This window comes from Toxorhynchites rutilus, chromosome 3 (assembly GCF_029784135.1).
Source record: "Toxorhynchites rutilus septentrionalis strain SRP chromosome 3, ASM2978413v1, whole genome shotgun sequence".
Classification (NCBI taxonomy): domain Eukaryota; kingdom Metazoa; phylum Arthropoda; class Insecta; order Diptera; family Culicidae; genus Toxorhynchites; species Toxorhynchites rutilus.
Window position 1 is genome coordinate 263,149,537 of NC_073746.1, and position 72,089 is coordinate 263,221,625.

The window sequence follows — 72,089 nt, forward strand, 5'->3', positions numbered from 1 at the left end:
TCTCAACACACTATCGACCAATCGAAATAAAGCTTACTTTGTATTTTTCCTTCTTCTGCATTGCACTTCGAAGGCGATGGACGGTCGACTAATTTGCAAAAGCAAGCAGCGCAATGGTAGTAGTGTATGAAAACAACAACAGCACAAAAAGCCCGACGGCTAAACTGGGGGAGTGCAAATCGGACCAATCGAAAGGTGGAATTTCGCGCAGCAGAAGATCAAACTAAACACATATTTCATTGCACAGTCTCGTATTCGTATTGAATGACTGGGAGAATACAGATTGTTTGTGCCAATTGACCAATCATAACGCGGGATTTTCGTTTAGACAATGCTTGACATTTTCAATTGTTTGATAATTACTTTCATAAAATGTATAATTTTCGTTACTTTAATGAATTTCTGGGGAGTGTCCAAATCGATTGGTGTAAACATCTCGTAAACCCATCCGGAAATGACTGAGCAATAAGCGCTCGAAATTGCACAATTTTTGCGATTCGATCAGTTTTTCTTTTTTTTTTTTATATGAACCAATAATATGTATCCGGAAGACGTAATATATCACTGGATCACAAATATTTTAGTTTTGACAAATCAACTTTTGAGTTTAAAACCACTTTCATACAAACAAGGGAAAGAACAAAACTTTTTGAAGACAACAGCCGATAGAGCAATCTCATGCTCGGCATGAGATGAGGTCCATTTCAGATTAGCGATTCTATAAATTGTTGTTTAGGATGCAAGGAATTAATGAGACCGTTCAGTTTGTGTATTTCTCGTGATGGCAAGATGACTGAAACAATTATGTTCAGCTGATATTTGATAACCATGCATCGAGCCTTTTCGGGATCACCAAAAATTCTACTGATGATTTAATTCTCAAATCTCTCACAAAACAAAAACGCATTTCGAAATATAAGTGTCAAATCAATTCTTGTTGGTACATCCCCACGAAAACAAATCCTTGACGCTGAGTGTTGATATATTTTCCAGTGTTACCATTCGACACGCAAAAGCATTTTATTCAATTGAAAAATCTGTTCCAATTTGACTCACTCTCATCGCTTGAATCATGCAACACGTTGGAGTGAACGCCCAAACATTAACGGACAAGTTGAAAAGTGCGCTGTAATTGCATTTCGTCAGCTGTCAGCACTTGCCGGGTGAAAATTCGTACTTCACACGAAGCGATCAGTGTCCAAATGAGACAGGATTGGCGCGCAGCAAGAATTTTTAATTTCAGGAATAACACGATGATTACGCCGAGCCTCGCCGTTGTACAACAGCTTGCATTTGGATTTTGAATGTTTCTGACAGTTTGCTTTCAAGTGGTCTTCTCGGGCGAACCGACGACCGCACCAAGCATGAAGCAAAATAAACGAGCGATTTGTCCGGTTCGAAAGTCTTTCACCCTCTGCCCGCGCGCCATCGGTGAACTTTGTCGTGCCTGCTGGTCATTATACTCGGATAAAAATAATTAATCAAACGTTTTCCTCTTGTTTCGTCGTAGATCAATTTATCAGTCGGGTTACCGAGCACGACTACGTTGTCGCTGTTGTCAACCGGTACCAGTACTGGTCTACCTCCGGTTGTATCGTCTTCCTTTCGCTGCACCCGAAATGAATGTATCCTGAGAATTCCTCTCGCAAGGGTCGCCACTGTCAGCGCAATAACGTACGACAAAATGCAACCATCCATTTCTGCAAACAATTTGTCAGCGTTTCCAGAATCACGAAACTTGGCTTGTACTCCGAGCTCTCCACGTTCCCTATCTTGTTAGCACGCCCGCTGTCGGTCATCCTGTTGCGAGGGGAAAGCCACAAACCATCGAAACTCGACTCCCGTAATTCCTTTATCATCATTGCCAAAGTGAATTGACTTTTTTGCAGCGTGCCTTTTCTCCTGATCCAGCTCGTTCATTGGTTAATCGGGGGGAAAGCAGTGTATCATTCCCGTCGTCGTGGTCAGTCATTTAAGCTAAACATGATCGTTAAAAATGAATTCGTGGTAAGCGAAAAGCGGGGGAAGTTTGGCACAGACGTTGGCAGGGAACCTCCACAAGCCAATAAGGTACGGAATGCAGCAGAGAAAAAAAAAGTTAAATTTCGCTCGAATCAGGAAAGTCCGAGTGTGTAACAGTTTCGTTTTTCGTCATCGATTAGAAGCCATAAGGGACGATGGAGTGAAGTGAGGCCCATTGGCCTAAAACTTTTTTCATGCGGAGGATAGGGACCGCATAAAAAAGTTCTCCCAAGAAAATAACTCAAATCCTAATGATTGTTCTTGTTTACGTTCGATTTCCTTAGTACATTGGGGCATGTTGCCTTTTGACATCGGACTAAGTCTTTGGTTTCTATATACATTAAACTGTTACGTTACGTAAAATTAAAGGATTTCAAACTACAGGGCGGACTCGATTATATACAGACTCGATTATATATAGACTCGATTACATACAGACTCGATTGTATGTGATTCGCTTATATACAATTTTGGACTCGATTATATACAATTTGGAATTTTTTTTTTTATATTTCAAATATGACTTATTTCAAGAAGAAATGTAACCTTTCAACGTTAAGGTGAAATTTAAGTGGCTATTCCATGTACAGTGGGGTAAAAATCGTTATTTTTGTAGATTTGGTTTGGTAGATTTTACCAGGACTTGTTTATATCGATATTGCCGCCAAACTAAGAAAGATAGAAGTTGGAACAAATTACAGAGCTTCAATTTAATACATAGAAACAATCTAGTTTAATAAATTTTTTTAGGATTAAATTAACAATGACACATTAAAAATTGTTAACTTTTAAGTTTTGCACTTTGAAAATGTTATTAAAATCCACTAATTTAGTTGTTGTACTACTATATCCTGTACTAAACTTTCTCATCTCTCAAATAAAAGCATTAGAATCGCCTTCCGTAGCGTACTTTTTTATGCAGTTTGAGGCAACAGAGTCCGAAACAAAAAAAAGTTCTATAACTCTGACATTGTTGAAATTCCAACATACGCGTAGAAGGATTTTTTTTCATCAAATATGATCATCTACCTTCTGAAAGAATCTGGATGAATTTATTTTTTCATATGAGAAATGTGTTTTCTGACTTTAAGGGGATGAATAAAAAATCAAATTCCTCTTTTATATTCAAAAAACAAAAAAAATCATGCAAAAAAAACGAACAAAAAAAGTACTTTTACTCGATTATATACAGGATTCGATTATATACAGTGAAAAGAAATCAAAAACTGTATTTAATCGAGTCCGTCTTGTATATAGACAATAGACAGAAAATTTATTCAGCATTTTTTTTTAATGCATAAATAGAGAAGTTAGAAAAACAAAGGAACAATTTAACGAATAAAATAGGTATGTTTTTAAAGATTTCATTAACTACTTGCGCTGTGGGGGAAGAGCAGCGAACAACATGTTTGCATACAATTTCGGCGTTAGCCTCCATGGTAGATATAGCCAAACCGTTCGCAAACGGTTCGAAAGAACTAGTTTGCCAAAAAAAAGTAACCATCGGTCGTTCGCCATATGAACTGATTGCGAGCGAACTGTTTTGGAACGAATGAAGGGCAGCTGGACTAAATAAATGTGGAAAGCAGATTGCGGTGGACGGAACTATTTTATTCATCCGCTTGGAGAAAACTAAAAAAGGTAATTAGATTATCATTCACAAGCACAATACGTTGCTTATTTCGTTCAACTGTGTTGAATTTTAAATTGAAAATTATGGTTTGTTTTATCATTGCAATTGAATTGATTTTCGGCAAAGCGATAAGTTTTCAAATTCAAGCATTTTCGTCAAACTCATGTGAAATTTTTATATTCTTTTTGTTTATCAGACAAAAAACCGAGGGAAGCTGAGACAATTCATGGATTGGTTAACCAAATAATCTTCTAGAGGAAAAGTAAATTGAAAAAATTTTTTTTTTTTCATTGCTTCCAATTCATTTTTTAGCCAACAGTTTACTATTGAAAATAGAAATCATTAATAATTATAGATTCCGGATTCTTTTTATCACTACATTTTTAACAACCCGTTTGAAGTTCAGTTCAGTTCATATAACAAACGGTTTTTCTATTCTGTACTCGGACTCGATTATATACAGTCTCGGATTTCTTTTCAGTATATAATCGAATTCTGTGAAATGAGGCCTATTCAAAAACAATGGTTTTTATTCGGTTTTTATGCATATATTATTTGTTATTTGAGTATAGAAGAATTTGATTTTTGTTTCATCCTCTTAAAGTCAGAAAACACCATTCTCACATGGAAAAAAACAAATTTATCCAGATTCTCTCGATCATATTTGATGAAAAAATCCTTCTACGCATATGCTTGCATTTCAACAATGACAGAGTTATAGAACTTTGTTTTTGTTTCGGACTATGTTGCCTGAAACTGGCTCTACATCAAAAAGAACGCTACGGAAGACGACTCTGTTACTCCCATTTGAAACATAAGAGAATTTAGTACAGGAAATAATTGCGGAACATCAAAATTAGTGGATTTAAATAACATTTTTGGAATGGAAAATTAAAAGTTAGTCATTTTTAATGTGCTATTCAGCCATTTCATGCCAAACCAATATAGTGGTTCAAAGATTTCCGTGCGTTTTCCTTATCGCAAAATATTTGACCCGTCTTTTTCTAATTTTTTTTTATTAGGGTGCCCATTTGCATTTTTGGGTTGTCCAAAAAATCGATCCTTCCCCTTTTTCCCGAAAATCACTTTTTTCAAAAAATCATAACTTTTGAACTACTAATATTCCGATGATCAACATATCAAACTGAAGCCAATTAACTTCTTTAAAAAAATACAGTATTTGCGAAAAAAAATTGATTTTGTAGTTATTAATTGTTTTTGTTTTTCATAGTTTATATGGTCTCGGGACCAAGGGCGCTGTATTTTTTTATATTTTTTCTTGACAGCTGAGGTATTTTTACATAACATATCCAAAATACAGAGAGACATTATTTTTTTGTTCTTTTGTTATCATTTTTAAAAGTTAGCCGATGGTACGATAAATCATTTTTGCCCCTCTTTGACTTTTGACTAGTTCATCATAATTTCGTATATTGATCATCAAAATCTGTCCGATATATCAAAAGTTATGATTTTTTGAAAAAAAAGTACATTTTTTGGGAAAAAGGTGACAAAGTTGTTTTTTTGGACCACCCTGAAATGGAAATGGTCACCCTAATGAAAAAGATATATAAATACGGGGCTAATGTGTTGCGATATAGAACAAAATTAACACTTTTCATGAAAATCTGACATCCACTGCATCGGTTTGACATGGAATGGCTGATTATTAAGTATGTCCTAAACATTCATATTAAACTTGATTGGTTTTACCAATTAATTTAAAGCTCTCTACAATTTGTTCTTTGACACTTCTTCTTGAATGGCTTCAACGTTCCTTGTGGAATTTTTGCCGTCTTAACGCATGCATTAACTAACGTCATTAATCAATACTTAGTTGAGATTTCTTAAGCCGAATAACACGTATTCCGAGGGGCAAGCTCTAGAATACGCGTGACCACAGTGCAAGTCGGAGGAAATTTCTTTGACGAAAAATCCCCCGGCCAGAACGAGAATCGAACCCGAACTCCCGGCATGATAATGTGAGACGCTAACCATTCGGCCACGGGCACATAGGTCTTCGACACCCAACTTCTATTTATCTTAATTTCGCTGTAATATCGATTCAAACAACTCCTGGTGTAAAGTCAAGCAAAATCTTCAAAAATCACGATTTTTACCCCACTGTACATATAGTCCCTTAAATTTCTCCTCAACCTTGAAAGGTTATATTTTTCTTGAAAAAAGTCATATTTTAAATGTAAAATTTGTTTTTCTCAAACTGTATAAAAAGTCCAAAATTGTATATAATCGAGTCCGACTTGTACCACCATTTGGAGTATTGAATAAGCGAAATTTATGGATTTCTGAACAGTTACAAAAACTCAATTCAAAAGTAATTGTCCATAAAGTCAAATATCCGTCCGCGCCTCTAGGAACAGACACTTCTGCTTTTCGTTTATGCGTGGTTGTGCGGGTATTAATTCTTTACAATCGCTTGTCTGCTCTTAGCCACCACAGCAAGAAAGTATACTAATCTTGTACTTTATGCAACAATATATCAGTTCACAATTTTTTTAAATAATGTAAAATTTCTAGTGAATCTATTCACGAATTCAAATGGTACTCCTATGAATAATTCATAACGGTACTCAGTTTAAACAAAAGTTTTCATCCATGCTTGAGGAAAGGCTTAAGAAAAAGTAGAAGGGTCTGAGCCTAAGGGCACGGACGTAAGTTTGACGTAGGACTGTGATTGTTCGAAACAATTTTTTTAATGTAATTATTTTATTGTTCAGAAATCTGTTATTTTCTTCTTCTTTTTCTTCTTTTTGGCTTTAAGAGGGTTTAAACTTGTCAGTCCATTCGCCTCTAGCTGTTATTTTAACTTTTTTGAAACTCCAAAGGGCTGTTATATACTGATATATACTGATATCCCTCAAACGGGTTGTGACAACTGAAGTGGTAAGATATGTCATCCGCAACTTCATTGTCTAGAATGTTCGTGGATGATGGGCCAGCAGCGTTTCTCCTAGCTTTCGTTTTCTGTGCCGCCTAACACGTTCTGCAACAGTTAATGCAGGTTTTTTTTTGCACCACATTCGAAGTTGCGCTTATAGCAATAATATATCCAATTGTAAATAGCAATCAAATGTTGCGACATTTCGGCTAGCTTGATCTGAACAAAAAACTTGATTAGCTTCTGACAGGAAGTTCAACTAACTTACTGAAAATGATTCATGAATATCAGTGTATAACAGGATAATAGGGTGGAATGGCAGACGATATAAATTTGGATCGGTAAACAAAAAAAATGTCGTCATTGATTACATTGAATATGAAGAAACAAAGAAATGTTGAATTGATTTCGTGATATTTTGAGGTAAAATACATATGAAATCATGAAGTTGCTTGGTTTTTAATGGTTAGCTATGGTATTGTGATTTCTATCCATTGTCTTATACTTATTATTAGTCTTATTCTAAAACATCGGGAGTAGTAGTTTCTTCGGTGATATAGTGTTCGTTTGCAGACCACATTCTACGTCACATATATACCGCATTGGTATCGCTGAAATAATGATTTTTTATTTCTATGGAATTGCAACCATCTCACTAACACGCTCCGCGATCTATATTACCCTTATTCCTACACATTGACTGGATCTAATTTGTTTGATAGAACGAACTATTGCAAACAATTTTGTGTTGTATACAACATTCACGGGAGTCAAGCTGAATGAAAGAATGCATGATACATGAATTATCTTCTCGTTCGCTCTCGAAATATACCTCTTTTTTTCTTTAAATTGTTCACTTGTTTTACAATTTTCACTGTTGATGTCTCAGGCGAAAAAAAATGCTGGATAAATTTGCCGTCTAATGGTATATATTATAGCATATACCGTAAAAACAATTCTGCATAGTATGCATTTGAAAACTTCTAATTTTTCGTTATATGTTTCGTAGAGTTACTCCCCTATATAGAAACCAAAGACGTGGTCTTACGTTTCTTCATGTATGGCGGCAAAGAGCATTGTTTTGTATGTTCAAACAGAAAGATAAAAGAAAACTAATTATTTTCGTGATACATGCGAAGACCTGAACTGCACTTTGGGGACTTTTCGAATGATATCATACAAATTATAGAATATATTTTTTATATAAACACAACACACTAAAACACATTGTTTAGTAAACACTTATCTGAAGTTTACATGAAAATAAACAAATCGTGTTCATTTTTCATAATTTCACGTGTTATACATAGTCTGCATATAATCTCACAAAGTTATACATCACTGCTTTTTCAAGTAAAAATTATTCCGACCGCAATTGGTTAAATTCGCTATATTTTTAGCAGCATTTCGGAACTTGTTACTATTATAAATCCTGTCATGCCCAGTATATTGCATTTGATGGAAGGATATAAATTATTTGAAGAGTGGAAAATTTAGATGCAAAATTATAAACCACTATTTACCCTTCGAAATAAACCTCATCGTAATGGACCAGGATCATGAAAACGTAAAACGTGGACGTGAAAAAATACTAGGATTTAAAGATTGAAGAAGATCATACATTCAACTTATTGCTCCTTTCAATAAGCTCCAACTTACACGTCAAACCTAATCAAAACAAAGCATGGGACTGATAATTAGCTCACACAGTACTGGATGGTGGTCCTGAAAAGGATCTCAGGATATCCAAGATACCCAGCGCAAAAAATCCCCCCACTAATTCGAATCGACAATCAATTGAAACATTTGTGAACATTCAATATTGGCACTATTGCTAGCATCAAACAAGGCGGTTTTCTGGACATTGTGAAATAATCTCTGCCTCAACCCGTGATGAAACATTTCCATAGTTTTTCGCTAGAAGTTTCGTTCAGACCGGTAGCAAAATAGGAACACAATTGGTCGACGAGGACACAGTGTTTTGATTGTCAGTGCGAACATGCTCCAATCACTACAGAATTATAACTGAGTGAATTTCCGTTCTGTTCTGTTCTTATTTCGTCCCTGAGAGTGGATTCCCGAGCGGGTACTAGTTTATATACAGAATTGTGTTATCTCAATAGCCTGTTTTCAAAGCAAATTTTATGCTATTGAAACAATAAGCATATAAATCTTAGACATTTTATCTTTTGCATAAAATGATTACGATAACACTTCGTGGAGCCGGAAAAGAATTATTAACGTACAAAGTAGGAATCGATTACTACTCGGAAATACCCAGCGCAAATAATACCTCCCGTCCCCCCAACCATCAACGATTGGAATCAGTGATTGATTGCGACATTCGTGAACAAATGATAGTAGATCTGCTGCTTTGATCAAACAATGTGGTTTCTTTGATATAGTGAAATATTCTCCGCTATTGAATCCATAGCCAATGGCACCTTTTGTACGCTATCTGTATCGAATAATCATCGATGCTTCGTTTCTCGTTAAAGCCTGTGTTTAGTCCGGCGAGTACATAGTGTTCAGGCGAGTCAGCGAGACCATTCTCCTGTCACTTCCCAATTACAACTAAATGGATTTCAGAGCGGGCGCCTGTTTGTATACAGATTTGTGAAGCAAGTTTCCGGGTCAATCATTAACAAGCATATAACTCTTGGACACTTTGTCTTTCGAGTGAAGTGATCATCATACCACTCCGTTCAGCTGGCAAAGAGGTATTAACGTTCAAACCTTGCACTCCAAGTGTAACGCTATCGTTGTCAAACTTTGAACTTACACCCCGATACAGAAATGGAAGACGTATTCCTACGTCAAAATCGCACTAAAAACAAAACAAAGCGTAAAAAAAACAAAACAGAAGCGAACAAAAACCGGTTTATCTGTTCTCGTTCTAAATCTCCAAACTCCCCTATAAACGCTTCTCAAAACAAAATAATCAGCAGCACAGCATGAAGACTGCACAGAAAATAAAGCAAAACAGCTAACCGCGACGAGCCAGAATTATGTTGGGTGAATATCCTCCATGATTTAGCGATTAATCATGACGAGACATATAGACTGTCCCCGGCCCTGGTGACACATTATCGGCCTCGACACATCCACAAGAACCATCCGAATTTTTTTCCAACTTCGGCGAAACCCGAATTGGACAGTAGCGGCCCGGAGAACGAAGGACACTACTTTCCGATTCAACGTGTTTAGTTTATTGACCACTAGTTCAACCGGCTTCTGACTTCTTTTTCGATCGTTCTTGGAAGGCATCCGTCGGCAAGGAGAGGAAAAGGCGGGGAGTGCTCTACAGAAACACATATTCGATATTGCATCCAGTTCAAATGAATAACAACAGGACGTGTTACTTGAGAAATTGGTCTTCCCTCTGGCCGACGAAGAAATGCGAGGACTGGAGGAAGATGTCTTGTTAACGTTTTTTTTTATCTCCTCATTCGCCTTTCTGTTGACCACTTGGCTCTTGCCATACAGTTCCGCAGAAGCGAGGATGCAATGAGTGATTTGTTTTTGCCCTACCTGCTGCACGACGAAGATCCTTCCCGACTTGAGTTTCTCACTACTTCATTACCGAGATCCATTATCTTGAAGGCTGTTTTCTCGGGGGGTTTCCTCCGTTCTACTCGGTGCGGTTTGGGCCATATGTGTGTTTGCAGAAATGTGATCTTCTCCAGGACAAAAAGACGAAAACATAAACAACGTGCCTTGTAATGGTTTCTTGTTCTATTGTTCTGGGTTACTTACACTCAGCTGTTTTCGACTGCTTCACAAGATGCAGAAAATAATTAATTTTCCAACTTTTGCTTTACATCGGCAGCAAGAACCAGAGACTGCAGGCAAATTTCCCAGCTCCTTTGCTGTTGATTTATAGCCGGGAGAAAGTGTTGGATACAGACTTGCCGGGCGCTGTAGACAGGTTTGAATTACTTTGGCTGGGTTTGTTTTGTTTGATAACTTCATAGATAATATGTGCAGCATGTGAGTTTCAGTTTTTTGTTGAATACGCAGATTGCATAATTAATGTAATAGCATTCGGTGGTTAGTGCGATATGTATCGGATTTCAAAGCAATAAACTTGAAGTTCTGGTTGATCATACATAAAAAAATAAATATTCATTTGTTTTGCTTTATTTTAATTCTCTGAAACAAAACGAAGAAGTAGTGTGTTTGTCTACCAGTAATCGTTTATTAAAGGCCGATAGATTTTTTTTGCCCTATTCTATAACCCTCTGTTTTTTCTTCATCATAAACTACGGTACCTTGTTGAAAGTTAATGCACGACAAACAAAGTCGTTTCTATCAACATAATTGAAGCTCTTTAACCGCTCTTCAATCAAGGACAATTTTACGGTCCAGTAGCTCGAAAATTATGATTTTTGAAAGTGGAAAAAATGGAGAAAAATTGTTTTTTCGCACCATCGAATAACTTTGAAAAATCATAGCTCAAAAACGAAAAAAAATAGCATCTCTGATATCGACATATGTTATCCCTCATGTGTTAAGAATCCTCAGCTTTCCATAAAAAATATGAAAAAATATAGCGCCCTCCAAAGCCATGAAAACAATAGAAAACGATTACAATCAAAATTACGAAAATAAAATCCAAATTTTTTTGCAAGTTCAACATTTTTATATTTACATTTTTTATATAAAATTTATTTTTATATTTATATTTTTTATATAAAAGGCTAGCTTCAATTTTATATGTCAATCAACTAAATTGGTTCAGTGGTTCAAAAGTCATGAATTTTTCAATGAAAAATGGAAAAAATAGGGGTCTAATGTTATGCTATGGAGAACAAAATTGCCACTTTTGACGAAAATCTGGGAACCGCCATATCGGTTTGGCATGGAATGGCTGTATATGCTTTATTACCTTTATTATCATACACTCGACAAAAAAAAAATAGAGGAACAGAATGCGAAGTCGGAAATTTCAAGTGATTTTTGACATGCTGTATCTTCGTGAAAAATCAACGCATATCGATGGGATGCACATCATTTTGAAGCTACAACTTTCAGGTATTATAATATTTTACGTAAATATTTTTATCTTGGTGTGTGTAGGTGATGTGGGCAAACATATCGGGAAGAAATGAAAAATCGATTTTTCTTTATTTTTTCAAGAATATTCTGGACTAACCCAATTTTTTACCAACCAACTCAATAGCAAATCCAATTATCCTTATCAATCAGCTTTTATTTGGTTCCACGAACGTTCCTGTAGGATCTTCCCAAACAGAGATATTTGAGCTTGAATGAAAAATTACCCCTTCGTCTTTGATGATGAATAATTAAATATACAACCATCGCACCGCAAATCTAAAGGCAGTTTTAAAGACTCCAATAAACCCTGCACAAGGATAATTTATTACTTTGACGAAAAAAAAATTATTTAAATTTTTTGGCCCGATTTCAAAAAAGTGCCAGAAACAGGATTTTAATAGTGTTTTACAAAATCCACTGTAGTTCTGCAAATATCGCAGTTAGTTCTAATGTTTGCAGGTAAATTTTTAGTCTAGTGTATTCCCTAAACATCCGTGAATGTTTCATATTGATACGTTCGGCCGTTTTTTCTAGCCGATTTTTCAAAGTTTGGAGTAAATTAGAGGAGCATTTAATCGCAATCGTATCAGAAGTACAAAATCCTACGCGACTCTCTGAACGAACGATTTGAACATTCGTTTTCATGCGTTTGTTTGTATGTACAAATATTGTAAGGAGTGATGATACTCACACATATTCATACGCATTTCCACACATACACGTACTCCACACCCACAAACTCATAAAGACGAAAGTTACGAATCGTTCATTCTGAGAGTCGCGTATGATTTTATACTTCTGGTACGATTTGCGATTAAATGCTCCTCTAATTTACTCCAAACTTTGCTGAACGTATCAATATGAAACGTTCACGTATGTTTGGGGAATACACAAGGCTAAAAATTTGCCTGCATACATTAGAACTGCGATATTTGCAGAACTACAGTGGATTTTGTAAAACACTATAAAAATCTTGTTTTTGGCACTTTTTTGAAATCGATGCAAAAAATTTAAATATTTTTTTTGCGTCAAAGTAACAAACCATCCTTGTGCAGCATTTACTGGAGTTTTTAAAACTACCTTTCGATTTGCGGTGCGATGGTTGTTTATTGAATTATTCATCATCAAAGACAAAGGGGTAATTTTTCATTCAAACTGAAATATCTGCGTGGGAAGGTCCTACAGAAACGTTCTTGGAACCAAATATAAGCTGATGGATAACGTTGATTGGATTTGCTGTTGAGTTGGTTGGCGTAAAATTGGGTTAGTCCAGAATATTCCTGAAAAAACAAAGAAAAATCGATTTTAAATTTCTTCCCGTTATTGTTGCCCACTACTCCAACATTTGCCAAGATAAAAATATTTACGAAAAATATTCTAATATCTGAAAGTTGTAGCTTCAAAATGATGCGCCTCCCATCGATATGCGTTGATTTTTCACGAAGATACAGCATGTCAAAAATCACTTAAAATATCCAATTTCGCGCTCTGTTGCTCTAATTTTTTTGTCGAGTGTATGTTATACTGTCAGTCACCGGTGCCTGACAGCCTGAGCGAAAACTCGGTGTCAGTCAACGTGTTAATGGCCTCGGCGCGCACTTCATAAATCCATTGATTGTTTAGCAGTGGAGCAGAATCTCATTTCGTAATTATTGCACCTGGAGGGTGGTGTTCCAGGCAGCGTTTATTGGTTTGAAAAATGAAACGTATGAAATCATGAAAACGAATGAAATCAGTGAGGTTTGGAGGCAGACACACCAAAATAATGCCGCGATCTTTACAGAATTGAATCGTGTCCTAAACCGCATAGGAGGAGAGATGTCCATCGACAAAAACAACGATCTGAACCTCAACATTTTTCTTGACCAACGAAAAATAGAATACGTTGGCCATATACTTCAGAAGCTCCAGAGTTCATCGAGCCGCTATAAGTCAGTCCAACAACTGTTGGATACAGGATTTGCAGCTCGCATCAAGATGGTAGGATGTCGTTTCAAGAAACGCAGCACGTAATGGTATTCAAATTGAAATACTCCTGCTATACCCAGATTGGCGTACCGGATCACGCTGATTTTAAATATTTCCTCACAGATTGAATGGCCTAGACATGGTTGAAAAGCTGAGGATTTTTCACATAACATATGTCGAAACCAGAGAGGCGTTTTTTTCATTTTCGAGTCAACAGCTTTCCTGAAAAAATATTTAAAAAAACATTTGGTTTTTGTTTTCGCTTTTGGTTCCGAGAATATGAAAACAATAAAAAACGAATACAATCAGTAATATCGGGAAAACAGAATTCAAACTTTCTGCAGGTAGAGTATTTTTTTTTTCAAAAAAAGACCAGGTGATTGGCTTTAAATTGATATGTCGATCATCTGAATCGGTCTAGTAGTTTTCTTAAAAAGGCCTGGTTTAGATAGTTTACCATCAACACGAATGAATAGTTAGAACTACAACGAAGTACTTAAGAATCATTTACTGCTGTTTTTGCATCAAATCAATTTGATAATTGGGTAATTTGGCATCAATTCATAAAATCTGGAATGTTATGGCATGGTTTAATGAATAGGGGCTTCAAATTCAGATTCTGGTCAGCTAGTTTACCAAATCAAAACCCTGTCAAGAACTTATGAGGAGTGATCGGAAGAATAGTAGATGTAGTTTACCAACAGTATGAGTTATTTGAAGAACTTAAACTAGCAGTATCCTCTGCGTAGAACAAGACACACACCACAACATGGTGCAGCTTGGTCGTAACCACCCTGAATGGGTTATTTGAACTGATTGATAACTAAATATGACCCACGAATGAAAAACTTATCGTAATTCATGTTAAATTGACGTTAATTTTGTAAAGGAGTGAGAGTTTTTCCATCTGGTTCTATAGTTATGAATTTTTGAATTTTTGTTTTTTTTAATGTTTCGCGTCTGAACACAACAATAAAGTTGAAATGGCCAGTCTTATAAATGAAGATAGTTATTGTATTCTAAACTATATACTTCAATTCAACCAACTTCTTACATATCTCCGGAAACTCATAAAAAATGAGTGGTTCTATGGTTGTGAAACGCAGTGTATAATCGAATCGATTTTTCTTTGTTTTTTTAGTATAAAAAGAGAAATTTATTTTCAACCCATCCCCTTGAAGCCTTGAAGCACACCTTCCTACATAAAAAAAAAAAAAAATATATATATATATATATATATATATATATATATATATATATATATATATATATATATATATATATATATATATCCGAAATCTTTCAGGAGGTGATAGAGGATCACATTTGATGAAAAAATCCTTCCACGCTAATGGTTGAATTTCAACAATGACAGAGTCATTGAACTTTTCAAGATTTTGGACTCTGTTTATTATAAACACCTTGTTTATTATAGCACACCTTCCTACATAAAAAATATATATATATATATATATATATATATATATATATATATATATATATATATATATATATATATATATATATATATATATATATATATATATATATATATATATATATATATATATATATCCGAAATCTTTCAGGAGGTGATAGAGGATCACATTTGATGAAAAAATCCTTCCACGCTAATGGTTGAATTTCAACAATGACAGAGTCATTGAACTTTTCAAGATTTTGGACTCTGTTTATTATAAACTAGCACGCACTTAAAAAGTATGCTACATGTTACTTCCTTTTGAAATATGAATGATGAGTTTAATATTTTAGAAGAAGAAAAAACTAAAATGTTAGTGGTTCAAGATGCTGTCATTCTTCGCCGATTGCCCGAAGTAACCAGACGAAGGAAAGTCGCGTCCAAGTTCCGTTATCGGTTACCGCGTGATTGTTGTTTTTTTGCCGCTGAAGAGTTCATTTCACTATCTGGATAGTGAGTGAAGTGCCCTGCCTGCAAGTGGATAAAGGCTTTCATCCTCGGAAAGCCAAGCATTGGTTTTTGTTTTGTCGCTGCTTCGCCGACATTGGAGATTTCGCCGAGTCATCGTGCCAACAGTGACAGTGCGGGTAAGCTTTCACCGACGACTGTGTGTAGTGGTGTCGTAGGCACATTCCCACCACCAACGAGCTTTCAGCACGCTCCCGTTCATCTGCACTGGAGTGCGTTCATAGGTGAATAAGATTGAATATACTGAGAGAAAATATTTAATAATTATAAGTTTTTTTTTTTTGTTTTTGTGAATTATTTTATTGTGAAATATTGTTTAAAAAAATACTTAGAATATAAGTGAAAATTTAAAATGGCAGAGAGTGGGGGACCTTCGGATATGGAGGTCTCTGACTCTAGTTCTCTCCTAACGGATAAAAAAAAGTCACTCAAACGTGTTCCAAATACGGAAGATACTTCTTCTGGGGACGAGTCAGCTAACCCTACCAAGCCTCCCTCCAAAAAACTAGCAAATCTCCCATCTGCCCTTAACGATCCCACTCTACCTTCAACCTCGTCTTCTCCCTCTGTTCTTCCCGCTCCTTCTCAACCTTCGCCTTCCCACTCTCAATCCCCGTCCTCGCCTTCCCCCCCTGTTATTCCCACTCCCCGTGTAAAGGTCTATCCAGAAGATGCGCCCGGAACTGGTCCCTGGGTTGTTTTCTTCAGGCCTAAGCCAAATGGAAAGGCGTTGAGAGTCATGCAGATCGCGAAAGATCTGGCAAGGTATACCTCCGTTTCGGAAATTTCGAAGGTTAGACCAAACAAATTGCGAGTTGTCGTGAATGATCGAAAAGACGCAAACAAGATTGTTGTCGATCAGCATTTTTCAATTGAGTATCGGGTCTACATACCCTCTCACATAGTCGAAATTGAGGGTGTGATAACCGAAACGGGCTTGACGTGCGAATACATTACGAGTGAAGGTACCGGCCGTTTTAAAAAACTGCCCTCGACGACTGTTAAGATCTTGGGTTGCCGCCAGCTCGGAACAGTCTCCCATGAAGGAGAAGAAAAGAAATTTACGCCGTCCAACTCGTTTCGAGTCACCTTCGCTGGTTCAGCTCTCCCTGACTACGTGATGGTAGATAAATTGAGGTTAGCCGTGCGACTTTTTATTCCAAAGCCAATGACTTGTCTAAAGTGCCAGTCAGTTGGTCACACGGCTGCTTATTGTGCCAATAAAGAACGATGTGCCACTTGCGGAGAACAACATGAGGGGAAATCCTGCAGTGCGACTGAGCATAAGTGTCCATATTGCGGGGGATCCCCACACGTGCTCTCAGCTTGTGAAACATACAAGGCTCGCTGGGAGAAACAGAAGCGCTCTTTGAGGGAACGCTCTAAACGCACTTTCGCAGAAATTTTGAAGGGCGCTTCTCCACTGGCTCAAGAACAACAACCAATCAATACACACAATGTCTTCGCTACGTTGCCAGTTGACGAAATGGAAGCGGATACAGCTAACGGGGGCACGCCGTTTATTTCTCAAGGGAATCCCCGGCGCAAAAATGTGACCACTCCCAAAGTTCAAGGACAAGTCCCTCCGGTGATACCCCCTGTTAGCTTGCCCAAAAAATCGAGTGCAGCGGATAAGCAAAATCAGGTCCCTCCTGGCCACCGTGGTAATAGTTCACCTTCGAACGACCCAGCACTCGAGGGGACATCAAAAACCCCAACTGTCCCTGTTTTTCCGTCAAGTTCAACTTCCCAATCGGGATTTATAAAGTTGTCTGACCTTGTGGATCAAATCTTCACGTGTTTTAATGTTTCCGACTCCATCAGAACCATTGTCACCGCAATGCTTCCAGTACTAAAGACAATTTTGCAGCAATTGATGCAAACATGGCCCCTCCTTGCAATGATTATCTCTCTTGATGTCTAATTTAAATAGAGAGGTCGGAGATATCACTGTTTTACAGTGGAATTGTCGTAGTCTTATCCCTAAATTGGATACATTCAAATTTCTAATTCATAAACTCAATTGTGATGTTTTTGCTCTATCCGAAACCTGGCTCTCTTCTCAAAATGATCTTTCTTTCCACGATTTTAATATAATACGCTTGGACCGTGATGACAGATACGGAGGGGTACTATTGGGGATCAATAAGTGTCACTCATTTTTTAGAATTGACCTTCCACCTATTGGAGGGATCGAAGCTGTTGCTTGTCATGCAAACATCAGAGGCAAAGACCTCTGTATAGTCAGCTTGTATTGGCCTCCGAGAGCTGCGGTTAGCCGCAAGCAACTTGTTGACATGTGCTCACTCCTTCCTGAGCCACGATTAATCTTGGGAGACTTCAACTCTCACGGAACTGCCTGGGGGGAACAGTACGACGACAATCGTTCATCGTTGATATATGACCTTTGTAACAGCTTCAATATGACCGTTTTGAACATTGGGGAAACAACACGTGTACCTAAACCTCCTGCTAAACCAAGTGCTCTTGACCTCTCGCTTTGCTCGAATTCACTATCGTTAGATTGCAAGTGGAATGTAATCCAGGATCCCAACGGTAGTGACCACTTGCCAATCAAAATTTCTATCACCAATGGGTTGAATTCTTCTGAATCAATAAACATGGCATACGACCTCACAAGACACATTGACTGGAAAAAATATGCGGACGCGATTGCTCTAGCCATCAATTCCAGAGATGGTTTGCCTCCATTGGAGGAGTATAACTTCATTTCTCGTTTGATATATGACAGCGCGGTTTGCGCTCAAACGAAACCCATCCCAGGTTCCACTATTCATCGAAGGCCTCCCAATCCATGGTGGGATGGCCAGTGTTCCAAGCTTTATGGAGATAAATCGAATGCATTTAAAGCTTTTCGGAAACGTGGAACCCCTGAAAATTTTCAGAAGTATTTGGACCTTGAAAATCAATTTAAAAACTTGATCAAAGGGAAAAAACGTGCTTATTGGCGAAATTTCGTAGGAGGTTTGTCACGAGAAACGTCAATGAAAAAATTATGGAAAGTGGCTCGAAACATGAGAAATCGCTCTTCATCCAATGAAAGCGAGGAATATTCACATCGATGGATTTTTAATTTTGCACGAAAGGTTTGTCCCGATTCCGCTCCAGTGCAAAGAATTATTCGAGATATACCACAAGATAGGTGCGATCTTGATTCCGAGTTTTCGATGGTAGAATTCTCTCTTGCTCTCCTTTCATGTAACAATTCTGCTCCGGGATCGGATAGAATTAAGTTCAACTTGCTGAAAAATCTCCCTGATGTGGCGAAACATCGCTTGTTGAACTTATTCAATCGGTTTCTGGAGCATAATATTGTTCCAGATGATTGGAGACAAGTACGAGTTATAGCTATTCAAAAACCCGGAAAACCCGCGTCCGACTTCAATTCGTACCGCCCAATAGCAATGCTGTCTTGTATACGGAAATTGTTGGAGAAAATTATCTTGTTTCGCCTTGATCGATGGGTTGAAACGAATGGCCTACTCTCAGATACACAATATGGGTTCCGCAGGGGCAAGGGGACGAATGATTGTCTTGCGTTGCTTTCTTCAGAAATTCAACTGGCTTACGCCGAAAAAAAACAAATGGCTTCAGTATTCTTGGACATAAAGGGGGCCTTTGATTCTGTTTCAATAGAGGTTTTGTCAGACAAATTACAATCTCGGGGTCTGCCGCCTCTATTGAATAATATGTTATATAACTTGCTTTGTGAGAAACATTTGAACTTTTCTCACGGAGATTCGGCAGTAAGTCGGGTCTCTTACATGGGACTCCCCCAGGGCTCATGTTTAAGCCCCCTTTTGTACAACTTCTACGTAAGCGACATTGACAATTGCCTTACACAAAATTGCAGCCTAAGACAACTTGCAGATGATGGAGTGGTGTCTGTCGTAGGATCAAACGAATCCGACCTGCAAGAATCCTTACAAGATACTTTGAACAATTTTTCAACCTGGGCCATTGGGCTAGGGATCGAATTCTCCACGGAGAAAACAGAGATGGTGGTTTTTTCTAGGAAGCATAAACCAGCAAAACCAAAGCTTCAACTTTTGGGTAAACCGATCACTCATGCTATGTCATTCAAGTATCTTGGTGTCTGGTTCGACTCTAAATGTACTTGGGGGGCCCATATTAGGTATCTGAGTAAAAAATGTCAACAAAGAATAAACTTTCTCCGTACAATTACCGGCACCTGGTGGGGAGCCCATCCCGAAGATCTTATAATGTTGTATCGAACAACTATTCTCTCAGTGATGGAGTATGGCAGTTTCTGTTTTCAATCAGCTGCCAAAACACACCTCATTAAACTCGAGCGAATTCAGTATCTTTGTCTCCGTATCGCGTTGGGATGTATGCCCTCAACGCATACCATGAGTCTCGAGGTTTTGGCAGGCCTACTCCCACTAAAAGATCGCTTCAATTTATTATCTCTTCGGTTCCTCATCCGGTGTAAGGTTATGAACCCATTGGTGATCGGAAATTTTGAGCAGCTGATCGAGCTAAATTTTCATTCTGGATTCATGAGCTCATATCATGAATTCGTCTCCATGCAGGTTGATCCTTCTTCGTATATTCCCAACCGTGTTTGTTTTCCTGACTACATCAATTCCTCTGTGCATTTTGATCTGTTCATGAAGCAGGATATCCATGGAACATCAGATTATCTTCGATCGAGGATCGTTCCAACGATCTTCGATGCAAAGTATGGGGATATCAATTGTGATAATATGTACTTTACTGATGGGTCCTCTATGAATGAGTCCACAGGATTTGGAGTGTTCAACGAATTTTTTAGCACCTCACACAGTCTTCAGAATCCTTGCTCAGTGTATATTGCTGAATTGGCAGCGATACACTGGGCGCTGGACAGCGTCGCCTCACGACCTGTTGAACACTATTACATTGTAACGGATAGTCTTAGCTCTGTCGAAGCTATCCGTTCAGTGAGGCCGGAAAAGCACTCGCCGTACTTCCTTGAGAGAATACGAGAAATTTTGAGTGCTTTATCCAGACGCTGTTATGTCATTACCTTTGTCTGGGTCCCTTCACATTGCTCAATTCTGGGTAATGAGAGGGCTGACTCATTAGCAAAGGTAGGTGCAATTGAAGGCGATATTTATCAGCGTCAAATCGCCTTCAATGAATTTTATTCTTTAGTCCGCAAAAATACCATAGTTAACTGGCAACGCAAATGGAACGAAGATGAATTGGGCCGGTGGCTCCACTCGATTATCCCTAAGGTTAGCCTCAAACCATGGTTCAAAAGTCTGGACTTGAGCCGGGACTTTATTCGCACCTTCTCCCGACTCATGTCCAATCACTGTTCGTTAGATGCGCTACTCTTTCGTATTAATCTTGCCGACAACAATCTTTGTGTTTGTGGCCAAGGTTACCACGACATCGAGCACGTTGTTTGGTCGTGCGAGCTGTATCTTGTCGCCAGATCGAATTTAGTAGTCACCCTTCGGGCCCGAGGAAGGCAGCCCAATGTGCCGGTGAGAGACGTGTTGGCTCGGTTAGACCTTGATTACATGTCCCAAATATATGTATTCCTTAAAGCTATCGATCTTCGTGTGTGATTGTCCTTATACCCTTAGTTTTTCCTTTTCCTTTTCCTTTGTGAGAGATCGGATCCCTTCTTAAGAATAAGATGAAATGTAAATACATATTAGATATAAGATAGGTTTAAGAATTGAGTGTGATGAGTGTGATTGAGAGTGTGAGTGTGATCAATGTCAACATATCCTCATATCCCCTCCTTTTCCTGAAGAAAATATGTCACCCTTCTAAACTCGAGTTGACCGCGAGTAATCGGTTTCCTATATTATTAACATTAGAATTAAGGAAAAATGTATATATATACTAGTAACAATACAGTAAGGAGTTCGGCTCCTTTAAACCTATGTAACTGAGCCTGTAAAAATAAACGATTTAAATTAAAAAAAAAAAGATGCTGTTATATTTTTTCTCAAAGAATGTATTACAAACTTGATTATTTCCAACAACCAAATTAAACCTTTCTAACCGCTCTACAATTCGTTCTTTGACACCCAACTCCTATCTTCTTTCGAATCGGCTCCAATATCATTTTGAACGATTCCTGGTGAAATTTCGAAATATTCAAAAATCATAAAAATCATATCATAGGAAACTCTACTGTACCTAAAACAACTAATTTACTTTCACCTTAACGTTGAAATATCAAATTTTTCCTTGAAATAAGTCATATTTGAAACAATTTAGTTAAACTGTACATAAACTGTGTGTTTAATTTGTATAAACTATATTTTAAGAAAGCAATGCTCAAAAATGTATTTGAACCTTTTTTTATATTATCCACTATAATCCACCACGCTTGCTCAGTATCATTGTGCCTGCTTCATATCTTAGAGATCCTTCTTAAAATAATGTCGAACGAAATTCTAATTATATTGAAACGTTTCTAATTAATTTAGTAGATTCTTCATTCAAGCAATAACAACAATAAAGCAATAAACCTTTCAGGAGTAGCGATTTCTCGGGAACTGAATTAATGTCCATTTTAATTCATTCTCAACCGTTTGATATTGAAACCTTTGATTTGAAACTATTTTCCCTAATAGCCCACTCGTGTTCGTCCTTCTCTCGACCGACTTCAGAGAGAATTTGATCAGATTTTCTATTTTATTGGGGCTTGTATCGGTATCGTCGTTCCATCCGATTACGTACTGGCCATGGGAGGAGTGCCCTTTTCCGTATCTTGGATTACCTGCACTTCACCGTACCCCATGCCGGAAGCTTGATGGTGGAATAGATTGTACGGCAACCAGTCGTACCAAAGTCGGGATAGTTGGAAGACCATAAAAATAAGCCTCTACCAATGCGCACTGAAACTAAATAGCAGATTACTACCTGTAACCGCCAGGCATCAACGAAAAGGGGCACTGTGAAAAGTTTATCCTATAAATTCGCCCCCAAGTAATATATCGATTAAAATCAAATGTTATCTTCAATTTTCTTTTTCAGTTACCGTGTGTTTATCTGAGAATTCCATCGTAACCTGTTAACAGTGCACAAAGTTCCCACTGGAAAGCCAACCTATCAGAGAAGCCAGATAGCACTAACTTCGCAGCGAAGAGTTTACCCAAACAGCAGAAGCAGAAGCTAGTCTTATGAATATGTAGATGTCATGTCGTATCTCGAGAGTATGATTCATTGATCTATTTTCTGCACATTTTATCTGTTGGTTGCAATCTTATCTCACTCAGCTTTACATAATCGGAAGGAGGCTCGCTCGGGGCTTGTGATGGAGAGCAATGATGTAGCTGATGTGTTTTTCTAGATCTTTGAGTATGGACCGTGGAGATATCATTTGTGATTAATGTTCAAGTGCGTCTAAATTTACTGTTCGTGAAAAAACAAGATCGGTATTTCGTGCTAACCATCGATAGTTAGACATCTGCAGCCAAAGCCAAAAATATGCTGTTTATGCATGTTTACCCATATGTGCGGTTAAAAAGCGACCTCCCCGAATGATCGATAGTTGTTCTATTTACCCTGCCGAAGCGAATTTTCATCAGACTCAACACAACACCATTGGCTACTCGTTTAATGCTGCGGTGTTCATTTGGTAATTCATTTAGCAGCCACAAATCACGTTTTCTATTCTTTTTTTCTGCACCTGGCTTACCAATCATCATCCGATGAGAAAGGATTGTCTCGCTATGGAAAAGAACTTGAAAATAGTCGATACAAAATTTCCCCTGTTTTGAATAATTGAGTAGTGAAAATAAATGCAAACAGTATACGTCGTTGAATTACTAACGAGTTTCTAATTTCTATGAAGGTGAAACAAATAGATTCTTGCTATTTTGTTTTGGACACGAGTTTCACATTACCATATACTCAATCTTGCTGAGGGATTTTTATGTTTTTTTAAATTAATAATACAAAAAAATCATTCTCAAATAGCTTTTTATTTGTATACACTTCATTTCGAATCTTTTATTGCATTATCCGCTGTGATCTCGCCAACAAAGCCCGTGTACGATTGGGGATCTACTGTAACATTAAACTTATAACTTAAGGCATGTATTATTCGGCATCGAAATTTTCACTAGGAATTGATTCTAAACTCCATATTCTACTACATTGAAAAAGTGAAGTTCTTCGTACTGATAATGTCAGTTAAGAAGACAAGATAAATATATAACTTCGCAACTCAGTACTACATTTTAACCTAGAAGAGACAACTCGCACCGATATCCCATCATCGACAGTTGATGGTCATGTTCCATAGTAAGCTGATTGACTCCCCTAGTAATTGAGAACTCGGACTTGAAATCCCAGCCAATCAAGACAGCAACGAATCTGAAGATGGTTACAAGAGTTGAAACAAAATACTTAATTTAATAGGTTCGCCGAAGATCGGTGAGGAAGCATGCCGCAGAGTCACAGTCCGGAAGGCTGCTTGCATCTAGAAACCCTTCTCCAATGTAGGTGAATGTGAGATGGCAACTGGCGGAGCCCCACAACTTTTCCCCTGGGGCGGGAAAAGAAGTCTTGTCTCTTAATTAGCATAGGATTTACTCCTTTTATTTCTCTTTCCAACCCAACCCAGATAGGCAGTTCCTCCGGCCGGACTGCACCGATTGGAACAAACGTACAGAAACTAATAATGATATTTATTTCAGCTGACAGATTGAACGAGCATACAGCGCTTCTCGATCCGGAGCTTGTGCAGCCATGGGTTTGAACTCTCTCGAGGTCTGCGGGGAACTCGAATGCCGGCTCCATCCGTTGATTGGTCAGAACACCGAAGCCACCCTGGGCTCTACGGGAGCTTAAGTCAATCTCGTTCAATCGGGCGGACGTGAAGAAGGATTCATTTATGCTCATTTGCTACACACGCTGCAGACTTACTGTTTTACGGTCTTCGATCATTATTTCAAGCTGCGGCGGGGACCGGTCCTGGGAGAGTTGTCAATGAGAGGGAAACGAAGGAATGAGCCGAGCAATAATTGTGTAAGCACATCGAATCAAAATCGCGTCTCCGAGTGGAAGTGGAGCTTCCCAAAGAGGATGATGAAGCCTGCAGACCGAAGGCATTCAAAGCGCATTGCATTGTTATTGAGGGGCGATGGTGGTTGTGAGCAGAATATAGTAGTATTGGCTTTGCTGCCACCCTATGGCTCCGAAGAAAGGGAAAAGTTCGAGAATTATCATCATTGATTTGTCAAGAACGCCTTCTCTTACAAAAACAACGAAAGTGCTTCAATTTGCGTTATAATGATGAACTATAATTTTTATGGGAATAATTTTTTTTTTTATTGTTTTAAATTCAAAGTGAAATATTCTTCTTCAAGTTCTTCTTGTATCGGTTTTAGTAATAAGAGTGAATTACATATGTTGTTACTGGAATGTCGATGAATATAATTACATTAAAGCTTGGAACAGCCAAGCAACATAAGTCAAATTTTTGAAAAAAAAATCATCCGTGTAAGCCATTCTATACCAAATCGATATAATGGTTCCCAAATTTTCTTGGAAATTGTCAGTTTTGTTCCTTATCGCAAAATATTAGACCCGTACTTATTTGAATTTTTTCATTGGGGTGCCCATTTCCATGTTAGGGTGGTATGAAAAATCAATTTTTACCATTTTATTCCAAAAATGCCGTTTTTCAAAAATTCATAACTTTTGAACTACTAAACCGATTCAGATGATCAAATTAAAGCAAGTGTGGTGCATTGAGTTTGCTCGGTTCATTTTAGCTTCTAGATACATCATTCATAAAATAAAAAGCAAATAAAAAACCGGGCAAACGTATGCCGTCCGAAGCTCGCTAACGCTCGGTTGGACCAAACTAAAAAATCATCTCCTATGTTTCACTAATCAGGCAATCGATGAAACAAATGTTTGCTTGCGAGAGATCGTCGCTTCCGACGACGGGTCGTCAGCCGACTCGGATTCGCGTCACCTCGGCGGCTTGAGACCGCCTTACTTCCTTATCCTTGTTAAATGGGAACATCGGATTTATTATCAGGATTATGAACAATTTTTTTGACGTAGAAAGGGTGCCAAATCAGAAAACATGTCACATTTTTATGAAATAAAGTTAACGTTAATAACTATTTTTGCTGCGAACGGATTTTGGCGATTTACATACCAAACGAATCGGAAATTCCCTAAGATTTGTTTGATATGCTATACAGCATAATCCCATAGTCTGTATATGGTTTAAATCAGAGGTTCTCAAACTGTTTTAGGCAATAGACCCCTTTTCCAGAATTAAGTGATACCTCAGACCCCTATATGTCTTGTTCATACAAAATTCTTACTAATTTAAAGACTTTGCGGATGGTTAACCTGTTATAAGGCCTGAACAATTATATTGTCACCCACAGAAATTTTTTTTTCGCCGCATTTGGAAAACTATTTCAATATATCGCTCAACCCAAGACTTCTAAAAGTAACTGGCAATACTCCTATTTTTTGGGGCTACTAAAAATGTACGATATTATTTTGGGAGTCAATTTTATGTAAAAAAAACGCAATTTCAGAGCGCCGACAAAAAAAATCTGTTTAAATTCGTTGAAACTACAACGAGTTGATTAGTTTTTTTTCACTGTAAGCGTTCTATTTAGGATCTTCTGTATAAGTTCATGCTGTTTCTTCAATAGAAAAAATGGTGTATTTGATGAAAAATTCAAATTTTATAAATTTTTTTGTAGGTCTATAGAATTTTTTTTTCGCTGCACTAGAGATATTGTTTTAATTTTTGTATAACCAAAGGTATAATAAAATGAGCTTACTAGGCAGCGGAAAGTAGTGTTGTAGGGGTTAACGAGCAGTGGCAACTATATTGCCACCAATTTTTTCAACTCTTTCAGTGTTTTATTTTTTATCAAATATGATGTGTTCTTCCTCGTGTAAGGATTATGTTCCCTAAAGTTTGAGTCGATTCCTTGCATGGTTTCACGGCCTTATAAAGAGTTGAGTCAGGGTTGCCCGGTGTATTGAACACAAATCTGGATGTTGGAAAATCATAAGTCTGGATTTGTCAGGGTTTTTGTCGACATGTTTTATATTTATTGCGAATATTATTTAACGTTTTCACTCGAACGTTATTTGATGTTTGTGGAAACGGACATGGTTTGCTGACGAGCAATGTCAATAAAGTGTCTTTCTCAAGGCAGGTGAAGAAGATGTTTGGATTGAGTGTGTCCACAAGGGCCCTTCTCAGGACTAGAACTGCAAACATTTAAAGTCTCTATAATCCAACACAATCAATCAATCAACATTTTTACGTCTGATGTGTAAAACATGGTTTAACAGTTATTTCTTCTTCTCATATATCGACGCATTATACTTAAACTTAATGGTTGCAGACATCGATATTCAGTACATTTTTTGGAATAAATTTTCTCGATTGCGGAAATGCCGGAATTAAGACAACTACCACCACGGGTAGTTGTGGCTTGAACTTTACCCCAAAACACGACTACAAAAATCAATATTATGCAGCTCTCTGAATTCCTCATCAATTGGCTGAATCATTTCTCTGAGAACCAGATTGAGAAAATTTACAGTAAGCGGTAGAATGGTTTGATATTTTCTTCTAATGACATTGGACGAGTCCATCATGGTCAGATTTATCATAACCGAAGTTGAAGTTGATACATTAGCCTTAAATTCGTTGAGCCGATCAATAAATATTTTTCCATCGCTTACGTTCTCCCTAATGAGTAGTTCATGCATCTCGTCATACAATGTTCTAGGATTCGTTTCGGTAACCTGTATGAGGTCATAAATACAATCACTCACGAACAGTATACCATCATTCCTATAGCTGGTTCTGGCTACTAAGGGTGCTCATACACTGTTTGACCGAAACCAAATGTTTCACTCTTTTTGACAAATAAAAAAATTGATCAACGTGTACTGATCAAATATACACTCGACAAAAAAAAAATAGAGGAACAGAGTGCGAAGTTGGATATTTTAAGTGATTTTTGACATGCTGTAACTTCGAGAAAAATCAACGCATATCAATGAGATGTATATCTTTTCGAAGCTTTCATTTCAGGTCCTGGAAAATTTGACGTTCATGTTTTTATCTTGGTGTGTGTAGGTGTAGTGGGCAACAATATCGGGAAGAAATGAAAAATCGATTTTTCTCTGTTTTTTCAAAGATTTTCAGGACTAACACAATTTGTTGCTAACCAGCTCAACAGCAAATCTAATTAACCTTATCAACTATCCTTTATTTGGTTTCTATAACTGTTCTGCAGAACCTTCCCATACAGATATATTTTAGTTTGAATGAAAAATGACCCTTTCGTATTTGATGATGAATTATTTAATAAACAACCATCGCACCGCAAATCGAAAGACAATTTTGAAAACTTTAATAAATTCTGCGCAAGGATAATTTGTTACTTTGACGAAAAATAATTTATATACATTTTTACAAATGACTAATGAGCTCCTCGTGTTGACCATCTCCGAGAACATTCGTTATCACAACAGTCGCTTTTGTGCTTCTAAGTCGCAGCATGCTTCAAGAAATCCTTCAATCCTCCAAAACATTTTATGTCTTTACTACATACTCTGTAGAAACCAGCATGCTGATCAGTGCTCTGAGAAAACCAGCACAGTCTGGCCTCCCAATCCCTTCGGTGAAATCAGTGATCCACTTTGAATAACTGATTCAACAAAACTAGCATAAACTAGCTTTCCAAACCAACTCAATTGGAGAATTTTTGTTTAAATTTGGAAAAATCTGGACGAAATGCGGAAAGTCTGCACTATACAAAGGACGGTCTGGGTATCTGGATCCTTTCAAGATTCCAGACAAATCTGAAGGCTGGCTATTTTAGAACGTAAATGCCAAATGCACTTGCCAAATTTTTCATCTTACACAAACTTATGCGCGCTCATCCATTTGTTGAGTTTTTGAAAAGTACAACAATAATATTTTCTACTAGAAAACAAGTTGGATCACGTAACACAACTTATACTATATCTAGAAAGTTTCGAACAAGGACTAGTGTTCATGAATGGGGGTCAATTTTTAGACCTCGTCGACCCCCAAAATCAATTTTCGGTCATGTCGACCCCTGAGAAACCAATATCGACCACTTTGAGAACCGCTGGTTTAAATTAATGTAAATTGGAAGCATTTCCATTTACTCATACACTTGTTCTGTCTATTAGGGCGCTTTCCCGAACAGAGCTGTAAATAACGAGCAACTTATCGACGAGCAACGAAGGAAGGAAGGAAGGAAGGTTTTGTATTATAGACTTTTTCTTTTTCAGTTTATTCGTCTCTAGCCCTGAGAAAGTCCCCTGGAAAACTTTACTCTACCCAGCACTACACCTCCACCCTCTTGCCTTAAGAAAGGCACTTGATCCCGATGTTGTCCAGTCGGTGTCCACGCAACGAATGGCAACGAAGGGAAAATCGTAAGATGTAAAGTCTCCGTGAACAAAGGAAAAGAAGAAGAACGAAGGGGAACATTTGCCTAGAGTATAAACAGTGAATTTCGCTGAGGCAATCTTTTATTCTTCGTGAGGAAATCGACTGAACAACATCGTTGCTGGGCGAGCTGGACGGCGAGGGATCGAATGCCTTTCTCAAGGCAATGGGGGTGGGAGAGTAATATTATGGATAAAGTAAAGTTTTCCAAGGGCCTTCTTGAAGGTTACAGACGAATGAACTAAAGAAGTTTAAAGTATCAAGCAAGGAAGGAAGATAAACTTTCAGTGTCGTTCTATATTCAAAGCAATGAATATCGCTTGTTCTTCCTTGTTTTGCCTCATCACATGTCTTCGTTTCGGATTGAGCTGTGGACGTGACTAAATTGCTCACTCGCTGATGTTTCGGGCATTGGAATCATTGCATCTAATTTACGCCATTGCATTAAAGTTCTGAGCCAAACAATTGTGAGGGTAATCATCAAGCTAGGCTATCGTCAGCTCAGCAAGAAATTAAATGTTCTGGAATTATGTCAGTGATTTGGTTTCGCATGACGGTAGGAAAACTCTCTCCACAAAGGATGACAGCTAAGCTAATCTAGACTGGCAATATCAACAGAAAGGGCTTCTGTTGAGAAGAGCGCAAAACGGAGATAAGTGTGTGATCGTTTATGGATATTTGTATGCGTACGTGCGTGCTTCATAACCCGTACGTAAAAATAGTGCATCTTCGCTACGCTGAAACCTTATTTGTATCAGTTCCCGTGTGCATTGGCCCTATAACGATGCTACAATCACCTAATTTTTTAATGCTATGATTGATAGTTGTTTGGTGTTGCAAGCTATGCAGTAGTAATGATAAATATAAAAAAGGAGGGGGATAGCGGGAGGGGAATATTTACGCTAGGGTATTGGTAATGAATCTCTGCTGAGGCAAATATTCAGACTTGTTTTCTCTCATCAATGCATTGAACTGAAGCTATGGTGAAGCAGGTATTAAGGTTGTGCACCAAAAAATTATTTGGTGAATACCAAGTTATTCAATAAGTTATATTAAGTTATTAATTTATTTGGGCTCGCGTGCCAGTCGCAAAACTGCTTTCAACTAGTATTGCATTTGCGCTAATCTTGATCATAATGAAGCAGTGCTACTCTTTTCGAGGTTGTTGAGATTAACAAATAGAGTTTATTTCGTTTATTTTGTCACCAAGAAAGTAAATGTCGTTCTGAAATGTTGTATGTGTTTTGGTTTCCCTTGCCAGTAGCAAAACTTCCTCCGCTAAGGATGACAGCTGCGCTTATCTCGAGCATGTTCTACGAGCACAAGAATGAATCATCAGACAATTATCGTCAAATGATTATTTAATAAAAAAAAAAACATTTGAGGACGACCAAACTGGTAGAATAGTTATTTAAAAATTTTCGTAGCATTATAGAATAATGTCCGCAGTTATAAACAAGCAACTTGAATTAAACTCGTTTATAGCTATCTCAATATTATCAGCTTGTATCTCTTATCATTAGGCTACAGATAGGAGATAAATCGATCTCGATGGAGAAACAGAGAGGTATTGTGATGAATCTTTTTTTGAACTTAATTCCCGTATATATCAATACGGAAACAAGTAGCTAATAGGCCAAGGAGGACCGCTTGAAATGAATTTGTATCTAGTTATCTCAAAAGTTTGAATATATCGTATCGTCGTCAAAAAATGAAAAGTTTTCGAAATATATATATCGTGGTTAAAACAGTACGCGGTGAAAATAAGTTCAGTGTTCTTAGTTCCTGTCCGACTTTTTAAGTGTGCAGCCGTTCAAAATCCCGCCGCGGATACAGATATAAAAACACCTTCTTATCGAATATAGCTGTAAATAGCACATTTCGGTAAATGTTACTTCCTGGTAAACCCAGCATTCGGATAAATGTGATTGAGGGTGATTCGGGCGAATGTTTTTCGGGTAAATGTGACGCAATCCTGTGAACTATATATTTAAAATTTACAGAAGCTGAGTTAGCTATACAAGAAAGAGGGGCTTCCATATCCTAGTGATTTTCGTCGCAAAATTCGTTCGATTCTTGTTCTGGCCGTTGATTTTTTCGCCGAAGATACATTCTTCAAAGGCACAAAAATTCCTGCAAGAATTTCGCCGACAAAATGTAGTATAAGTTGCGGCATTTTTCTATGTACTGGATTGAGATCTCTAATATAAATAACGTGATTTAATTATATTTTCAATGGCAAGTTCGATAGTAAAGGTATACCAGTACACTTGGGTAAACATTTATTTGATGAAAAAATACCCCGATCAGAACAAGAATCAGACCCAATGCTCCCATCATGATTTATGAGTGTACCAATGTCAGTCGGAAGAATTTTCTTCAACGTAAAGGTTCCTATCGGAACAAGATTGTGTCAAAGCACCTGAGGATTAAATATACCAATTTTAAAGCTACAAATTTCTAGAGTTGGAATCTCCTGGCTGCATACTTTTTTGGAGTACAGAAAATATGTGAAACAGATATTCGGTTTAAATCTTGATGCATGCTGTACATTGTGTCAAATATAAACATTGTGTCAAAAATAAATATATATAAATTTGTAATTTTTAAACTTACTGCTGAACATTTTTCATTTTTTTAAGTTATGTTTGTCATTTTTTGCATAATTTCTTCATTTAGTTTGTTTACAGCGTTTTTAAGAACAAATAAACTTTTATTTGTTCGGCGATTTTTGATATGAATAATTGTATTGGTTAAAGATATTGAGTAATTTTTTTGTGTTTCAAACAATTTTTTGGGCCGAAACGTTGAAAATGGGGCAAAATACATTCGTTGACTAAACTATGTTGAAAACACGAGAGTATGAATGGTACAATGCATTCAAAGACGGTCGAGAAGAGACAATCAAGTGAGAGAGAAAATTCGTCACGAACGGAATTGTGGAAGGATAAAACATGGATTAAAGGCGATAATATAAATGTACTGCCCATGTTTGTATAGAAGACATAAGCGACATAATTAACAAAATCGTCTTTTTCGCCGTTTTGCATTCTACGCGTAGTACGTTTGCTCAACATGCAAACGAACATTTTTTGTTCAAGATTTGAGCAATTTTGAAAAAACCTTTCCGAAAAATTACTGTTTGTCCGCATAACAGACGTACAGCTTTCATACATCGTTCGAAAATCAACAATTATCAGTATTATGTGCTATAAGCTAAATCTACATTTGAATCAAATTAGAATCAAACTTTGTAGAGTCCAAACATACCTAACACGAAAGTGTCTTATTACTTAGTGCTTCTTGATAGATAATATGAGAAACCATTGAAACGCAGCTCATATAATTACTATTTTCTGTACACTGGACTGCGATGAACAAAGAGAAGCAATTGTGTTTTTTAATGTAATAATCACCTAAATTTCTGCATTTGAATCTTCAAGTAGATAATGAAACAATCAGATCAGTCGTAACATTAAAATAATATTGGTTCAGAGTATTATAACTCCACGGATTCGACATCGAATTATTCCACATACTCAGCATTTACTCATATCGTTGGTGTAAGTCACTCCACCATCTTTATACGATTGATCGTGATTTCGTGAATTTGTTCCAAACCTATTTTATTTTATCCGATAACAACTGAAACTACCGACGGAGACGTTTTGACTTTTATCGAAAATGTAAATACTAACGCTACAGACAGAGCAATCTGTTGATTACGTCTAGCTATGCGAACAAATGTTCATTGAATCGATTGATTGTTCGCATAAATAGACGCAAGCGTTTTCCAAATGCAAAAAACAGTTTTAATCCACAAAATCTCCTAGGCTCTCTTTTTGCCGATAATATTTTTCATATGGACAGATTATCCCATTGGAAATTTGCATGGTTAAGCTTGTAGGCATTTTCCCAACACTAATGGTGTTGGTGGTTACGTCTCCTATGCAAACATGGGCAGTGTAGTTGATAAATAAAGCAATTTCTTAAAATTCACAAATTTCTAGTATTTTTTTGACAGAATGAACATTCATTTCCAGTTGCTCATTTAACACAGTAAGGTACAGTCTTTCAAAATCACTTAAAAACCTGGTGTTTGCTTCTCTAATTATTTTGTTGAGTGTGCAAATCTACAACATATGTGTAGAAAGTCAGCCGTATTCTCTATGTTCCTTATCAAAGCAAATAACATGGTAGGGGTCAATAAAATATTTGCTAATTTTTTTTGTTTTGTTTGGCGTAGGACTACGTCTTACATTGAGGGTGCCAAATCAGAAAACACACATTTTCCCCTTTTTTATGAAATAAAGTTAATGGTCATAACTATTTTTGCTGCGAGCGGATTTTAACGATTTGCATACCAGTCGAATCGGAAATTTTCTTAGATTTGTTTTATATGCTATATATTACAATCCCATAGTCTGTATATGGTTTAAATTGATGAAAATTAGAAGCATTCTCATTACCCCATACATGTCTTCTGTCCATTTGTGCGATTTCCCGAACAGAGCTGTCAATAACGGGCAACTTATGCAGCCGCTAGAATAGAAACAACGAAAGAGGAGCGAAAAGAGAATATTTGTGAAGTAAACTCCACCCTTGCATAGTAAGTAAGCTGTCGCTAGCGTATAAGTATGGCATTTCCTCTGAGGAAAATTCTCAGAGTTTTTCTGTGCCCGAAACAACAAAAGTCGCTCATTATGCTCGTTTTGTGTTTTATTTTTCTCCTCGAGCTATGAACACGAGCGAATATTTCAAATGAAGTGCATCTGGCATTGCACTCAAGACATTGCGGACCGCTCACGAGTTTTCTCGTGTTTCGCGTTTCGTCTAGTACGAATGGATCACGAAATAATCCGGATTTTTACAATTGATGATTAAATCCTTGGTCTGCCAAGAATCTAACAAGGCCTACCGATGACTCGTCTTCGTCCCATCCACGCCGAAGGAAACGATCTCATTCATGGAATCCGAGCAAATTAAGTACAAGTTTGTACAAGTACAAGTTTGCTCCAAAACGTGTGGTCCTTATATGTGAACACAACGATCCGAGCTATGGCAAAGCAGCCGAAAATAGAATGCAACAAGCTCCTAGCTTTGTTGACGGTTTTGACCGAGAGTCGAGAAACGATTTTTCATAAACGGTCATTCTCGCGATGTTTAATATTTATCGCTGCAACTGTGTGCATCTGTTAGACGCGTGTTTGATGCTTGTTAAATGGCGATACACGGAAGATGCCTCTCGTTAAATACTCAGTGCAAAGCGCAAATTGATACGAAGAAACAAATTGCGACATATAGTATTTGTTCTCGCAAAGACAATAAAGAATCGTTGCTCCTCGAAATGATTCTACAAAACCACGCAAGCCATTAAACTTTTTCAGGGTCCTCAGAACTTTTCACTAAAGAATTATTTATGAAATTTCGACGTATTCGCAAATAATATCCGAAATGATAAACCAACAAATTTAAAAAACAATAGATTGCGTAGTCCTGAGGTCGTGCCTCGGATACAACCCTTTGATTTTATTTACGATTTTCATTGTAAAACTTTCTAAAACATCGCATATATAACTCAAAATTAAAGGAAGTTGTAGTTAGTTGGATGTTCATTTTTCTCATAATTCCACGATACCACAAGATTACCAACTCCACCCCCTCAATAACTGCTAATGGGGACGGCCCAAGAGCCAAGAACATATTCAAAGAATGCTAATAGACCCTATATGTACCATCATTGTGCCCTCGCCAGGGAACTTATCAAGAGTGTGAGGTAGCATTAACTCTAAACCAATATCCTTTTTCTCACACTTCCCACTATCCGGATCGACGGGAGTGCCGTAGGTTTCGGACAATCGAGTAAAGCTCGAATCGGTGTGGGGCATCTTCTCTGAGGTCGACATTTTCCCTCGGCCCAAACAGCTTTGCTCACTCGGCAAGGCGAGAGCTGCCAAGTCGCGACGGTTCGGTGCGAGTATGTGGAATGGAATTTAAATTAAAATCGCAAGTCGAAAAAGGATCAATAAATTTGACTCTGGCTCCCTCTGTCCGGCCGTGAATCTACTCCGCTGAGAAGTGCAACTTGCGATAATATGCGTTACATTCCGGTTCTTCGCATAGTTTACACACAATTGTTGTCGGGTTCTTCTTCGCATCAGTTTTGTATATGGGCAGCCCAGCGGATGAAATGCCCTCGTTAAGTACGGTCTGGTTAATGTTGCGACCGTTTTCTTCGGAGAAAAGCAGAGATACTTCTTGATTGAGGTTCAAGACAAAAAATTCTGCAAACAAGGAAATCCGGACAGTTTCGATAATTGATAATAAATTCAGAGTGGAGAAATTCCAAACTACAGCAGCTGTCGTGCAGTATTACTGAAAATTCCGCACTGAAACGTGATTTCCGGTTGATTGGCATTACATTCTGTTTGTGGAGAGGCTGTGCAACACTTGATGAACAAAGACTAATTTGCACAGAATATCCGACTGACTATAAGTGGTATTTGGATGCTGTGGTGATTTGTGGTTTATTGGCACAGTGAAATGAAACTTGTGTCCCGTCACTATTGCCCAGTATCATATGTAATCAACAACTCTTACACCGGCCTTCGATTGTATGGCCGTTAAAGCATCCTTCAGTAGGCATACAATGGTACCCGTAGAGGGAAACGCACGTGCAAGCTGCCTAGGTTCTCCAAAGCGGACCGCCAGTACAAGTGGCGCGTACTGAAACGCACATTCAACCCGCAAATAGCACCATTGAGCGAAAATTAGATAGATTTCGCTCCAGCGCTTGTACGTCGTCCATTCAATTCAATTCAATAATCAGGAATTTATAATATAAAATATTTATCTTCCAATAAAGTGGAGAAGCACACAACACTGCGCCACCATGTTATATGCAGCCATTGAAGGGGTCATTGCAGAGGAGAACGAGTGCTAGGTTCCTGTTGTATCTCAGATTAGGAACGCTCTTTCTGGTTCAACAGTGGTATCTAACAGGAACGAGCAATGGTGCAAGCAGAAAAACGGAGATTCTCGAGTTTCGCGATACATCGGACGATTTTTATGCTGGACTAACATGGCGTGTGCAGCAGGGTTGGCACTTGATAACAAAGTGTTGCGATGAAAATAACAGTAGGTATGCAGTAGGGTGCCAATGAAAATGGTCATTCTTAATTTCAAAAAGTTACCCTATACAAAAGGTTGACCACCCCGAAAAAACGCCCTATGCCAAATATCAGCTCAATCGGACTTAAGGGAGAGTGGTGCAAAACGGTCAAAGTTTGAGTTTTTTGAAAATCGAAAAATCTTCCAAGGGGAAGTGAAGGGTGTGTCACATCAAATTGCATCACGGAAAAAACGCTGTAGAAATTTAATTTTTAAGAATTATATCTTCAGCTTTGGTTTTAAAATCAGATAAGAGTGTATAGATCACGTTGGCCATGCTTCACTGTCAATTTTTCGTAAATTTGGAAAAATGTTGTCGAACGAAAAAGAGCGTCGTGAATTAATCTTGTACACTCATTTCGAGAATCCGGAGTTGTCACATCGGGACATTGGTAAGTACATGGTGCATGGTGTGGCAAGCGATCTGCTCTTGCGGAAAGCGGAGCGCCCCCTTCGTGATGACCGGCACGGTAAACGGGCAGGTTTACCTTAAGGAGTGCCTACAGAAGCGCTTACTACCACTATTGAAGCAGCACGAGGGCCCGACCATCTTCTGGCCGGATCTCGCTTCGTGCCACTATTCAAAGGACGTGTTGGAGTGGTACGAAGCCAACGGGGTCACCTTCGTGCCAAAGGAAATGAACCCGCCCAACGCGCCGGAGCTTCGCCCAATAGAGAAATATTGGGCGATTATGAAGCAGGCCCTCCGGAAGAACCCAAAAGTTGTCAAATCGGAGGCGGACTTCAAGAGAAAATGGATTTCTGTTCAAAAGAAACTACAACCTGACGTTGTACAGAACCTTATGGACGGGGTAAAGAGGAAGGTGCGAGCATACGGGCTTGGGCTCGAAGTATAAATAAAAAGAAAATGCCAAAAGTTGTTTAATAGTTTTTATTTTACTGTCTAAAATTTTCAAAAGGATCGGTCTACTGGGCGAATTTCTACAGCGTTTTTTCCGTGATGCAATTTGATGTGACACACCCGAAAAAAAAATTCATGCAAAATGTCTTAAAATTGCATGAAACGTCGAGATCTAGTGTCATCTCGAAAATTGTTTTTTGTCCCCGATTTCCTTTACTCTCCCCTTGGGTGATTTCTCGATTTTCAAAAAACTCAAACTTTGACCGCATTGCGCCACTCTCCCTTAAGTCCGATTGAGCTGATATTTTGCATAGGGTGTTTTTTCGAGGTGGTGAACATTTTTTGTGGGGTAACTTTTTGAAACTCGAGATGAACATTTTGATTGGCACCCTAATGGCCATACACTGCATTTATTTCGATGCAACCTTCCTATGGTATGTGCTGAGGTTCACTCCCACTTTAGGCGCATTATAAGAGCAAAAGTGTTCATAGTTTGTGTGTGGAGTTTGCTGATACACGAATTGAATGCAACGATCATTGAACGGGCTATAAGAGAGGAGAGAGGAAATATTGCGATTTAAGTGCGATTCACATCAACATCCACGTCACGTTCACGTCTAGTCACGTTAGTCACATTCACATACACCGGCAACGTAACGACCCGTCAGCATACGTTCAACGAAAACGACCAGCAGGATTTGTAGAAAAGAATAATTGACGGAGAGGGACGGTTCCTTGGGTTTTTTTGTCTGGGCTTTGTGTCTCGGCTTTTGTTTTGATTTTGGTTGTACAGTAGTTTACATCTAATTCGATATTTAGCTAATTGGACAGACCTGTGATGCAACACGTTTATCACGTTCGTCGCCCAAAACGACTTTTCTGAGTTTCTTGCGGAGCCCAATTTGCGGATAAATTATTAAATGAAGATCAAACTTAGTATATAGACAACTTTTACATGATCTAACAATATTTTATTAAGTTTGAAGGTGAATTGACAACAATAACACATGCCAAAATATTATATGGGTTTCGCAAAAGGCTGCAGTACAAACCATCTACACTATAAATAAATAAAAAGTATAGTATAAACATTATATTGATATGGTTATCATTTTATTATTTTTCTACAAATTCTATAGTTACATTTAGGGGCCTTTTCTATCGAATTCCTTTTAAAAATCCTATTCAATTTGAACGAGGAAAGTGTCACCCATATCTGACGTGACGGGGCGACGAAAATGTTAATTAAACACTTTTACCTCTAATTGGACATTTTTGTAAACATTGAGTTCGGGGCCCAAATTATGGCCTCACATTGATAGTTGTCAACAGTCGCGAATGTCCAATTACTGGTCAAAATCGCCTTCAATGCGACACTGAGACATGTCGCATTATAAGTAACTTACTGTACTTTTAACGCCAACATATCTCTTAGTTCCAAACTTCGGAGTGAAAATCATTCGCGATTGGCTGAGAGAAATAGTATATATATATTACTAGCTGACCTGGCAAACTTCATCCCGCCAAAAATTGTTTTTTGTTATCAATACCTTCAAACATTCACGTTTTCTTACTATGAGCAAGTTCATGGGTCCAATCGCAGAACTGTTCATTGATTGATCTTCTATTCGATCCCGTTGAATTTACATTTTATTATAAAATTCCTAGTATTTCTAACAAAACTCATCATAATAATATCTTTTTATTTTCAGACACAATTCTCGTTCAAGATTTTTTACCCACTTGCAAATAACAAGTTTTTCCGTTACATGGAATAAATGTTTTATACAGAAAATATGATAGAATAAAGACAGCCCTAATTCGGACAAGTCCTTCCTCGAGTTCTGCTCTTATCAACACATCCGGCGATTTTTTTTTTTTTGTATAGATAGAAGAAGATAAAGAAGTTCGTTTCATCACATTAAAATCCATTTCCAGTTTCGAACAAAGATCAATTTCGCTAGCACAAACATCAAATGGACTATGTAATTGTAGATCATATGGGGATTTAATTTTCCGAATCTTCATTTTTTCCTTCAGAGTGTTCGGAAAATTTTCAATTGTCATGTTTGGTTGGAATATTTTTGGTTGAAATATGTATAATATTTTTATAGGAACACCTTTCCTTCCAGGGGAGTGAGGGTGTCATACCATTATAGAAACATTTCTCATACCCAAAAACCCTCACATCCCAAATTGTACTTGATTAGTTCTCGAGTAATGCAGAAATTTGAGTTTCATTTGTACGGCAGACCAAACCCCCCCCCCCCCTCTTTTAAAGGAGGGTGGAGAGTCTAACTACCATAGAAACATTTATTGCACCCTAAAACATCAAAATACCTAATTTGGTTTCATTTGCTTGAATAATTCTTGAGTAATGCAGAAATTTGTGTTTCATTTGAATGGCAGCCCCCCCCCCTTAGAGAGAGGGGTGGAGAGTCTAACCAACATAGAAACATTTATTGCTTCCTAAAACCTCAATATGCCTTATTTGGTTGCGTTTGCTTGATTAATTCCCGAGTAATGTAGAAATTCGTCTCTAATTTGTATGGCAGACCACCCCCCCCCCCTGGTTTCAAGATATGTTATGTTGAAAAATCCTCAGCATTATAAAAAGCAAATATAAAAAAAACTATAGCGTCTTTGGTCCCGAGACTATGAAAACAATAAAAAACGAATACAAGCAATAATAACGAGAGCAGAATTAAAATTTTCTGCAGGTATAGTATACCAGTAATACCAGTTGATTGGCTTTAATTTGATATGTCGATCATCTGAATCGGTCTAGTATTTCAAAAGTTATGATTTTTTGTAGTGGAAAAAATAGGAAAAAAAATATTTTTCGGACCATCGGTTAACTTTGAAAAATCATAACACAAAAAATAAAAAAACGCCTCCCTGGTGTCGAGATATGTTATGGAGAAAATCCTCAGCTTTTCCAGAAAAAATATAAAAAAACAAGAAGTGGGTTATATCTATGGTATAACCACAAGGGTTCGTTGATTTAGAGATCATTTGTTTGAAGTTGAATCTGAATTCATTCTGAATGAATGAATATTTGGGGGACTTCGAAAACGAGAGTGTTACGTTGGATGCACAAGGTTTTATGCATCCAATATTGGATACGGAAATATTCTACTGATGGGGAAGAATAATCTTCAGAAGCTATTCTGTTAATTGTGACTGATCGAAAAATCACAAAACCAAATTGATTTGGTCACAGTGTTACATGGATAGAAAACATTAAAATAAACTCTTTCACATGAATGTAATTTTAAATTCCCAGAGGAACTGGCAGATTATTTTCAGTAACGATTAGATATTTCCACATTTTCCTCGATACTGGAAGCCCACCAGTGGTTTATGCTAACTCGATAACCATCTGTTAATAGCACTTGATTGAAACATATTTGGTCACAATGTTACATAGAAAGAAAACATTCAAATAAACTCTTTCACATGAATGTATTTTTAAATTCCCAGAGGAACTGGCCGATTATTTTCCGGATCTTTCTCGATGCTGAATGGCATCCAAACGGAAAGAATTCCGCGCGTGTATGTGTGTGTGTGTAGCGGCTGCTTCGAGATCTTCCCGGGGAACAGTTTGTGGCATCACTCTCCTCCTGATGGATTCCCTTCTGGCCTAAGGTGCACAAACAGGCTCTTGGTGACACCGTTCATTCGCGCTTTCATGATAAACGAAGAGCTTCACCACAACAGCGACAACATGCTCCAATCGCTGTTCAATTAGAACTGAGTGGATTTCCGAGCCGCGCTCGCTTATATAACGATTGGCGATTTCAATAGCCTGTTTTGAAAGCAATTTTAAGACTATTGAAACAAGTTTTTGGATCAGAAAGTAACAAGTATAGAACGCGTAGACATTTTATCGATCGAATGAAGTGTTTATCATACCATTTCGTTCAGTTGTTCAGTAGCTATTAACGCTCAAAATCTCGGTCTCCGGCGTAACGCTTTCGTTTTCGAAACTTTGATTTTACACCCCGGTATAGAAATGAAAGACGTAGTCCTACGTCAAAATATGGCCCCGAGACTATGAAAACAATAGAAAAAGTTGATTTTTCGAACAACCCCAAATTGGAAATGGTCTTCCTACTGAAAGAATGAAAAAATGTCTAATGTCAACTAGAGACTTGAGGCTTTTCAACAAACCCAAACTCGTCTTAATTATATGTGACTTTCATGAAGAAACATCGATTCGCATTTATTAGTTGCGTAAAAGCACACTAAATCGGATAAACCAACATAATTTACTTTACTCGAAGATGATACCATAATCAATTGCAGTGGATACCGTAGGGAATTGATCAATTATGGCGGATGTATTACTTTTCTAGTATACTGATTCTCAATGATTCTTACCCAGCATAAATTCCAAGAACTATGACAACCTTCTCAGATATAGTATTCCATTACCGAAATGGACCAGAGCGTTCGAGACAAGTTAGACGAAAAGCTTAAAAGGTTTTTCTGAGTCAATTGGTGGAAATAGGAAGTACAGGCAAACCTTTTTTGTGCGGGGGATAAGACCGCACAAAAAAAGCCGCATAAAAAAAATCGTGCAAAACTTCACCAGCAGCTTTATAAAATCGTGATCGGTGCACATTTTGATAAAAAAACTTTTTTTGTGCGGTAGATAGGAACCTCATAAAAAAAGATTCCCCAAGAAAATAACTCAAATCCACGCCATTCACCTTTCAATTTCCTTTTGTTTCCCTGAATTGCGATGGAACACTTTGCCTGTTCGGTTACGCGTGGCTGTTTTGTGCTGCGATACGCAATATGCAACAGGAAGCATATTTTGTTGTCCTTCGTATACCAGATCAATAAAAACCCCTGATATTATGCAAACAATTGGCTTAATGTACGAAACTTGTCAAAATATGGGCGATAAATTGCTCTTCAACCGACACGCCATGTTGCTAAATGGAAAAATCCATTGGCGATAATATTGCTTATTGCATGTTGACAGTTGCTAGTTGCTTATTGCTCCGGTGTGCGAGCCGTCTTAGTTGCATGTCGAAACGTGTTGCTGTTAGAAATCATGTCATGAAAAAACTTAGAAAAACTTAGAGCATTTGATGAGAGGAGGGGAATGATTTTAGAAGTGGATAATTGAGACTCAAATATGCTTTTTTCGCACTGAAATGCATATAAATCATCGAAAAAAACAAAATGGACGATAACTTCGTCAAATATGCTCCTTTTCATACACCGCACAAAAAACGCGCAAGAACAGAAAATCGCACAAAAAAAATCGCACAAAAAATCGCACAAAAAAAACCGCACAAAAACAGGTTTTACTGTATAAGAATCGTAGTAAATCGAAGCGCGGCTCGGTAAAACGGTGAGTCGAATGTCTTCCGAGAAAATAAATTGGGCACAAACCGGTTCCTGTTCACCAAGCGTCAAGAAACTCATAAAGACGAAAGTTACAAATCGTTCGCTCTGAGAGTCGCGTAATATTTTGTACTTTTAATACGATATGCGATTAAATGCTCCTCTAATTTACTCCAAACTTTGAAAAATCGGCTAGAAAAAACTGCTGAACGTATCGATATGAAACATCCACAGATGTTTATGAAATACGCTAGGCTTAAAAAATTTACCTGCTAATATTAGAACTTACTGCGATATTTGCAGAATTACAGTGGATTTTGTAAAGCACTATAAAAATCCTGTTTTTGGCACTTTTTGAAACCGATGCAAAACATTTAAATTTTTTTTCCGTCAAAGTAACAAATTATCCTTGTGCAGAATTTATTGGAGTACTGCCTTTCGATTTGCGGTGCTATGGTTTTTCATTGAATTACTAGCTGACCCGGCAAACTTCGTCCCGCCCAAAATTTGTTTTTTGTTATTAATACCTTCAAACATTCAGGTTTTCTTACTAAGCGCAAGTTCATGAGTCCAATCGCAAAACTGTTCATTGATTGATCTTCTAATCGACCCCGTTGAATTTACCTTTTACTATAAAATTCCTAGTATTTCTACCAAAACTCATCATTATAATATCAGATTATTTGCAGACACAATTCACGTTCAAGATTTTTAAACAACTTGCAAATAACATGTTTCTCCGTTACATGGAATAAATGTTTGGTACAGAAAATATGATAGAATAAATACAGTCCTCTCCCCTCTTCTCCCCTTATAGAGGGGTGATGAGTGTCTGTTCACCATAGAAACGTTTCATGCCTCCTAAATTCTTCACATGCCAAATTTGGCTCCATTTGCTTGATTAGTTTTCGATTTATGCAGAAATTTGTTTTTCATGTGTATGACAGCCCACCCTAAGAGAGGAGGGGGGAGTATCTAACCACCATATAAACATTTATTGCATCCTAAAACCTCCAAATGCCAAATTTGGTTTCGTTTGCTTGATTAGTTCTCGAGTTATGCAGAAATTTGTGTTTCATTGGTATGGGAGCACCATCTTTGTGTGTTATTCTAGCTACTACGTCCATGCATCAATCATCATGTGATGGTGATCCCAGCCTCTCACTCCACATACGATCGATATGCTGCATCGGTAATTGGTGCTATTTATAAACACAACAATGGAAGTCCCGCTGTGTCCAACTGTGAACATTCGAACAATAGAAAAATTCTTACACCGAAAAATGCGACATGTGTTGTGTATCGATAGAATAGGAATGCTCTAACGCCTAAACGGCTAATGTGTAATAGATAAAAAATGTGTATCGATGAGATAGGAATACCCTAACGCCCAAATGGCTATTGTGTAATACACAACATGAGAAAAATGTACACGATAAATTCGGCTCTGTTACAGCTAAATTGATAGATGAGCCTAATAATAAAAATAAAAACAGATGGGTCAAAAGAAAAGTTTTTAGCATATAAATTTTTGTAAAAAACTAAGATTTTTTTTTATTTTTTCAAAAAGTAATCCAATTCTTTTTCGAATATTTCAAGTATGCAAAGTTGCTGAAATGACCCATGTCTTTACACGCACAACGTTTCAGTATTATCTGAGATGGTTTGCCAACTCCTAAGACGAGTTGGCATGAAGTTCGTCAATTACTTTTCATCCTTTTCAAAATATGTGTTTACTATTTGATCTGTGGAGGTGAGAAGGCGATTGACTATACCATTAGTATTTAGTATTTGCTAGACTTTTTTTATGAGTGAAATTCGAAATTCATTATATTAGGCTGTCAAAAAAGTCCTGCGGTATTTTTTTTGAATTTTCATTTGTTCATTAAATTAGTTACAATCATCTGTTTTAAGTCAAATATGCGCCGTTTTGTTCGATGACTTGTTCCCAACGAGATGCCAACTTCATAATACCCCTGTTATAGAAGCTCGCTTCCTTATTGACAAAAAACTCGGATAGCCATTTTTCAAAGGCCTCTTTTGTGGCTAACTTCTGACTACCTAGCTCGTGGTGGTAGTCACTTGGTGCAAGGTCCGGACTATACGGCGGATGCAAAAGAACCTCCCATCCGAGCAATCATCTGTTTTAAGTCAAATATGCGCCGTTTTGTTCGATGACTTGTTCCCAACGAGATGCCAACTTCATAATACCCCTGTTATAGAAGCTCGCTTCCTTATTGACAAAAAACTCGGATAGCCATTTTTCACAGGCCTCTTTTGTGGCTAACTTCTGACTACCTAGCTCGTGGTGGTAGTCACTTGGTGCAAGGTCCGGACTATACGGCGGATGCAAAAGAACCTCCCATCCGAGCTCCCGGAGCTTCTGGCGCGTCACCAAAGAAGTGTGTGGCCTGGCGTTGTCCTGATGGAAGACAATGCGGCCTCTGTTTATCAAAGATGGCCTCTTCTTCATGAGTGCTACCTTCAAGCGGTCCAGTTGTTGGCAGTACAGGTCCGAATTGAGCGTTTGACCATAGGGAAGCAGCTCGTTATAGATTATTCCTTGACAATCGCACCAAACACACAGCAGAACCTTCGTGGCCGTTAATGAGGGCTTGGCCACCGTCTGAGCCGCTTCAGCGGGTTTCGACCACGACCGTTTGCGCTTCACGTTGTCGTAAGTGACCCACTTTTCATCGCCAGAGACCATCCGCTTCAGAAACGGGTCGATTTTGTTGCGATTCAGCAGCGATTCACATGCGTCGATACGGTCAAAGATGTTTTTTGTGTCAACGTGTGTGGCACCCATACATCGAGCTTCTTTGTGAATCCAAGCTTCTTCAAATGGTTAATAACGGTTTGATGACTTATCTCCAGCTCTTGGCCGATGCTACGGCTGCTACTATGCCGGTCTTTCTCGGCTAATTCAGCGATTTTGTCGCAATTTTCGACGACAGACCTTCCGGAGCGTGGCGCATCTTCGACGACCTCTACACCAGAACGAAAACGTTGAAACCATCGGTGTTCGGTGGAAATGGAAACTGTATCGGGTCCATAAACTGCACAAATTTTATTGGTAGCTTGAGATGCATTTTTGCCTTTGTCATAGTAGTACTGTAAAATATGTCGGATTTTCTCTTTATTTTGCTCCATATTTGCGACACTATAACTCACGAACGACTTAACCAAACAAAACACTGTCAAGGACTATATAATATCGCGCAAAAATACCTTTCCAACAAGCTATAGTATGACTCGATACAATGAATACAACTAGAACTACGCGCTTACAACGACACCTCGCGGAAATACCGCAGGACTTTTTTGACAGCCTAATACTTATAAGCAGGAAAAATCACTCTGCCTGCTACACTGCGTTTCACAACTAAAGAACCACTCTTTTTTTCTAATTTCCAAAGATATGTAAGAAGTCGGTTGAATTAAAGTATATAATGTAGAATACAATAACTATTTTCATTTAAAAGACTGGCTATTTCAACATTATTATTGTGTTCAGACATATTCAAAAAAACTAAAATTCCAGTGTTTCATAACTATAAAACCAGATGGAAAAACTCTTAGTCCTTTACAAAATTAACGTCAATTTAACATGAATTACAATAAGTTTCTAATTCATAGGTCATCTTCGGTTCTCAATCAGTTCCATTAACCCATTCTGGGTGGTTACAACCAAGCTGCGCCATGTTGTATTGTGTATAACGTTCTACGCAGAGGATACTGCTCGTTTAAGCTCTTCAAATGACTCATACTGCTTGTAAGGTTCATCTACTATTCGTCCGATCACTCCTCATATGTTCCTGACAGAATTTTGGTTTGGTAAACAATCTGACCAGTTAAGAATATGAAGCCCCTATTCATTGAACCATGCCATGACATTTCAGATTTTATGAATTGATGTCAAATTACCCAATAATCTAACTGTTTGTGATACAAAAACAGCAGTAAATGATTTCGTAGTACTTCGTTGTACTTCTGACTGATCATTCTTGTTGATGGTAAGCTATCTAAATCAGGCCATTTTGAGTAAATTCTCCCCAAACCATCAAACTGCCGCTTGCAAAGTTATTGCGAAATTGTCGCATAGGATCTTGTACTTCTGATGCGATTTGCGATTAAATGCTCCTTCAATTTACTCCAAACTTTTAAAAATCTGCTAGAAAAAACGGCTGAACGTATCAATATGAAACGTTCACGTATATTTAGGGAATACACTAGGCTAAAAATTTGCTTGCAAACATTAGAACTTTCTGCAATATTTGCAGAATTACAGGAGATGTCGTAAAGCACTATGCAAATGCTGTTTCTGACACTTTTTTAAAATCGATGCAAAAATTTAAATATTTTTTTCGTCATAGTAACAAATTATTCTTGTGCAAAATTTATTGGAGTTTTCAAAACTGCCTTTTGATTTGCGGTGCGATGGTTGTTTATTGAATTATTCATCATCAAAGACGAAGGGGTAATTTTTCATTAAAACTGAAATATCTTTGTGTAGGAAGGTCCTACAGGAACGTTCTTGGAACCAAATAAAATCTGGTTGGATTTGGATTTGCTGTTGAGTTGGTTGGAAAAAAAATATGTTAGTTCAGAATATTCTTGAAAAAACAAAGATAAATCGATTTTTCATTTGTTTCCCATATTGTTGTCCACTACACCTACACACAACAAGATAAAAATATGTACGTTAAATATTCTAATACCTTATATTTGTAGCTTCAAAATGAGGTACATCCCATCGATATGTGTTGATTTTTCACGGAGTTACAGCATGTCAAAAATCAGTTGAAATTTCTGACTTCGCACTCTGTTCCTCTATTTTTTTGTCCAGTGTATGATATAACCGCAAGGTTGACGTGGGACTACAGTTGAATTTTCATCATTTGTTTGTATTGATTGTATGAAACAATTTTCGAATTCAATTGAATTCAACATGTTTGTTTTCAACTGTTTTCAAATTGTAAACAATTTCAAGCTACAACAAGTTTTCGAGTTAATAAGTAGCACGCATGTAACTCTTAGACATTTTATCTTTCGGAAGACGTGATTATCATACCACTCCGTTCAAAATCTTTAACTCCAAACGTAACGCCCTCGTTTTCGAAACTTTGAACTTACACCCAGGTACAGAAATGAAAGACGTAGTTCCACGTCAAAAATAATGCAGAAATTTTCAGACAAAGTATTTAAACTGTATCGAATTTTGAAACTAAACTGATGTACACTCCATTCAAACACATGTGTTATCAACTACAACATACTGTCAACAGTACAACATTCGCTACATATTCTAAATCCGTAAAGTCATACTTGTGTACCGAATAAATACTGAAAACTCTCCTGAAGTATTTTTTATTATATTGTGTTTCAACTTTAGAGGTCTTAAAAAAACTTCGCTAGTTGTATCGTTTTCAAATTGCGGTCCCTATTTCATCGTTCAATCACTACAGCCCTGCACCAATAAGTGCAGTGTATGCGGTTGATGGCCGGGGGAGTGCATCATTCAGCGAGAAAACGAAGGCAGAACATTTCAGATAGCAAGTTTTTCAACATCGTCTAATGTTTATCAGCTTCGGTCAGAGCCGGGATGCCTCCCGGCAGCCATCGCTTTGGGACACTATACCTCGGGGCTCCGGACTTCAAATGCAAGCATCGTGGATAATAATGATGAAAGCGCATGGAGTGTGGGAGTTTTATCGATTTCCATTTTCAGACTTCAATGTGCTCCGATGCTAACGATGAATTTAAATTGCATAGTTTGTTTTATATTTCTTTCATTTCTCGCTGCACTGGTTGGGCCCATCTTGGCAGAGTAAGAAGCTGATCACTGCGAATGTTTGCCCATTTCGCTTATCCGATATTCTATTTATTTAGCCCGATGCAACGGAATCAGGCGGGCAGCAGAAAGAGCCACTTCGACTAGATTGCTTTCTGCCATCAGCAGTAATGGCATGTTACTCTAAATGTTTGAACAATTTTCACTTCAATTTGCCGGGATGCAAGCCGAATCATCTCCCTGTCTGTCGGGACAAATGAAGGCCGAAGAAGGTTGACACGAGCTTCAGCTCTACAATAACGATGATTTACGCAGACAAAGAGTTGGCCATTCTGTGGAGTGATTAAGCATTAAGACAGGCTGCCTCCGAGCCGAAATCGAGAAAATTATCGGGCTTTTATCTTCCTTCATTGAGACTCGTAAACGTCCCATTAATCACTCACTGCAAAGTGCTTCCCTTCGTTCGGCGAAAACCGGGTAATCGAAACCTTACGCAAACAAGGGCGAGAGAATACGATAATATTCACTTTAAAATTCAATAAATATTTCTTCGCTTAATCTTTTCAAAGCGATGCGACGTTCACAACTTTGTTTGCTATTTTCTCTGTATGTACTGACAACGACACGGAAGAGCTTATACTTGAGACGCTGGATGGGTATGGTTACGAAGTGTATCTCGTGGAACTTTGCCGTGAACCATTGTTTCATGTTGTATCCGGCGTCGAACAAATTCAAAGTAGCGCATAGCGTTTGGGGTCATACTGTGTTAATCGTTTTATAATCGGCTCAACCAATATTTTTTTACAAGTTTCGGCCCATGTATGAGAAAACCAATTACAAGCATTTCACATTATTTATTGCTTTGATCATGGCCCATTCTTGTATCCATCAACTGTTAAGCCATGAACTCGAAGTACATTACACCGAACAAGATCGTAGCGTTGATGGAAGGACGCAATTCAGCTCGCTCTCCTCCGAACTGATTTAGCACATGTGACGCTGATTAACCGTTTCTTCCGCCCACTATCTTTCGAAGAACGGGTTGTCTCCACGTCACGTTACGAGTCGCTTTGAGCGCATCGAAACTTCGTAACAGCGCCCATCATCGGAAAATTATGACATTATGTTCTGGCGGAACCTGAAGCAGACAGTTTAATGAGAAAAGTGTGCTGCGTCGAATTGGATGCATCTTGAGATCCGTTGTCACTCTTTGCACGGCGTGTCTCTTAATTGCTTGGGAAGCTGGAGCTACACCAAGCACCATGTGTGATGGGAATCTGTGTCACATATGGTTCCCTTATTCGCCGGCGGATCCAAATGATGAGTCAGCACAGAATCCCATCGAATTTGAATTTGTACCGTGTGTTCGAATTGACAAACGAAAGTACGACAGCCACTTCCACGCAAGCATTTTCCGCACGAAATATAACCGAAAGATGTGATGCGTTAACACGTTGAGCCCAGCGTTGGTCCCTAGGGGCCGAACTTGAACTTTCCGGTAGAAAAGTGCTGAATGACTAGAACTGACAGTTATAAAACAATAAAATAAAAATATATACGGTTTGTTTTCGGAAGTTTTACAAAATATGACTATTTATACAATAAGTATATTTGAGAACTGGGACCGACACGGATATCGTGCAAATGCACGATATCTTCTTGATGCTCGCTGAATGGAAAGCGCAGCAAAAAAAAATCGTGGCCTAACGTGTTAGTGGATGCACGTTTCCTCCATTCATAATCTTGAAATAAAAAAAAGGCTTTTCATTCAATTAGATGAAGTTTCCATTTCGTTTTGCTACAGAACTGTTAGTAAACAATTCAGTTTTGGCTTTTCAATGCCATGATTTCTAGAATTTTTATAATTTCAGAAAAACAAAAAAATCGAGGGGTTGTATCCGAGACACGACCGCTTAGGACGTCAGACTACGCAATCTGTTTTTTTTAATTCGTTGGTTTATCATTTCGGATATTATTTGCGAATACGTCGAATTTTCATACATAAATCTTTAGTAAAAAGTTCCGGAGACCCTGAAAAGGTTTGATGGTTTGCATGGTTTTGTGGAATCGTTTCGAGAAGCAACGATTCTTTCTTGCTTTTGCGAGAACAATACACGAACTGTCGCAAATTGTTCTCTATTTCAATGCATGCATTGTACTATGTATTCATTGCGCTCCGGGCAGTTTTTTCACATTTCACACACATTCGGCCACATGCCATTAAATATTTGTTCCACCAGCACCCACTGTTATTCTATAATCCTCAACCGCTTCTCCATATCTTTGGCAACCCATAAAAACAACTAAGATGGTATCGTACCTATAGCCATCTACCGTGCATCGACATTCAACGAGCACCATAGAGAACGCACACGGTAACACACAGATGCATCGATAAAAATAAAACATGACTGTTTCTCGAATTCTCGATCAAAACCGTTAACAAAGCTAGAAGATTGTTGCATCGGAACGGGGCCGATGCGCACGAGAGAAAATACAAAAGGCAATTAAAAGTAGCGAAGGTGCGCTACTTATTCGTACAGGGTAAGAATAAATTAAAAGTTTCGCACAACGAAAACGAACAGCGAACTTAATACACTGTGTTTCACAACTATAGAACCACTCATTTTTTCTGAGTTTCCAGAGATATGTAAGGAGTTGGTTGATTTGAAGTATATAGAGTAGGATATAACAACTATCTTCATTTAAAGGACTGGTGATTTGAAATTGATTGTTGTGTTCAGACGTGAAACATTCAAAAAACAAAAATTCCAGTGTTTCATAAGTATAGAACCAGATGGAAAAACATTCACTCCTTCACAAAATTAACGTCAATTTCACATGAATTACAATAAGTTTCTAATTCATAGGTCATCTTTAGTTCCCAGTCTCTTCCCAGCCTTTAGGCTCTTCAAATCACCCATTCTGCTTGTAAGCTGTGTGTGACGTCCATTACCGAGGAATCACCCAACGCGCGCGTATGAACCGAATCACTGCTTCGTTGCTGCACAATGCGTAAAGTGCGTGTGTATGTGCATCAAGTATATGCATACAAGATGGGATATTCGCGATGACGGCGGAATGGTGTCGACATCTGGATACGACATTAGTTTGTATTAGATCAACTATTCTCTATCAGATTAGTGGGCCCTGAGGCAGTTTAAAATTGCTAAAGTTTATATGAGAATTTTGTTCTGACTCTAATATAAACTATTTTCTATGAATTTTCAGATATTCTAAAAGAAATTTGCCATTATAATATAAAATTATCTTTAGACACAACTTTCGTATCATATTTTTTCACTACTTGCAAGCAAAAGTAATTTTCATTAACATAGAGTACTAATTTGATTTAGGAAAAATAATTTTCATTAATAATGTTTATTTTAAAAGTGTGTTCATTTCTTCTGCAAGCCCATATTGTCATGCCTACTCCCCCGTTTCGAAACTTAATGCCATCAACGCGGATTACAGTGAGGCATATCGACAAGGTTATGAATATAGCTTATGGTGCCACACAAGCTGCATCTACTATTCGTACCTCATTCGTACCTCCTCATAAGTTCTTGATAGGATTTTGATCTGGTAAACAACCTTTGAATTGACTGAGAACTAAAGATAACCTATGAATTGTAAACTTATTCTAATTCATGTGAAATTGACGTTAATTTTGTAAAGGAGTGAGAGTGAGAGAGTTTTTGCATTTGGTTCTATAGTTATGAAACGCTGGAATTTTTGTTTTTTGAATGTTTCACGTCTGAACACAACAATAAAATTCAAATGGCCAGTCTTTTAAATGAAGATAGTTGTTATATCCTACACTATATACTTCAATTCAACCGACTTTTTACATATCTCTGGAAACGCAGAAAAAATAAATGTGGTTCTATAGTTGTGAAACGCAGTGTCTACACACCCTTATAATCGTTTTGCACTCTTCTTAAAATAAACTCTTTAGTTAGCATTATTGGCCTCAAAGAGGCGATTGCTTGGTGAGATGCAGTGCAGAAGAATCATTAAACATTATGATTACGCCTGCTTTGCCATGGGTCGTCTCAATGTGTTGATTGCAATGGCAGATGCACAGCGAGTGAAATATTCGCTCTCGTCCACAGATCGAGGAGAAACGAAGATCGCAGAATGAAAAAGACAATTAATTCTCGCTCGACGCTCACCGGCAACGATGTTGCGTCGATGACCACCAAACGGGAAGTGAAAATTTTCCTCAGAGCAGATACAATTTTTATACACTAGCGACAACATACTTAATGTGCAAAGATGAAGTTTACGTCGTAAACATTCTCTTTTCGTCCCTTCGTTGTATGTGTTCTCGCGACTGTATAAGTTACTCGTTATTGACAGCACGGTTAGGAAAACAAACAAATGGACAAAAAAAATATATGGAAAAATGGGAATGCTTAAAATTTTCATCAATTTATAGCATGTCCAACAAATCTTAAATAATTTCCGATTCGATTGGTATGCAAATCGTCAAAATCCGTTCGCAGCAAAAATAGTTATGACCATTGACTTTATTTCATAAAAACGTGATCTGTTCCCCGATTTGGCACCCTTAATGAAAGACGTAGTCCTACATCAGAAGAAGTTTTCAAACACACGGAGCACCCAAAAAGAATATCCGAAATTGAAATGATAAACCTAAATGAACGCAGTATTCAATAAGAGCAATAAATAATACATTCTTCTTTATCGGTTTACGTCCGAGAATGGCTTCGTCCAGTTTCAGCGATATTTCGTACGGTTGCACGGTCGAAAAGTGAAGAAGATCGCGGAACATAATTCATTCACAGTACTTTATTTAGCGAGTTTGTTTTTTCTGCCAAGATCACACAGCTTTTCCGCACCAAGAACTTCACCAGCAACACCCAACAAAACTGAGGTGAGCATAAGAGCTGCCAAGCCGAAGGAGGTTATTTTAATTGGAGCCGCAAATACGAAGCGATTGGATGAAGAGAGGTCAATCGATTGGGTGGCGGCCGGGAGTTTCGTCCTTCTGCCGCGGGGAAAACAATTTATGATGAAGAACCACCCAGCCGTCAGTGAAATTTACGATTACGAGATATTTGTCGGCCTGAGTAAGGATGGAACGATGGGCTTGTTCTGACAGAGGACTGCTAGAGGTGTTCCTTTGATATAAGGAGCATTTCTGAAGACAAAATTATGCTGTTAGTGTGAACTATTTTCCTCATTTGTTTGATGAGTATCCTCTTACATTTGAGTTAATTATGTGGTATAGAACATTTCTGGGGAAATTGATGCACATGAAACGGAGCGTTTCTCGTATCATTTTATCGATTCATGGGACAATTTTCACGAAAACCGCAAAATTAACATTTAATTATTATCATTACACAAATGTGTGGTATTCACGGTCGAGTGGTTAGCGGTGCAATTTCTAATGATGCATATCCATTCCAATGTTTATAAAAAGGATTTGGACTGTTATTTGTGAATTCGTCGCTACATTCGCGGGTTAAAAAACGATAATAATGTTGCTACAAAACCGACACAGTTTATACGCTACGTTTCATAACGTTAGAACCTCTCGATTATTATTGAGTTTCCAAAGATATGTAAGAGCTCAGTTGGAATTATCTATGTAGTGTAGGGTATCATAATTATCTTCGTTCATGCGACTGGCCATTCGAATTTTATTGCTTTTTCATGCGCGAAACAATCACAAAACGAAACGCCAGTGTTTCATAACTATAAAACCAGATGAAAAACTATCACTTCTTTTAAAAAATTAACAGCATTTTCGCATGAGTTATAACAAAATTATAATTCGTAGATCATTCTTAATTCGAAACCAATTCAAACAACATATTCAGCGTACTTTCGTCCATGTTACGACATGTGGATATTTCTGTCTAGCTACAGGCAGAGTTAACTGCTTTAAACTCTCATACTGCCTGTTAGCTGCATTTGTTCTCCGAAAAATCACTCCCATGAGTAGTGTTACCACTTTTTTTATCCGTACCAGAGGAGTTAAAAATCATCCTTATCTGTACTTTTTCTTCCAAAAATCTGTACCATCGAAAATATTCGTTGTAAAGAAAAATCTGTTTTATTAGCATGGAAAAAATACTCATTTGTTTAGTACAAATAGTACATTTAAAATTGCAAGTCATTCGTGTATTTAATGATGCTTATACATAGTTTTTCTGAATCTAGATTGTATACCATCATTTATTAAAATTTTCAAGCTGACGCCATGATGTTTAATCAAATCTTTTGATCTCAAAATATTCTGATTATACTGAAAAAATCGCTCGACATTTTCCGAAAAGTGAGGCATAGTAAGATCGTTACAAACAAAGCATCAATGCGCCGAAAATGCGAACAAAGCGTTAATTATTTTAAGGCATCCAATTTTCGTCCACCAGTCCTACACATGTTCGTTTTCAGGAACTGTGATTACCTTACGGATTTATTATTTTATTTTTAGGGTACGAAATTAATCCTCCACATCTTGTATATTCCAATTTCTGGGATTTAAGATCAAATTCGAATCTTTTTCTCATTTGCTTGATCAGCCCCACGAAAAAACTGCGACAAATATCCTTAAAAATAATCTGCCTTTCGCTGTCCATTGTTCTGATAGCTTCTTCTGCTGCTATTCCAACCTAAGAACTAACCGCTTTTCAAATGATTTTCAAATTTAATAGCATTTGATATTGACAAAACGTAAGATTTCTCGCAGACATAAGTGATAGTGATCAAACGAACATCTTTCAGCTCTTCATGTAGCATCATGAATTCAGGACGATTATATTTGTTAATCTGGGACAAAACATAGTCCAAAAAAATTAACAAAGGTTTTGTCATTAAATCTTTAGAGTTAATATTCTGCTGCTGCAAGGTGATACTTGTCACATTCATACTAAATGGCGACAAACAAAATTAACTCTGAAAATCGTGAATCCTGTATTACCTCGAATTCGTTAGTCCTAATTGGGCTTTTGGATATATATATATATATATATAAAAATGGAGTGATGTCTGTCTGTCTGTCTGATTCTTATAGACTCGGAAACTACTGAACCGATCGACATGAAAATTGGTATGTAGGGGTTTTTGGGGCCGGGGAAGGTTATCGTGATATTTTGAGACCCCTCCCCCCTCTCTAAGGGGGGGCTGCCATACAAATGAAACACAAATTTCTGCATTACTCGGAAATTAACCAAGCAAACGAAACCAAAGTTGGCATATGAAAGTTTTAGGGTGCAATAAATGTTTCTATGATGGTTAGACAGTCCTTCCCCCACTCAAAGGGGGGGCTGCCATACAAATGAAACACAAATTTCTGCATTACTCGAGAATTAATCAAGCAAATGAAACCAAATTTGGCATGTGGAGGTTTTAGGATGCAATAAATGTTTCTATGATGGCTAGACAGTCTTTCCCCCACTCAAAGGGGGGCTGCCATACAAATGAAACACAAATTTCTGCATTACTCGAGAATTTATCAAGCAAATGAAACCAAATTTGGCATGTGGAGGTTTAAGGATGCAATAAATGTTTCTATGGTGTTAAGATACTCCTTCCCCCTCTCTTAGAGGGGGCTGCCGTACAAATGAAACACAAATTTTTGCATTACTCGAGAATTAATCAAGTAAATGGGCGGTATATATATATATATATATATATATATATATGTATATATATATATATATATATATATATATATATATATATATATATATATATATATATATATATATATATATATATATATATATATATATATATATATTAGGGTGCCGATGAAAATGGTCATCTCTAATTTCATAAAGTTACCTCATAAAAATGTTCAAATTTTGTTTTTATGCCAAATGTCTTAAAATTGCATGAAACTGAAAAAATGAAAAAAAAAAATTTGTCAAAAATCGACACTCTGGGATTTTTTTTTTCCGAATACGAAACGAAAAGTATGTTTTTGGGTGACAATGAAAATAGTTATCTAGATTTTTCATTCGGAACTTGCTACGAAATGTTGATTTACACGATAATATACCCTGTACAAAATATTAGCTCATTCGGAATTCATTTACTGGCATAACAAACATTAAAATTAGAGTTTTTTTTTAAAAAAAACGAAAAATTACCGAAAATCAAGGTCTAAAAAAAGTTTTTTTTGCTGCCAAATGTCTTAAAATTGCATTACTTGTCGAGATTTACAGTTATCTCGAAAAAAAATTTTTGTAAAAAAAAATTTTTTTTTGCGCTTGGTCGATTTTCGGTCTAAGAAATCGAATTTTGAAAAAAAATATTTTTTTTAGATAACTGTAAATCTCAACGTGTCATGCAAGTCCCAGAGTGTCGTTTTTAGATGAAAAAAGACGGGTGGGTAATGTCGGGGACATAACCGGAGTGACGTAGGACTATACAAAGGAAACAGCTTTTGTTAAATATGTATTTTAAATATATTGTTTTATTTTCTTCTCCTACGTGAATACCTACCTATCTACCTGAAAAATGGATTAGTTTACTGTTTACTCTTTATGAATATGTTGATGGTTTTGAGAAGAACCTTTGGTGTTAAACCTTCCTGTTTAGCTATTGCGTTTGCCACTCGCCACAGCTTTCACAGTTGGAAAATTTCTTCCCATCCAGCTTGTGACATATTGTTCAGTAAATTACACTTAATGCGACGTGCCGGAGAAATACTTTGCCACTCACTGAAACTAATTTTTGCCTTGATGAGCGCCGAACCGAAGCTGCTCTGTTCTTGATGCGGGTTTTCTGATTGTCGTGAGCAGCTTTGCAAGCCAACTCGAGCACTCCGACGGTGAGACTTTGCCTTTCCCTTAACTTGTCCTTCTTTGTTACGTTCACGATGCCGATGCCGTACAACCACACGGGTTTACGGTTTGAAAGAAAATAAGATATTTTTTTGGGGTCCGCGTGTTTTATACTCTAGCGGTACACACTTACAGGATAGAGACAAATCGGCAGACTCAACCAGAGGGGCGAGTCCAACGCGACGAACGAATGAGCGTTAAAAGGGAGCGATGGCAAAAAAAATACATTCATTACGATTTGTTCGCTCGTTGGATTCACATGCAGGCTAAAAAGGGTCCTTTTCAGGATCACAAAATTATCTTCAATCTAAAGAGTTTATTGTTTTGTTGTCACTCGATATCCCCATCTTGTTCGGCTAAACCTTTCTGTTTCTGATTGCATTTGCCACTCGCCACAGCTTTCACAGTTGGAAAATTTCTTCCAATCCACCTTGTGACATATTTTACAGTAAATTACATTCAATGGCACGTCGCATTACCACCACTCAGTGTCGCCTTGGAGGCGATTTTAACCTGATATTGAACATTTGCGATGACAGTGGTAGTGTCGACTTTCAATGTGGGGTCATAATTTGGATCTCTATGTTTACAAAAATGTCCAACTAAATAAGTCGCATTACATGTTCGTCCAATTAGCTAAATGTCGAAGTAATTGTAAATTACTGTACTTTCAATCTGGAAACAATTTAAGAATTGATGAAAATTGAATAATCTGGAAAGTCCCCAACTATCAATAAGCTCAGAACAACTGCCAACTCTTCAGATCCTGGCAAACAAATTATGAAAAAAATCAATTTGTGTTTTATTATTATTTTGGATAATGTTTTAGAAAGCATTGAACTGTATTTCCTAAACTCTTTTTTGGAAGATTTAATGGCCCTGAAAAGCGCCTTGTTTTATGGAATGGTTCCAATTTAGAAAACTTTGTACTCGTGGTTTTGAAAAAACCATTTCGAATGCCCTCGATGCCGCCTTGTTCTGGATTTGCCACCAAAGCAGATTGTATAAAGAACAAACTTTTTTCTTCTGATACCTGATGCCATTTTGCGATTGCGTTTGCCACTCGCCACTCGCTGCAACTGCCTGTTGTCTTGATGTCCACCGAACCGAATGTGTTCTGTTCCGAATGCGGGTTTTCTTATCGTCGCGAGCAGCTTTGCCAGCTAACTCGATCACTTCGGCGGCCGAAACTATATAACGCCGGCTAGGTGGACTGGTGCACTGGTACTAACGCGCTCGGCCTAGCTACCCTTGCGGGGAACTCCAGATGAACACGGTTCGAGCGGGATTTTGCCTTTCCCTTCACTTTTCCTCCTTTACCATGTCCAGACATGGCTGCTTGGGTTGGTTTGTTGATGTGTTGTGATGCGAACCGATGTGGTGTACGGTTTGAATGAGAATGATCGTTACGGAAGGAAGGAAGGTATTGTATTATAGAGACTTTAAACTTTTGCAGTTCATTCGTCTCTAGCCTTGAGAAAGGCCCTTTGAAAACTCTACTCTACTTTACTCCAGCGCTACCACCTCCGCCCTCTTGCCTTGAGAAAGGCACTCGATCCCTCGCCGTCCAGCCCGTCCAGCAACGATGTTGTCCAGTCGGTGTCCACACAAAGAATGATCGTTACGGCAGCGGAGCGGGGATTTTTAAGCTGACTGGCTGGCTCGAGAATTACGCATGTGTGAGACTGCGACCAATGTTTCGTTCATTTTTTTCTGTTTCCTTTCCAATCGTGCTTCATTCTATTTCGCTGCTGCTCTGGTTGCCCGTTTTGGTCGGTACGATTTGAGGAGCACAAAATGGACCAATCAAAAATGGGCACATAGTGCATTTTGACAATGCTTGATATTTCACAATTATTCAATTATTTATCTCAAGAAAAATGAAATGTTATTCGTAATGATAGATGCGTTGATATATTTCCTATCAATTGATGCAAAAACCTTTGCGATCTATTGAGAAATGCTCGAGTTATAAGCGTTCCAAATCTTGCATTTTTTCCTACTTGTTCAGTGCCTAGATTTCCATTTCATCCCCTATATCTTCCGGTTAGACGTAGTCCTACGTCAAAAAATTTTTTTCGAGATAACATTAGATCTCGACGTTTTATGCCATTTTGAGACATTTGGCATCAATTTTTTTTTTCGAAAACCCCGATTTCCTTTACTCTCCCCTTGGGTGATTTTTCGATTTTCAAAAAAATCAAACTTTGACCGCTTTGCGCCACTCTCCCTTAAGTCCGATTGAGCTGAAATTTGGCATAGGGTGTTTTTTCGAGATGGTGAACATTTTGTATAGGGTAACTTTTTGAAATTTTAGGGTCGATTTTTTCCCATACATTCATTGGCACCCTAATATATCTTCTTGAATGGCGTTATCGTTCCCTGTGGAACTTTTGCCGTCTCAACGCATTAACTAGCATTAACTAGCGCCATTTATTAATACTTAGTTGAGATTTCTTAAGCCAAATAACACGCCTTGAATGTATTCCGAGGGGCAACCTCTAGAATACGCGTGACCACAGTGCAAGTCGAAGGACATATTTCTTTGACGAAAAAATCCCCCGGCCAGAACGGGAATTGAACCCGAACACCCGGCATGATAATGTGAGACGCTAACCACTCGGCCACTGGTGCACCTACCCTAGTATATATGTCCCCCAATAAATACTTAAGATAGTCAGGGATTTTCTCACTTGCATAAATAGTTCACAAAGCCAGCGAATGTCATGTACATTTGACGATTACTAATCTGGGTTATCGATTTTTATCAAGCGAATTACAAAATTTAAAACCATCATCAGCACGGTCGCACCGTCCGACGCGAATCCTCTCAGACGATCCTCGTAATGAATTCCTTTCTTATGAAACTGATCAATTATTACATTGTAAATGCTTTTATGATCAGCAGCACTAAGCGATACTGTGGCGTAAAAGTTGCCATGCCTTAATGTTGATTTGCTCAAGTGTAAGAAATTTCACACACGGAAAAAATCTGTACCAATCTGTGCTTTTTGACGAAAATCTGTACCCTGTATCGTACAGAATCTGTACCAAAAATAACGAAAAAATCTGTACCTTTCATCTGTACGTGTGGCAACACTGCCCATAAGTACTCGACTGAGTTCTTAACTAGTAAATAAGCAGGGTAATCGAAAATCCATGATCCATGCTTAATAAACCACGTATAGGTCTTCCGACTTTTATAAACTGAAACTGGTTGCTCCCGACTGTTCATTTGTGTTGTGAAAAAGCCATCTGAATCAGCTCTCTCTGAGAAAGTTCTACCTAAACCATTGAACATCGCTCCTCTGAGTTTCATTGGAAATGTTTGATCGAACAGACCAAAATAAAGTGGCAGTGATTTTGGAAAAAAATAACTCTTTAGTTCTCTAACAAGAATGGATAAAATTAGGAATTATTTACAAAGTATCGAAATTTGAAGCTTCTCACATTATTTACTCAATTTAGAGAAGTTAGTTCTTTTACAAAAAGGAATGAAAAAATGTTTCTACTCATACCTGTACGAAAATCATATGAATGTTTCGGTTGAGCAATACCTGGGAACACTTTCGATTTGAAGCACTATTCTGGTCTAGAAATTAAAAAAAAGATAGTTCTGAAGTTTAGGCATTCAAGAATATACTCTAGAAAGGACTTTTCGAAAATCACATTATTCACCGAGTTACAGCCATTTTAGCGATGCGATATCTAAGCTAGTAAGGCCATAACAATTAACTTAAAATGCGTTTTTCTCGGAAATTGTTGTTTTTTAACTGGCGTACATGTTATCTTTAGCCAAATTAAAATTCTATTTTCTCAAAACAGCCATATTTTGTTTATGGAAGACAACATACTTGTCTACAAATCATTCATATAACGCAAAATAGGCATATTTAAGAAAAAATATTAACTAACATCAACTTCTTTCTTGTAATGCTCGTTGCGCTTTGGATATCTCTCTGACAAACAATTAAAATTTTTGGAATTGAATACCTAATATCAATATATAGGGTAGGTAGGGTAGGTGCAGGTAAGATGAACAGTGGACGTAATATGGACAGGTGGTTGATTTGTATAGTTACAATTTGAATTTCAAATTTGTGTTACTGAGAACCACTTCTACATGTTATTTAAAATATTTAAACCACTTCATCAAAATGACTAGGGTTGGGATAGTCCAAGTGGCACAGCAAGACCACTGCGATCCAGAAGATTCCTTGAAAAGTACAAATTATGCACAAGTTCATTCTCTAGGTGGCACAGTAAGACCACACTTCATCAAAAATCTCATTGGCACAATAAGACCAAAACAATTTTTTGAAAAAGCAATTTCACAATAAATGTTGTTTCGTTAATGTGGCATAGTAAGACCACAGGAATTCCAGGAGCGTGGTTTGAACGATAGTGTAGAGTAAACGTACCGCTGTAGGCTCTGTCTTTAATCGTTGAATATCATTGTTTATTTCATATTCTGGTTAAAAAAGTATGGTTGTTTTATGTAGAAGTGTGCCTTTTGCTTCGGTTAAATTTAACTGGTTCCCTGGACAATTGTTCTGAAAAGTTAAGCGTGTTTTTTACTACAAACAACCATCTATTCATGGCGTGTTAGACTTTTTTTGAGAAGGGGGAAGATATGTGGCTCCATTTGCTGAACAGATTCTAGGTAGTGTAAAAGTGTGCTGAACATAAACTGACACTTCCATGTACGGTCTCATCGGAAGTCCCTTTCTCTTGCAGCCTTGAGAATCGCACACATACCTTTTCAACAATTAGTTTTATGGATATGGTCAAAGGTGATAAAAGCAATTTGAGTTATCACAGTTCAGTTTTTGTGCGAAGAACCTTCCTCCGATATTATGGTGAAGACATTTTAAGACATTTGAAGACATTTTCTCGTACCATGTGAAGTAATTTGAAAAAAAAAATGGCATCCCTACAGTACACAGCCGGTTTGTTGCTTGTATTTGTTTTGACATTTGTACCGTTCTCCCCAAAGTATATTGAAATAACCTCCAGGTATGCTACATTACTCGATGCATTATTGTGAGTTCTAATATTCAATGTTAGCGTTTATTATATTTAATGAAAATTTAACAGCAAGAAATACAAATATGACAATTATATATTATAGGTGGTTTGTGCGGTGGTTGGTATCAGGTTGTCTGTCTCTATATTTGTTTATAGCTTGCCTAATGAATCGCGGCATACCTGAAAATTTTATACGCGTTGCTTTCGAACGAGCAATTTCTACGACGTTGCTATTCGTATGCCCAATTAGCTCTGCTGTTGTGTGGCCAAGTAGCCCCTCTATATATGAACGAGAATATTCATGAAAATTCAATTAAAATAATGTTCAAAGCGATTTCCATTAACATTTAAAACTAATACATACAATAAACCTTTGTTTTGCGTTAGAACTGATTTTTTTCATGATTGTTAACTATTTCAGAACATTTTTTTTGGAAAAATCGACACCATGTTCGTATTTTTTAACCTACCTAATACATAGTTTTTCCAATTTGCTTATTTTATTGCATCCGCAATTCACTATTTTTCGTCCATATATCGCTAATTTTTTGAAGGCTCAGATTTCAAGATATCGTCACTGACCAACTTACCCCTATGACCAACTAACCCCGCCCTACCCTACTGATCAAACGTGGAAAAAAGAAACAAGAACCGAAAATTATACATGGTTCCGCTTGTGGATGAAATTGTAGCGTCTTCGATATCAGGCGTTTTGAATGGTTTAATTCCCAAATTCAATTTATTGATGCTTATATTTCGATTTGTGAGTTATCTGAGAAGCGATATTAGGAATGTTCGGAAAAGGAAATTTATTTTTGAGCCCTTTGAAGACCTTCAATTCGATTGATAGAAATAATCTAGTTTATTATATTTTTTTAGGATAAAATTAATAATAGCACATTAAAAATGATTAACTTTTAAGTTTTTCACTTCCAAAAGGTTATTTAAATCCACTAATGTAGTTGTTCCACTACTATATCCTGTACTAAATTTTCTCATCTTTCAAATGGAAGCATCAGAATTCACTTCCGTAGCGTAATTTTTAATGTAGAGCCAGTTTGAGGCAACAGAGTCCGAAACAAAAAAAAGTTCTATAAATCTGTCATTGTTGAAATTCGAACATATGCGTCGGAGGATTTTTTTCATCAAATATGAGCGACTATCACTTCCTGAGATAATCTGGATAAATTTTTTTTTTTCATGTGAGAAAGGTGTTTTCTGACTTTGAGGGGATGAATCAAAAAAGAAATTCCTCTTCTATTTTCAAAAAATACATTCAAAAAAAGCAATTAAAAAAAATTTTTTTTGACTCGATTATATACAGTGAAAAGAAATCAAAAACTGTATATAATCGAGTCCGCGCTGTATGTTAAAAAATTGAATCTATCAATCACAGTATCACAGTACCAAGAAAGAGTGTGCTTCCTTTGACAATTACAAACTGAGTTGACAAATCACCAGAATTTGTGAGGACGAGAAAACATGAATGATTGCTCTTATATTTCGATATTCTAATATTCATCATATCCTGTCAGATTTATACCACAATAACGGAATGAAGGGTGTATAAGAAGATATGGGATACGATGACCCATCACAAAAGTCCAAAGAGCATCGAAATTTGAAAAAAGTACAGATAATAATATGGCGTATATTTTTTTTTTCTAAAGATTCATATGATGAAGACTAACGTCTATACTTTTTTCATGCTTGAAATGGTGACAAATCGAGCATCCCTGAATACTCCCGTCAAATATTCAACCGAAAGCTCCAGTAAACTTTGCAGAGCAGCGGAAAAAAGAAGGTTTGTAATGTTTGTTTAATCGCCCTATATTGAGCTGTTATTTCGCTGTTCGATTTCGCTTTATGACCCACCCATGGGTCGAAGTAACGAGCTTTTATGATGATTTCCGCTGCCTCCTGCAAGACCCGCGCGTATGGCTTGGGCGTATGGAGGTCGTTTTTCAAGATCTCGGCATGGTGATAAAAGATGGGATTCTTCTCCATTTCGGGTGTACGAAATTGAAACAAAAGACGCACAGGGATCGGAGTACCGATTACACCGAACGCGCCTCTCCAACACGCTGCTCATAGTCTACGCGTATAACTTTATTACACCCTAAGCTGGCGAATAAAGACCCGGATGAGGCATGTAATTAATTTAACCCTTCCAGATCTAACAATAAGCAAAGCCGAAGAAAAACACACAGCTTCGCAGTCATTTCGCGCGGTCCTAAATTAGCGGACGGAAGACGATACGCGTGCACACAAATCCTGCCAGCGGAGAAATCACCGATAGGGGCGCCGTGGAGGCCGGACGAAACTGATTACGAGACGCGCAACGGCAATAAATTTTTGCAACCTGAAGGCACAAATTGATAATTTTTGGCCTGTCAGAGAAGGCCCCCTTTTCTCCACCTTTGTTTGTTTTGCATTTCCACTAAAAAGGGCTCCAGAGAGATATCAAATTTTAATTTATGCCATTTTTTAGCTGTTTGGAGAGTGCATCAGGCACACCGAAGCATCTTATAAGGATTACAGTGATGCTGAAATCAATAATTTCGTATCCCAGCTTGGGTCTGATCAACTAATACAGCCTCGAAATAACAATGTTGTATCTCCGTACGAACATTCTACGATATGTTTTTTCTTCGCTTCCCACGTAATGGCAATCAGCGAAAGGCTATTAACACTATGCTCTCAAAGCAACAATCTTGCCAACTAGTTGCTTAAGCAACGGAACAACTCACTAATTAAGTACTCTTTCAGGACGAAACGGACAGCGCACTGGGTGACCCCCCGGGGGCATATTGTCGCTTCATTATCTTTCGCGAGCATTCATGGCTCTGCCGCCGGTAGAAGCCGAGCGTAACCTAAGCTCGGGCCATAACCAGTTCATGAAAAAGCAATAAAAAGCCACTCGTAAGCCGCTCAAAATGGTACTTCATATCGATCTGTCAGCTCCGCGAACGTAGGCCTGTCGGATGTCAGCTTGCGATGTACTTACAAGTGATAGAGCATAAATCTTCGATACAAACATTTCACAGAAGCAACTGGAGAGCGCTTGGTTTCCACTGATGTTCATTGGTATCGTTTATTTTCTTACTCTTCCCAATACCGGACAATTACCTACCGAAGTATTATTTATGATCAATGCTAACCAGGCCGCGAAAGGTGGTGGTCCGGTTGATTGTCCCTAGCTTAGGCATTTATACGACATCTTTCCACCAATCATTCTGCTGGGTCCAGCAATTGATTGATTGGCACTCATTAGAAGCAGTCCCGGAGACGGCTCGCAGTGGAACTCACGTGGCTTCAATTAATATGCAACACACTACCGTCTCTGTATACCGCAATGGGAACTGAGAACTAGAAACAAGCAGGATACCTGCTGTGCGGTCTCTGGCCGCTGCACTGACGGCAATGTATTCGATTTTACCTGCATCGAATTGTGAATAATCGAAATTCCATCAAGATCATGCCGTAGTTATTGATCGCACTGTAGCGTGGAATGTGACGATGAATTATGAGGAGGCCTTTACTGTATGTAGAACCAGTGCGAGGCATTTGAAACATTGTATCGTTTGCTAATCTAATTGCTCATTTTGTTACGATATGATTTGAGAAATTCCTTCCAAACATTAAGTGCAGGTAGCTAGTGTTGATGGGAGACTATTGAATAAAGAAACACTTAAACACATTTTATTTCGATTTCATGTAGATGAATTGGGAAAAGAAAGCCATTATATTTCCGATGGGGATCAATATCTCGCGATTGCCTCAAACCATGGTTCAAAAGTCTGGACTTGAGTCGGGACTTTATTCGCACCTTCTCTCGACTCATGTCCAATCACTGTTCGTTAGACGCGCTACTCTTTCGTTTTAATATTGCCGATGGCAATATCTGTGCTTGTGGCCAAGGTTACCACGACATCGAACACGTTGTTTGGTCGTGCGAGGTGTATCTTGTTGCCAGATCGAATTTAGAAAACTCTCTTCGGGCCAGAGGAAGGCGGCCCAATGTGCCGGTGAGAGATTTGTTGGCTCGGTTAGACCTTGATAATATGTCCCAAATATATGTCTTCCTAAAAGCTATCGATCTTCGTGTGTGATTGTCCTTATATCCTTATATTCTCCTATTCCTTTTCCTTCGCGAGAAATCAAATCCCTTCTTACTAACAATAGAATAAGGTAAAATGTAAATACATATTAGATATAAGATAGGCTTAAGAATTGAGTATGATGAATGTGAGTGCGAATGTGAGTGTGAACATTGTCAACATATCCTTATAACCCTTCCTTTTCCTGAAAAAAAATGTCACCCTTCTAAACTCGAGCAAACCGCGAGTTATCGGTTCTCTACTTCATTAACACTAGAATTAATGAAAAATGTTTATATATACTTGTAACAATACAGATAGGAGTTTGGCTCCTTTAAACTTATGTAACTGAGCCTGTAAAAATGAACTATTTAATATAATATCTCGCGATTGCATTAAATAGCTTGAAAAAGATTAGATAATTGATACTAAACACGGTTTTTCGACGTTTTTGTGATTGCTTGACTCAGTGTTCTTCGAGCGAATTAAAAAAAAATATATCATATTTCACAGGTTTAGTTCGAAATTCGAATTTTGTTTCAAGAGAAACTATGAAAACCGACTGTCCCAGTTGTTTTGTCAACGAGCATTACTGAGAGAGAGGCACAATATGAAGGTGCAACAATGGCAACAAGTTATTGAATCAAAGGCCAATTCATACATGTAGAGTAACCGGCACGGGCCGACAAATACGTGTTGTTTTTATATAATCAGACTTAATGGCTTCTCAGTACGAACCGCAGAGACGGAGCGAAGATATTTGTTTTTTTTTGTTGTAGCGAGAAAAGAAATTCGCAATGACTATAATGAATTTTCAGGTGGAATGAAGACATTTCAAAATTAAAATTGTGAATGAAAAATAACCTTTCGATATCGAACATGTATTTTATGTACATGAAAACTATATTTTTGCAAGTGGGGAAAAAATCTCATACGATAATTGTGTCTGAAGAAAATTTCATATTATAATGATGTGTTTAGTGGGAACATCAGGATATTTATATAAAAATGGTCGAGTATAGCTCAGTACTATATGTTTTTAATAATCAAATAAAATGAAGTGAAAAATTTCAGTCAAATATTAACCGGATGAAACTGTCTTCAGACCTGCCAATTCGATAGATATTAATTTGCCTCCCTAAATGAATATTGCCACCAGATGTCGACACTGAAGCCAAGCATAGTTACTGGTGTGCCAGTTAAACCGATGCCGAACCAAAGAATGATGAATGCACCCATACCACGATGTTTGTCATTCTGTCATAATTTTCATTTTGAAGTGTGTTCAATTTGAGATGGAAAATGTAAGGTAGGAAGATTTTTTAAATCTGTGACGTCACAGATTTTGTTTATGCGTGTTACTTTTCTTATAGTCCACTACATAGGAATAGTATTGACATAAAAAAAACAGATGGAATGAAAGAACTAGTTTTTTTTTCATTAATGGTACCGTTCAAAATCACAAGGGCCGAACTAACATTTTAGCAGAGACTGAAATTTCAATATTATTGAGGTGTTCTAAACTTTATTTTAATACAATTTTACTTCTCGTAACGTCAATCAAAATCGTAAATGAACAAAGTCAGAGTTGCAAAATCGTTTGTTCCTTTGGCGGAAAACATTTTACAGTGCATGGGAAAAAGGTTGCAATTTTTTTCGTGTAAAATGCACTTGAAAAATAAATTTCATCGGCGCCATATGACCTAGATTGAGAAAAGAAAAGTTTTCCGCTTGCGTCCTAGATTCAGACGAATGAAGTGTTCAGCATCCTAATTGTGAAAAAAGCAATTACAATTGTTGATAAGAGATAATCTTCCATGAAGTTGCTCCATAATTTAAACATAGTAGACATGATGAGTAGACGTGATACGAAGCTGAATGTCATCAACCTGAATTTATCTTCTCGTTCCAAAAACAAATATCTTCGTTCCGTCTGTGCTGGCGGTCCCTACTGAGAAACCACTTTGCCTGATTATATAAATACATCATTTATTTGTCGGTCCGTGCCGGTACGCTACCTGCCGGATAATATAAAATCGCTTTAACACGTTCGACGCCCAGCGCGATTCGATCATGTTTTTAGCGGGGCCCAAATTGACTGTTATCATTAAACGATTTTATTCAGCTTAACCAGTAACATGTTTGTAACATGTCTGTAGCGCTGTCCACATTAATCGAAATTGGACCCCCTTTCCGTTAACCGATTGATCTGAATTTTGGAACACATCTTTATCTCAGCTGTCATTATAAACGTATTACATAATCATGAAAAACCGGACATTCTTTCAAAAATGGAAATAAACTGCCAAAAATGGTAAAAAACAGCCAAAAATGTTGAAAAGCCAAGATGGCGGCCGCTACAAAATGGCGGACTATAAAAGAATCGTTTGTTTGAGAAACCCCATAAACGCCACTTTTATAAGAATTGACTTTTTGGCAGTTTTTGAATCCTTGAGGGTACCTACATTGACTACCAAAATGTCAGAGAAAGTTAGCTCTACCAATCCCCTTTAATTAGGGTCAAATATTCGTGTGATTGAGAAACCCCATAAGTCCACGTTTCCAATCATCACCACGGGCGGCACTGTGATAGATATACAATTTCATTCGTTGTTTACCGATGCATACGCCTCAACATAATCGGAATGTATGGATTGTGACCCGGACACGACCTCCAAATTTAAGTGTGGTGTTCGGCGGACATCAGAATACAAAGCGAAGTCATAGGGCAAAAATCAACGGAAACCCATAAAAAAATTATAAGGGGTTGTGTCTAGGACACGACCGCATATTTTCGACGTAGAACTACGCAATTATATTATGCAGTCCACTTGTTTACCACTTCGAATATTATTTTAGAATGCATCGAATTTTTTTGTAATAGATTATGTTCTTCGTTGCAAATAAATTTGATGAATGTCCTTTTACGTTTGATATGATACCTAGGACTACCAAAATATGTCAACGGAAGAATTGTCAAACGATTATTGTATTTTACATTTCTCTCTGAAAATATTGCACATCTTATGTTCACGTAGTTCTCGAGCCGCGAAAGTTCATTCACCTGAAATGAAGATTTTCCAAAGCTTCTCAGTTTAAAAGTACGTTTTAGGGAAACATATTCCGGTCTACACAACGACAAGCGAGTACAGATATACTCAATACCAAAAAAATACCCCCGACTTGCATGTATTTGCAAAGCGGATTCCCCCAGGCACATTAATTCTAAAGTCCGTGTTAGGGAAACACAGCTCAGTGGGAAAAATACCCCCGACTTGCATGTTTTGTCAAAGCGGATTTTCCCCCAGGTACATTCTTCTTCTTCTTTGTTTTAGAGAGGCTTCAAACTTTCCAGTTCATTCGCCTCTACCCCAGGTACATTGATTTTGAAGTCCGTGTTAGGGAAACACAGCTCGGTGGGAACAAAAATACCCCCGACTTGCATGTATATTTACAGAGCGAATTTCCACAGGTACATCGATTTAGAAGTCTGTGTTGGGGAAACCGTAAATCGGGCCAATCAAAACTTGGCAGTTAGGGCGTTTAAATAAGGCTTGACATTTTACAGTTATTCAATTGTTCATCTCATGAAAAATAAGATTTAATTAATTGTGATAGATGCGTAGAAATATTTCCTATCAATTGATGCAAACATCTTTCCGATCTATTAAGAAATGTTCGAGTTATAAGGATTCGAAATACGGGTAGGGTTAGCACACAAATCGGCAGAACAAATGTATGGGAAAAAAGGAAGTAGAAGTACAGTTTTCTTGAATTTAAACCGTTTAGAGATTAGCAAATTGTAATGTATAGCATATCAAACAAATCTTAGAGAATTTCCGATTCGATTGGTATGCAAATCATGAGAATTCGTTCACAGTGAAAATAGTTATTAACGTTAACTTTATTTCATAAAAACGTGACCTGTTTTCTGATTTGGCACCCTCCCTGAAAGACGTAGTTCTACGTAAAAAATAGGAAGGGAAAGGTTCGAATCTCGCCACAGTCTAACATATTTTTCTGGTTCAAAATTTGTTCGATAGTTCCTTAGTAATTAGCGAATTGTTGTGTTACGCTGTCACACAATGCACGATTGGAAGCTTCAGAAAAGGATATACCCCTATTCTGCATTCCGCCGGATTTTCATTTCGTTCGAGTTAGAATTTCGCTTCCCTTATTTCGAACTTTTTGCCCATTTAATGTTTGAAGAGAAGCAGATCGAAAGAATGTTTGAAGAAAAACAACTCGAACAGAACACAGAATGGAATTCTATCAAGTTCTATATTTCGAATCGATCGAAATACAGAATAGGGATGATAGTAAGCCCTTTGTAGGAACTGTTGAACTTATCATAGATTACGTAACGCAAAAAGTATTTTTTAAATATTACTATTCTACCTCAAATATTTCAGTCGAATTTTTCCATGTTCGATGTTTGACATTGTTTGCCAATGTTAATAATTGAAGTATATGCGACAAATGAAATAGAGTTTGCATCAAATGCAAACTAAACTTTTTTTGTTTAAGAAATGTCAAATATTTGACATTCGGCCACCTTTGGACACCTTTAATACATTATCTGTACAACTATTATGTTTAATCACAATTCACTTATTTCATTCACCATACAGGAAATATTACCGTCATGCTTTTGAATCCAGACACCTTTTCATTATATTCAATATCATACCAAAACCATGACATCTTTTGAATGTTGAATTAATGTGACTGATAGTTTCTATTCTATCAATCTATAGTTTAGTGTCAGTCATTGTGCCTAGCTGTTGACAAAAAAAAATGTCTAAAATCAAAACAAATATTTCTGTTTCACAAACCCATGTCCTAAATAAAAAGTACATTCAATCCAGAAGGATCAGTCAACGATGATAACGATGAAATTCCAAAAAATTAATTTCATAACTTTTGATTATTATTGATGTTTTGTTTAAGATCATAATAGAATAACAATGAAACAAGAAGCTCTACAAAAATCAATAACTATTTTTTCTCAAAGAAATGTTGCTGATAAAGTGTGCCACACATTATTTCGGGGTTCGGGTTCGATTCCCGTTCTGGCCAGGAGACCTTTCGTCAAGGAATTTTCTTCCGACTTCTACTGTGGTCTCGCGAATTCTAGAACATGCCACTCCAGGATACATTCAAGGCGTGCTGTTCGGCATAGGAATCTCAACTAAGTACTACACTCAGGTTTTTTTACGCGGTTCTTTTTTTCGAGTTTTTTTACGCGAATTTTCCAATTAACGCGGTTTTTTTACGCGGGTTTTCCAATTAACGCGGTTGTTTTTACGAGGTACGTATCCCCCGCGTAAAGAAAACCTGGGTGTACTGATCAAAATGCTATGATATGTCAAAATTTTCAGTGGTTGAAGTTACCATGAAGTTAATTATCAATTCAGGACTAATTTTCGCATAAATATCGTGAAAAAAATCCCAAGCTGTACTACACAGCAGAGTACACATGCTTTGTGTTAGCCTAGTTGGAGGAGTCCGCATTTAACTTGCGATTAAGTTAATAAATGAAGAACGCACATTGTTTGTAGATAACTTTTACGCGAGCTATGACTCAATATTATTTTATTTTTAAATTGAAGATGCACTTTACTGGAACTGATTACAAAAAAAACATTCCAATAATATTCCATATCCTTAGTAGGTTCGTAATATTATCCGAAATAAGAATGAATAAAAAAAATAGTATAAAAATTATATTCCCATGTTTTTGATTTTATTGATTCTCTATATCTATATACAGCCATTCCATGCCAAACCGATATAGTGGTAATCAGATTTTCGTGAAATGTGGTAGATTTGTTCTGTATCCCAAACAATCAGGCCCGTATTTTCTTTTTTTTTTCAATAGGTTGACCATTTCCGTTTTAGGGTGATCCGAAAAATGACTTTTTTTTCACTATTTTCCTCG